The sequence below is a fragment of the Wolffia australiana genome, chromosome 7, assembly GCF_029677425.1.
Source record: "Wolffia australiana isolate 7733 chromosome 7, ASM2967742v1".
Lineage (NCBI taxonomy): Eukaryota > Viridiplantae > Streptophyta > Magnoliopsida > Alismatales > Araceae > Wolffia > Wolffia australiana.
In genome coordinates, this window is record NC_135841.1 from 18,473,655 (window position 1) to 18,537,500 (window position 63,846).

The 63,846-nt window shown below is 38.1% G+C and overlaps 4 protein-coding genes across 4 annotated transcripts; 1 reads left to right on the forward strand and 3 right to left on the reverse strand.

Annotated features, from left to right (window-relative positions):
• Positions 1–39,194: 39,194 nt before the first annotated feature.
• LOC144705343 (IQ calmodulin-binding motif family protein) lies at positions 39,195–43,824 on the reverse strand. Its single transcript, XM_078577958.1, has 9 exons — positions 43,488–43,824; positions 43,296–43,410; positions 43,139–43,204; positions 42,170–42,258; positions 41,826–41,913; positions 41,021–41,167; positions 40,848–40,940; positions 40,271–40,372; positions 39,195–39,783 (listed from the first exon to the last, which is right to left on the reverse strand). Exons 1-9 carry the CDS (start codon positions 43,619–43,621, stop codon positions 39,343–39,345), a joined length of 1,275 nt encoding a protein of 424 aa, XP_078434084.1. The 5' UTR covers positions 43,622–43,824; the 3' UTR covers positions 39,195–39,342.
• A 2,690-nt stretch (positions 43,825–46,514) lies between these two features.
• Positions 46,515–50,571, forward strand: LOC144705116 (WD repeat-containing protein ATCSA-1-like). Its single transcript, XM_078577653.1, has 10 exons — positions 46,515–46,799; positions 46,878–47,138; positions 47,240–47,399; positions 47,627–47,802; positions 47,925–48,150; positions 48,616–48,770; positions 48,852–48,941; positions 49,033–49,104; positions 49,575–49,667; positions 50,421–50,571. The coding sequence occupies exons 1-9, from the start codon at positions 46,650–46,652 to the stop codon at positions 49,635–49,637; spliced, it is 1,353 nt and encodes a 450-aa protein (XP_078433779.1). The 5' UTR covers positions 46,515–46,649; the 3' UTR covers positions 49,638–49,667; positions 50,421–50,571.
• LOC144705117 (histidine-containing phosphotransfer protein 2-like) lies at positions 49,733–52,113 on the reverse strand. Its single transcript, XM_078577654.1, has 6 exons — positions 51,854–52,113; positions 51,617–51,747; positions 51,429–51,497; positions 50,397–50,468; positions 50,091–50,163; positions 49,733–49,989 (listed from the first exon to the last, which is right to left on the reverse strand). The coding sequence occupies exons 1-6, from the start codon at positions 51,911–51,913 to the stop codon at positions 49,954–49,956; spliced, it is 441 nt and encodes a 146-aa protein (XP_078433780.1). The 5' UTR covers positions 51,914–52,113; the 3' UTR covers positions 49,733–49,953.
• A 1,832-nt stretch (positions 52,114–53,945) lies between these two features.
• Positions 53,946–55,425, reverse strand: LOC144705118 (copper transport protein ATX1-like). Its single transcript, XM_078577655.1, has 3 exons — positions 55,267–55,425; positions 54,310–54,385; positions 53,946–54,234 (listed from the first exon to the last, which is right to left on the reverse strand). The coding sequence occupies exons 1-3, from the start codon at positions 55,273–55,275 to the stop codon at positions 54,083–54,085; spliced, it is 237 nt and encodes a 78-aa protein (XP_078433781.1). The 5' UTR covers positions 55,276–55,425; the 3' UTR covers positions 53,946–54,082.
• Between the last annotated feature and the right edge of the window lie 8,421 nt (positions 55,426–63,846).

Here is a 63,846-nt window from a genome sequence, read left to right on the forward strand (position 1 = left end):
TATACCTTATTTTAAAATAAAATTAATATTTTTTGAATTAATTCCGGTATATCAAATGAAACTGATTTAATTTTGTTCTGTATCAAGGTTTCTAATGCAATTAAATTTCTCTAATTTTATCATTAGTTTTGAACTATGTCATTTTGATCAAGCAAACTCTAATTCTTGTAAAGTCTCACCTCTCCTTAGGAAGATATTCATATTTCAACTTAAATATCAGTTTATGTCAACTTTAATTAATATTTCAACCCCAAATAATGTTCTTTCTCTAAATAATGCTCCCCAAGGACTTAAAGCCAAGTAGATATATGAAATCCAAAAATATCTCCCACTTAATTTTTACTTGAATCCAGGGTTACCGTCCAAAGTTTCAAAAATATTATAACTTTACTATTTTTGTCTCTCTAAATATTACATGTTTAAAAGCTCTCACACTATTTGTTCTTTGCACAAATTTATCTCAGTCTAGATTTTTTTCAATGCATCAGAAATTTTACTAAATATTCTTGAAGTTATCTCTTTATAATATAATACCAACAACTTTATAATTTAAAACATAGTAATATTAAAATATATGAAATTCATAAATTTTTAAAATATAAATAAATATAATTACTATTCAAAGTATTAATTAAAATGCAAGAACAGAAAATGTACTCAAAATTGAATTCAATACCTCTATTTTTGATAACTCAATAAACTTCAACTATATTCCTCTTATCAATATTTTAGTCTCAAAATACTCCTAATTTCACCCTTTGGTTAAAAACTTGTGAAATAATTTCTTGAAGCCTCTCAAATTTCTCTCAATATCATCAAACCTATGAAAAATGGGAAATTTCTTAGCATACACCTTTTTTTCAACTTTTTGTGTATTATTTTTTCATGCTCCATTTCCTTTGACGACATTGATGTCTAAAATTCCAGTATCAATATCGTCCTCATTTAAAAAATTTTGATATCAAATTTAGACATTTACATAAACGAACCTATAGTTACACGATATTTAACTTGATTTTCCTCTAACTTGTGCTTTATTTCTCCCTCTCCTTTCTTCACTTCCATATAACTTAACATAAAATTAATGAAATAATATGATGATTTCTACTATCGGGAATATAATATTTTATAAAATTTGATTTCTGTCAATATAAAAGGGAGATATTTAATTTTATAAGGCATAGAAACCATTGGCTCTGTTTTCCATCTTTGTCAATTCTACCTGCATGAAATAAAACAAAAAAAACAGTTGAAGTTATTTTCAATTGGTGAGGAGTTCTTAGATACTATTATTGAAATTTTCTCATTCCTCTTTCAGGTTATTTTAGATGAAGGTTTTTCCGGTAGCACAGCTATGCGCCATAATAGTTTAATGTGTTTACCTCATTTTGCAAAGTGCAAGGTTGGACATGGCAGCCCTATGATTAAAATTAAAAATTTATATACATTTTTGGGCAATAAATTAATAGTTTTTGAGAAATCAGTGGGGAGGAGATAAAGAGAGGAAGAAGAGAGAGAAAGTAGAGAGGGAGTGAGAGAGTGGAGAGAGGGAGGAAAAACTACACACAAATTAGGGGCCAAAAAAGATCTCTTTTTAGATCAGAAAAAGACCCCTTATTTATAGCTTTACAATGAAGAATCAAAGGGAGGGAGGTGACCATACTAGGGAGGTGACCAGACCCCTTCTAAAGGCCATATTTTTTTTTTAAAAAATATGGCTGTTAGAAGGGCCTGTCCAACGGCTATAAATTTATAGCCGTTGGACAGGATGGATTTATTGGGTCATTTAATGACCCAATATCCACCTTTAGTGGGTTTAATATTGGGCCCATAGGGACCCAATATTAAACCCTAATCGGGCCCACTATTGGGCCCTTAGTGGGCCTTACGTGGACCCTTAATGGGATTTGGGCCTGCCCTTTTCCTGCATTTATCTTGGTCTTTTTTATATGATTACAATGGCCTTAGGCCCACTTAGTTAGTTGTTTCATCTTGCTTCTTGGGCTCATGATCTAACAGTTTTAAATTAAGATAAAATTGATTTTTTCTTGATATATATACGTGCGATATAGTTCGGACACACTTTCATGTTTTACTCTGACTTTATGCAATCATAAATGGATAGACAAAGGGTTGTTTACAGTATTTAGGATTATACACAAATTAAATGTTCCTCATAACATAGCTTATGCATTTTTAATTGAATGCATTTAACCTAAATATTCCTAAATATTTATATGTCTCTAGAATTATATAAATAATATATTCTTCAAAGACTTCAGGTGGTAAGGGACATTTCGAGAGAAAGCAACTGAGCTTTTGAAAATAGTTTTACTGATATTGTACGACTAAAAATATTTATTAACACTTGAAACTTGAGTGTTAGGTGTTCACCTTGGGATCTACTTGTCTCGATGAATTATCGATATTCTCCTCTCAATCTTTAATGTTTAAAATCAATGGATTTGATCTTCTTGTTACACTTTCATGATCTTGCTTCTCACTTGTTGTTCTCTTATTTAAGATATTATGTTAATTCTCATTCCTCTTGTAACCATCAAGGATTTATCATTTCTGTATTATATTCACTATTGGTATAACCTTCATGGATTGGAATGAGCTTCATCTTGATGGGACCATGCTTGTGCAAATCTGCTTAAATGAGTTCATGTTTCCCATGATGAAAAAAATTATGGACAGAGGAAAATAGGCATCAGTTCAACCAAAACGCCCTTTCAGATATTCAACTTTATCTCAAAGGATATCAAATGAGATATGCTCCAATAAACTAGATCATGTATCTTATGCTTAAAGGGTGAATATTTTTGAGTGGCAAAATATATTTGTCCATATTTATGTGGAGAAATGTTTATCTATAGATTATCACATTTTCTTTGCGGGATTTTTAAAATCAATTGATGTTATATTTTGTTTCTCATGTATTTTACATCTTCTTCAGCCCTATCAGAAAATGTCTTTTATTGGTATAATGAAATGTATTTATATAGCTCATAAAACACAACATTTTAATTGAACTATGATAAATGTACCTGTTTTAACATAGATTTAGCAATAATACTATTTTAACTAATAATATTGAGTCATAAGGGAATACAATTATACGTGAATCTCAAGTTCAATATAGGACCTCTTATTTTACTGAAGGGAATCACAAATATGAGAAAATTTATGTATTGAGAGTCATCAAAGTCATGTGTAATGGCTCTGAATTATTGAATTCATCCTACTCAGAAAGCACACAATTTTTTTTTCATGATTGCATCTTAAGGAGCATCTATAATTCATAGTACCACTCATTTGAACCTCTGGGATATTTTTAATGTTGTCCACTATGATGGATCATCACATATGGAGACTTTGATTGAAATCTTGGCTCAGAAGTTAATGTTACGAAACTAAAATCAAGACTATATCCTCATTTCGTAGAATGGAAGAGTAAGAAAGCAAACATGATATTTTGAAAAATTTTGATATATCATCTGGACTTGTACATATCTTCATAAATAGTCTATGTATAAAAATATAACACACAACACAATACAATGGCATAAAATATTTTTTAATGAAAGCTTCGCCATTATGAGATGCAGCTCAAAGAAACACTACTGATTGCTGATAATATCAATTTTAGGGATAAAATTTGTCGTCAGTGATTGAGATTATTCAATAAAAATATTTTTTAACCGTACTTAAAAATATGTAGTTGGTGGTGAGTACAGATCGTCTCCACAGGGAATGATGATTAAGGAATTATTTTCTTATACTAGTGATGATGGACAAGGAGATTGATGGAAACAAGATTCGAGGATATTAGCTAGTGATATCGATAAAGAGTACGTAATTTATAAGTTAAATTAACTTAAAGAGAAGAGTGAGTGATTGAGATGGATATGACGATGAACGATGGTATGAACGAGGATAGTGGTTGGATATGGAGTGGTATGATGGCGAAAATGAAAAGACGAGAAAACAGAGTAGAATGAGCATGCAAGTACGATTATAAACCCTAATTCTGTTAATTTAGTGACGAGAAAGAAACAACGTAAGGCGAAGACGCTTACCCTAGATCTTTACGGTCCGCCAGGATCACGGTGATTTATGAGTGCCGGTAAGCTCCCCTCTTCTTTAATGCTTCTTCCCACACACACAGGACACCAAGAACACCCTCGATGGATCTCAAAACTCACTATATTTCAATCAGCCCACACAAGTAGGAAGCAAGTTCAAGATGGATTTTACAATGATCCAGGGCTCTATTTATAGATCAGAGGGTATGGATAGAAAGAGGAGGGGAAGACGAAGCAACACTGAAAATTTCAGCTAAATCGGAGTTGTAGATCAAGAGTTATGGCATTTGAAGATGGAGCAATCCTAGCCTAGTAAGAAGTCAAAACGCCTCATCTTCCGTGCTGTTTGGTCTTTCGCGTGCATGTCTTTTTCTGTGCATGTGCTCCTAGGAGGAAGGAAAAGACAAAAAAAAAGAGAAGAAGAAAACAAAAGAAACACATTAAAAACATGTTTTTTCGGAGGGTGATGTGGTGGGGCGTCAGCGTGCCACGTCACCCTCTTCTTTCTTCTTTTTTCTTTGTTTTGAATGAGTGGCTGTGAGTGTGCCACGTTACCCTACGCAAAAAAGCCAAAAATACTTAAAAATTCATATTAAATAAAAGCCCAAAAAATACGTATAAATATATATTTTGACTCAGAAAAATCATATATTTCCAAATTTAATGTCAAAAAATTCTATAAAAATTATATTCTATTTCAAAAATTATATTCGTTTGGAATATATTGTTAGAAAAATCCCACAAAATGTAGAAAGTTTGGAAATTTGTTCTAAAAATATATTTAATCATTTTAAGCTTGATAACATTCAAATATGAGTAATTTAATGCAGAAAAACATGTAAATATAATAATATAAGGCACTAGAAATGCATATTATCAATTACCCTCTTGAAATCAGTGGGTTCATGTCTTTTGATAACGGTATATGTTTTATTTTTGCATGGCCTCATGAATCTGCTCACTCACCCTAACTTTGTGCTCCCAAATTGTATTTGTCCACTAACGTTTTAAGACAGTATATCTCATTTATTTGGATGGCTTCCATAGTTTTGTGCGAATTCATCCGTCTTTAGAAATTCAACCTGGGTGTGTTTGTTTATTCAATATATGAGGTTGAATTTGGGACTCCTCCAATAATTTCACTTTTTCCAACGGAGAGGAGGAAACATCTCAGTACCTATGGCCTCACACAAAGCTATTCCAGTGTTTGTGCCAAAGCATAATGTTTGAAACCTAAAAGAGGTTTGGTATCCTGGAGAAAATATGTGGGTGTATTGAGGATTAGAAAGTTGTCCATACAACAATGAGAGATGATCCTAAATGCTATAGAAGGTTGTAGCTCGGTGGTCCAATTACTAAGGTAACAATAAGTGCATCAAGACATGAGTTTCTCCTTATCCCTCATCATGCGAAGTCCAGACATAGCATGTGCTTTCCATGTCAATCAAAGCTGTATAATATAGGAAGTCATTGAAGCCTTCCAAGAGATGAGTCCTTGTGGCTTGCCCTTCTAGGTATTCTATGATGCCTCATATATGTTTATAATATCCTTCAACGAATAATTGACATTCAACAGCCTAGGATAGTCCAGAATATGTCTTAAAAGATTCCACCACAAAGTCACAAAAAATCTTGATATCACAGTAAGGCATAGGTGATTGAGAGCATGGATGATTGTCAAGGATATCATACCTTCATAGTTGTGTTGGGTTCCTCTTGGAGGGTAACTAAAGGGAATAAGCTCTAGTCCAAAATAACCAGATTTTAGAAGGGATTATCCATTCTGAACTTTTTCTGTAGGGATTGAGGGTTTTCAGGTTGAAGCATAGGTTTAATAATCCCAAATAACTCTTGTTTGTGATTACTGATTAGGGAGATGACATGTGATTGAGTGAAATGATTCACCAACCTTCCAAAATTCTTTATTGGAATTGGAACCATGATATGGCAATGATTTGATTGCCACATTTTCCATGAAACATCACAGATGTGGGCGGATGCTTTTGACTCGTAACCTGATTATGAGGCTATAAGGTACCACAATCATCTAAGAGAGAAATATCCCTATTTTAAGAGTTTTAGGGGCCATCCTTCCAATATCCCTAGTGTACAAATGCAGAGAATATTTTTGCACTTATAAGCATTGATAAGTCCAAATTTTGGGGCTTTAAGTTATCATTTAATTTAGTCATCCAACCAAATTATGAAGCTTTACGCCTAAGTGGAAAAATCAACCAACTAGTGGATAAATTATGAAAATCACAAACAAACTGACTGACTAACCCAGTTAATAAATCAATAATACATTAAAAACTGAAATTTGACTAGACAAGAGATTTTATTATATGATCACAATTAACAGACTGAGAAAGTTCAAATTGATGTAACATGAAATCTATTATGACCCTGGTCATATCAAGCTCCAGTATATGACAGAAATCAATTTTTGGGGGGGGGGGGAGAATGAATGAACTTATTGATGTTTTTAGACAGAAAATAGATATATAAGTTGATGTATTATAAAGTGAGAAATTGATGGAAAATGAAGGGAAACTTGGGGAAAAAGATAGAGATGGAGTAAATGCAGTTCTAAGTTCATAAATAATAATGATTGTTTTTTCAGTCTCCAAAGCCTCTTCATAAAATTTATTATTATATATTCTCATGATCATGCATTTTGTGTCTAAGAAAAATACAAAAAAACAATGAACACTTGAGAATATGGGTTTTTCTTAACCATGAGTAAACGAGCTCGAGGTGTTCTCAATCGGCAAAGCCTCTAAAGCCTGAGGTGATCTCAATCGGCGATACCTCTAGGTGTTCTCAATTGGCGAAGCCTTTAAGGTGTTCTCAATCGGTGAAGCCTCCATTGACTTTGCTAAGGCATTCTCAATAGGCGAAGCCTCCTTGGACTGAGCAGAGCAGTTCTCAATCGGCGAAGCCTCCAAGTACTGAGCTTAGGATTTCTCAATTGGGAAGCCTCACTGCCAATCCCTGCTCTCTCATTTATATTTTTAACTTTTATAATATAGTATATTTAAACTTATTACCTGGTACTATAACTCCTATATTCCATTTTAGAAAAATGGCTAATTTCTTACTAAAAATAGCTGATTTGTAGATCTCGTTTAAACTATTTCTAAAATCCTGGCTCTAAGGGCTGTTTTGTTCTTACATAGCTGTTCTTGCCTTACTATAATACGTGGGGGTACATGGGCTTATAACACACTTAATTTCTGTTCTCATAAAATTTGTCCTATAAATTAGGGTCTATAAAATGTATTTTTTAAACCCATAAACAAAAGTCATATCTTGATTGAGCTTTTTGACTATCGAAGTGAATTCCAATTGATCTAGAAGTTTGGGCTCTATTCATACATGAAATATGTAGTTGATCATCGAAATTGGGAGCAAAGATTTGCTATCTGATCCATTGACCTTACCTGCTAAGTGGTGGAAATATATGTGGATGACAAAACAATAACATATTCCATATCTCGTTCCATGTTCACTAGTGGACATATTTATTATAGTGCACGTGTGATGCTAATAATGAAATCCATAAATACATGATTGGACTAGGTGAATCACGATGGTATTGTAATATGAAGATCACTTGTCTTTATTCATGTGTCCTAAACATTCATATTTGAAGGATAATCAATAAGGACATCGAAGTAGCCAGATAGAAAAACATTATCTATTCTCACTCATATAATGATATTGTCATAGCTATTAGTGTGGATACACTAAGGATAGATAGTGAGTGTTGTTTAGTGGAAAAAGTTTACTGAATCAATCTATTTGAATCTCTGAATGGTATTATACCAAATTATCAATGAGGATGATTCACATCACGGTTGTGAACGTGTTCCTTAGAACAGAGATATCAAAGACGTATTGTGGACAGCCAATTGTACTTTGTCTATGACATACGACTCTCTAATCATGGGATTTTAAAGAGTTTTAGTTTGGGTGCATCAAGAAGTTCATGAAGATGATTGACTGGTCAACATGGGATCGTCCACCTCTGTATTATGAGGAGACAACTCAAGGAAGACGATGTGATGAAGTCCTTGGCCAAGGCAGTAAAATATTGGAAAAGAGTGCTCCGATGATTTATGAATGCATCGTTACTAACTCGGATGATCGATTAGGATTTGACAGTTGACCATGCCTTATGTCATCCTGGTGTTGGGTTTGGTGCATTGGTTCGGCCATGGAAAACACGCTCCATGGATGCAAAAGCATGTCGATCGATTCACAATCGATCTTTAAAATCAACATATTGAATGTACCTTGTGGGGAACTCTTTCCACCCTTGACTATGGCGCTCCGAGATCGTTCTGAAGTCATTCACACGTCGAGCCTCTAGAAGTATCCATGCAATCACTCGGCACTTGGATCTCGACATCTTCTTCTTCTTTATCTCTTCGTGAAAATCTAGAAGATCTCCTCACTATGAAGATCTCTTCCTTGGATGAGTGGAGAAGAGAGTGGAGAAAGGGAGGGACTCTCAAATCAGGCTTGCATGGGTGCTTAAATGAGACCCCTTTCCCTCTTTATATTTCACTTAAGGTTTTTCTCAAAAACCCACAAAGTAAAATATATCCACCAATGCCCTTATGACCTTGTGCTCGTGACCCTCTAGGACCATGTATCATTGTAGTTAATAACTTTAGTAGCTCTATAATATTTATTGACCAACCTTATTAATTAACTATATCAACATATAGACTAATTAAATAAGGATCGATTTAACCCAATCGATAAGTTAAGTTTCTAGCCTATGGGGTGCCAAGCTACACCTCGTGCTCTAGAAGATACATAATAGTCTCAAACTCTCTCATGGAACCTTGACCGTCATTGGTTACCGTATATGTATAATCCATCATCTGCGCGAGACTCTCGAACGACTTAGGGTATGGTTTATCTTCAAACCCTAATCCGTCATTTGATTAGTAGTGATGCGTAACGGGGATCATTGGAGAACGTCTTCTCCAATATCCTCACTACCCTGGCCAGGGATTTTGTGCATCGTCTTCCTCGAGTCAATCTCCTCTTATACAGAGGGCGGATGATCCCATCTTGACCACTCAATCATCTCTGTAAGCTCCTTACTACATTCAATCTATAACTTATTTGAATCCCATGATTAGAGGCTCCTAAGTCATAGTTAAAATATAGTCGTCCACTCATGAGATGTCCTTGGTGTCTCAGGTCAGTGGATCACTTATACAACTGTGGCTTGAATCAACCTAATTGACGTTTAGGTATAATACCATTCAAGGGCTCATATGGATCAATTCAGTGAACTCTTTATCCAAAGAGCATCCACTATCTGTCAGTGTCGCCACACTAATAGCCACATGATCAGCTATACTTATCGTATATGTAGGATCAGCTAGTGTTATTCTATACAGATAATTCGAAGTCCATTTCAACTATCGATCGAATATAAATATTTGGAATACATGTTTAAAGACTAGTGATCACTGTATTATGATCTCATCATAATGCATTACATCATTGCACGTATTCATAGACTTCATTATAAACTTCACATGGAAAAATAATGAACGCAAATATTTTATTCAATGAACTTAAAAAAACATGCTAGTGTGATTGGCTTGACGGCCACATAATTTCCATCACCTCGGAGGGTCAAGGGGATGAGAGACAATATGTACATGATAACCGATGATGAACATGTTCCATAAGTGAGTCAATGGACCGTCCTTTGTATCTTTTAGAACACAATGTGTAGCTTGGCACGCCAAAGGTTGGAGACTCAACCTATTGAGTTAAATAGATCCAAAATTAATTAATGTATATGATGATATTGTCAATTAATTTGGAAGTCCAAAAAGGCTATTTGGCCATTAGAGTCATTGACTAGATTGATACATGAGCCTAGAGGGCTACACACAAATGGTCTTTTGGACATCGGAATATGTACTTAAGTTTGGGGGATTTTTATGAAAAGTACCCCCTTAGTATAAACAGGGAAAGGCCCTAAACAAAGTTCTCTCATGCAAGAACTGTTCAGGGGCCTTCCCCTTCTTCTCCCACCTCCCCACACCTCGTCTCCACTTCCAATGTGATCGGGATGATGTAATGATGACAAAGGAGATTGATGTGTCGAAGACCAAGTGGATACTTTCAGAGGATGCAGACATGAGCATCTTGACTCGTTTTGCTCAAGTATACAAGAAATCAGGAATGCAATCCATTCACATGTGTTTCATTTCATGTTTTGGTGATGCTGTTATGATTCTGTTATAAGTCTTATGCTGCATGAAATCATCATGTTCATCTAGATCAAGGCCTATAGAACCTAACACTAATTTCATAATAATAGGGCATTCCATGAGCACAGTTGATGTGTGCATGCATGAAATGGTTTTCAATTTCCAACTTATCCAAAAGCTTTCTAGACATTATTTCAAAAAAGTATAATGGTCATTGGTTGACAAGATTCCAGGTGAATTCATCAAAACAAATATATTGATTTGAAGTCATTGGCCTTCAATCTTCAATCCCCTTTTTTGATGAATTTCAAATTTTCAAAACATGATGCCGTGTATCAGATTATTTATCCCCCTTGTTGAAACTTATCAAAATATGAATTTATAATTCCCCTAAATCTATGCTCCCTTAAATATGATATCTTTCTAGATAATAGCTTTCGCTTAAGGTAAACATCCTAGGATTGTAATGGTACTACTCTTCGAAGTTATTCAATCAGGGATATATCCAATTGATGAATGGGAATGTGCGTGATATCGAGTTGGGGTAATGCACACAAAATAAAAAACAAATCATTGTTAAGCATCAGTAGAAGTAAAAACAAGGTAACTATGATCCTAAAAGAAAAACAATAGTATTTTCTCTATATGTCCAAAGATTGTGAAAATGAAAAAATGTGCCAAGCACGAGTGGATTCCCCAATATCTCATATTTATAGGATCCCTATCATGGATTAGGAACATCATGTGTGATGTCTTATGCTCTAAAGGTCTGAGTAAAAACATTGGAATAACAACTGTGGTTGGGAAATCTTCACAAATTGCTAGGATGGTTCATTCCTTGCTCTGTCCGTAGACTACCAAATCTATTCTCATTTTGAGGTTTAGTGAAGATGTCTACAATGTCTTTAAGTCTTAATGAAGTGAAGATCAATATCACCTTTAGTGATATGATCTTTTATAAAGTTATCCTTCACTTCAATATAATTCATGTGAGGATGCATTATGGGGTTTTTGGCCGAGTTACCGGCACTTGTATTATCACATAATAGGTATTTACGTTAGTGTGACCCTGTAATATTTAAAATGTTCTTTTACCCAAAGGTATTGAGCACAAGACATTACACTTTCTAAAGACTCTACCTCTATTGTGGATGAAGAAAAAATTTTTGCTTCTTATATGTTCAAGAGATGAGACAACCCACCTAGAAATGCACAGGTGTCACATGTCCTTTTTCTATCAACTTTTTGTATTGCAAAGTCTGAACCATATTAGTTGACCAATATCTGCTCTTGATTCTTAGGATACCAGATTCCAAGTTTAGCTATTGCAGTATTATTTTCACTGATTTTAGATAGGACTCTTTAGGATCAGTTTGGAAACAAGCACAAAGAAAAACTAAATGTTAGGAAAAGGATTTTGATGATTTAATATAATAGATATTTAACGAAATTAATTAAGTAGTTGAATATTGTAGTAATATATAGACATTTATTAGATAAATATGTGATGAAGTATATTAGGGATAATAAGTTTATAATTAAGGTAGAAGCCCAATAAGACAAGGAAAATTGGGCCCAATAACAGTTGAAGGCTATAAATATCCAATGTAGCCTCTTTCTAAGGTATTCTTTTTGGTGCTCATTCTCTCTCTTCTCTTGAAAAATCGTGATCTCTCTCTCTCTCAACTGAAAGTTCATGAAAGTTCTGGCTGGTGAGGAAATTCAAGACTGGTGGACGTCATCATCTGTATGTTTGTGATTACTGATTCTTCAAGAAAATCCTGGTTAGATTGTTCCATATCTTGTTGAAGGTTCTTGATACCAATTTCTTGATTTCTGTTGAAATTAATTGACGTCATCATCTGCATGGTTGTGATTACTGATTCTTCAAGAAAATCCTGGTTAGATTGTTCCATATCTTGTTGAAGGCTCTGATACCAAATGTTGTACTAAGAGGGGGTGAATTAGTTCTACTTCTTTTATTTATATAGATTCCTTCTTTAACTCTCTCTTACTTCACTCAAGGGACAATAAATTTTTACCCTTACTTCACTATCCCCTCTTCCCACCCACCTTAGATGGCACTAACTATGCCATTTGGAAGGTTAGAATAGAATCCTATGCTATAGGAAAGAAGCTTACAGTATGGAGGATGATGAGTAAAGGGGTAGATAAACCCTTTGAAAAATTTAGTGATGATGAAATGGAATATAATGCATTGGCCAAAAACCTATTGTTTGGAACCATCAGCTCAAATTTATTTCATCAAGTGTCTAGTTGTGAAACTGCTAAGGAAATATGGGATACTCTTAGAGTAACTCATGAAGGTACATCACAAGTTAGGGATACCCAAATGGGTATATTAGTGAATGATTTTGAGATGTTTAGGCAAAAAGATGGAGAAAGCCTAAAGGACTTAGTTGGAAGATTCAACGCACTAGTAAATGCATTGAAAGAAATGAACAAACACTATTCAACATTGGAGTTGAATAGAAAGTTGTTGAACTCTCTTAGTAGCTGGTGGAAAGTGAAGATCACAGCAATTGAGGAGGCAAAGGATCTAAGTTGTGTACCTACATCAGAGATAATAGGGTCACTCTTGACCTATGAAATGAATGAGTCAAGAAGAAATGGTGAATCATATTCTACAGGGGGATCAATTGCACTTAGTGCAGATAGTAGCATCTCCAAGGATGACAAGTTTGAAAATTTATGTAAAAATTTGGAGAAATTCGTATCATTAAAAGAATCTCATAAAGGTTTCAAGGCCGAAGAGGTTTCTTCTGATGAAGAAGATATAGCATTGATATCAAGACGTATTGCACGTCTAATAAGGAGACAAAGGAATAGAACTAGGGGATCTAAGGTGTGTTATGAATGCAGGAAACCTGGTCATTTCAAGGATGAATGTCCAAATAGAAAGGATGGAGAGAAGAAGATCAACAAAGGAAAGAAGAAGAAGTTTGAGAAGAAGAAGAAATCTCTCAAAGCAACATGGAGTGAGTCAGATAACGAGGAAACAAGTGCTTCGTAGAGTGATGGAGGAAAGGAGAATATCTGCATGATGGCAAGATCTAGATCAGGTACATCTTCAGATGATGAATACAGATCTAAAGAAGAGAAAGAATTAATGTTTGACATGCTAGAAAAAATGAAGTGTTTGAAGAAGAAGAATAAAATGTACAAGGGTGAGATTATTAGATTAAATACTCAGGTTAGATTATTAAAGGACGAGTTGGAGAATGTCCAACAAGTAAAGGAGGAATCTGAGAAAGAGAATGAAGAGATGCAGGCATTAATGGATGAAAATGCATCTATCAGAGAAGAAATTGGTAGTTTAAGGTTGAAACTATCAATAGCATTAGATGAAAATAAGACTACAATTGATATTGGAGCAATTGAAAGGGAGAATGCAATGTTAAAAGAAAAATATGAGAAGCTTATTGGAAGTCAAAAAGCTTTCAATATGATTCTTAAATCACAGAGGGTTCCATCGAAAGCTGGAATAGGATATGAAGGAACACAGTTTCAAAAATTGTCTGAGAAGAAAAATGACAATGAAGAGAAGGAGATACATAGGTTAGAAAAATCAACCAAGGAGTATGAAATGGATGAAAAACTTAGAAGAGATGGGAGATATAGATATTCACATAGTTATCATGTGAAAGAGAAAGAAAAGTTTATAGATATCATTGTAGAAAACAAGCTGGATGAATACGTAGGAAAGAGAATAAATGCAAAATATGAACCAGATGGAGTAATGAAACAAAACAGAAGATATTGATATTCACATTCAGTAAATCCCAATGATGGATCAACATTTGTTGATCATATAAATCAAATTGGAGATTATCAGGATTATGGATTAAATGATAATATCAGAAAGTATCACCATCGTGATGAATTCAGATATGATCATATTACTCCATATTTTGGTGAATGGTTTGATACAAATCACTTCACTTTACCTAGAGTAACAGCTAGATATAGTAGAGTTAGAAACATTAGGAGTCATTGTTCTTGGTATCAAAGGAGTTAATTCCTGGTATATGCAGGTAGAAAGCAGACTAAAGATATATGGTATCTCGATAGCGGTTGCTCAAGACATATGACAGGAGAAAAGGAGAAGCTGACAAATTTAGTAGAAACTGATGGTGGAAAGGTTACATTTGGAGATGATAGTACAGGTACTATCAAAGCAGTTGGAGAATTATCAGTTGGCAATGATGTCCTCATACGAAACATATGGTTCGTGGAAGGCTTACATCATAACTTGATCAGCATTAGTCAGTTATGTGATAATGAAATGATAGTGAAATTTCATCGAGATGGTTGTGAAGTATTTGATGAAATCACTAATCAATTACTATTTTCAGGGTTTAGGAGAGGAAATATATATGAGGTAGATCTTAATGAAGTAAGAAAATCTAAAGTGTGTTTAGTAGCAAACTATAATGAAAAAGAAGCAGAATTATGGCATATAAGACTAGGTCACTTAAGTTTTAAGAACTTAAGTAAGCTTAGGATAAATAGTTTAGTAAGAAGACTACCTATAGATTTAGGGAAATCACATGATACTTGTGAGACTTGTATTAAGTCAAAACAAGTAAAAGTGAGTTTCAAATCTAAGAATGAAGCCTCGACAAATAGACCTTTAGAATTACTTCACATGGATCTATTTGGTCCAAACTCGGTTCCTACTTTAGGTGGAAAACTATATTGTTTTGTCATTGTGGATGACTATAGTAGATTTGCTTGGGTATATTTTTTAGCTCGTAAAAGTGAAGCGGCTGAAAAATTTAAGATCTTTGTTAAAAAGATCCAGAATGAACTAGAAAATAGTATAAAGTATATACGTTCAGATCACGGACGAGAGTTAGAGAACAAAGAGTTCAATGAACTCTGTGAAGAACTAGGAATAAACCATCAGTTTTCCACACCAAGAACACCGCAGAAAAATGGCGTAGCAGAAAGGAAGAATCGAACATTGATCAACATGACAAGAGCCATGATGAGTGATGCTGAAGTTCCAAATTACTTCTGGGCTGAAGCGGTAAACACCGTGTGTTATATAGGAAATCGTACACTTGTACGATCAACATTTAACAAAACACTTTATGAACTTCTCAAAATAAAAGTTCCTAACATAGGATATTTCAGAACATTTGGATGCAAATGTTATATACATATAAATGGTAAAGTCCAGTTAGGGAAATTTGATTCTAGAAGTGATGAAGGAATACTATTAGGTTACTTTGAAACATCTAGGGCATACAGGGTTTTCAATAAGAAAACTCTAATAGTGGAAGAAGCTATTCATGTTAGATTTTTGGAAAAGAAGTTGGTGAGACATGACACAATGGTTAATCATTTGGGAAAACCTATATTGGACTTCAGTGAAGAAGAAGAAAATAAGAGTGATGATGAAGAAGAACATCACTCAACTGAAAGTGTGACCACACCAAATGAGTCACTACCTAGACCTATGAAAATTATACGACATCATCCTACATAGAATATTTAAGGGAACTTGGATGATGGAGTTAGAACTAGGTCTCAAATTAGTGGAAATATGCATATTGCATTTACATCACAATTCGAACCAAAGAAGCTTGATGAAGCATTAAATGATACTGAATGGATTAATTCTATGCATGAAGAACTTAATCAATTCAGTAAAAGCAAAGTATGGACATTAGTTCCTAGACCAGATGGGCATAACATCATTGGTACAAAGTGGATATTCAAAAAAAAAATTCGATTGCATTGTCAACAACAGAGGCAGAATACGTGTCTAGTGGAGCATGTGTCGCTCAGATTCTTTGGATTAAGAATCAATTAGAAGATTATGGGATTAAAACATCTAAAATCCCTGTGCTATGTGATTACACAAGTGCCATAAACATAGCTAAAAATCCAATTGTTCATTCCACAACAAAACACATAGAAGTGAAACATCACTTCATTAGAGATCACATATCAAAAGGAGATATTGAACTGAAGTTTATAGAAACCTCAAGACAAATAGCTGATATATTTACAAAACCACTATTAGGAGAAAGGTTTAATACTTTACTAAGAGAGTTAGGAATGATCAAATATAGTGATATAAAGGAGCTGATCAAGGAATGATGAAGCTGAATGACATATGAGAAATGGACTAGTCAACAAAGGTGAAGGTGTTTTCTAAACATCTAATGAACTTTTGGAGAAAGGGGAAATGATTATAACATAACCATATTGGTCTATTTGATACAGATTTCCTTCGTGTTTTGGGATTTACTAAATTCTTTACGATTTTGAACTGAGCATAAACTGTGTTTGAAAAACTTATATATGTTATATAATATTCTTATGAATTTGTTTTGAAATTCGTATGGATATAAGTTTTTAAGTAAACCGCAAATATCAAACATTTTATTCGTGTTTTGATTTACAAAAATTGATCAATGAGAGAATATGATTGTATGTGATAGTATATGTCACATTACTACACTGAAATGGTTTTCTGATCCCCAAAGCGAAATGGATTTTGATATGACTATGTCCATCTTGTGTGGTATTCAAATTCATGAAGGTCTTGAATCAGACAATTTAAGTTCACCTATTTGATATTTCTTAAAATTAGGGGGAGAAAGATAGATCATATATTGAGGGGGAGTTGTGGTATTAAGGGGGTGTTGGAGTATCCAACTTATCAACTTAATTAATTTTTAGAATACATCAAAAAGGGGGAGATTGTTAGGAAAAGGATTTTGATGATTTAATATAATAGATATTTAATGAAATTAATTAAGTAGTTGAATATAGTAGTAATATATAGACATTTATTAGATAAATATGTGATGGAGTATATTAGGGATAATAATTTTATAATTAAGGTAGAAGCCCAATAAGACAAGGAAAATTGGGCCCAATAATAGTTGAAGGCTATAAATATCCAATGTAGCCTCTTTCTAAGGTATTCTTTTTGGTGCTCATTCTCTCTCTTCTCTTGAAAAATCGTGATCTCTCTCTCTCTCTCAACTGAAAGTTCATGAAAGTTCTGGCTGGTGGTGAGGAAATTCAAGACTGGTGGACGTCATCATCTGCATGTTTGTGATTACTGATTCTTCAAGAAAATCCTATTTAGATTGTTCCATATCTTGTTGAAGGTTCTTGATACCAATTTCTTGATTTCTGTTGAAATTAATTGACGTCATCATCTGCATGTTTGTGATTACTGATTCTTCAAGAAAATCCTGGTTAGATTGTTCCATATCATGTTGAAGGTTCTTGATACCAATTTCTTGATTTCTTGAAATCAAGATACCAATTTCTTGATTTCTTGAAATCAAGATACCAATTTCTTGATTTCTGTTGAAATTAATTTGAGGGTTCTTGAAATTCATTGACTTTCGTAAGTTAGAATCTAAAATCAAAATTTGAACATTCATAATTTGAAAAACTGATTTTGATCCTGGATTTCTGAAATCTAAATAACAAGTTGTTTTTGGTTTCTTGATTATGTGAAATCAAATATAAAATCTAATTGAAATCTTGATTGATAAAGATTAAAGATTAAATCTCTTTTTACTACATAGTTAATTGATATAAAATTCAATTCGATTTTGATGTTTGCAATTATTTGAAATCATATAACCAACTTTCTTGGACTTCTTGATTATTGAATATATTGACAGCTTTAAATCTATTTGAATTCTTTGATTAATTCAAATTAGTTTTGAATTCGATTCACTTGACATACTTTTCATTCGTTCTTTTGAGCCATCCATCAGCCTTTTCTCTTTCTACACATAGCAAGATAAGAGCCTCATCTCATGTGATTCCTTAATACAGAATTGATATTATTTGTCTGTATGAGAAGTGAATAATGATTATCTCTTACTCTCAGGAGGGAGCAAACTTAGTGGGGGACCATCATATGTGAGTGAGTGATAAGAGCACACGAGGGAAATCATTGCCTAGATTGTAGTATCATACCCGATGAGAAGTAGGCTTCACTCCTCATGACCACCAGCTCTTTCCAATATCATTTTAGGCGCCCTAATTCTAATTGATTTTAAGTAACGTTCTTGAAATTCAGTTTTCTTCAGATATAAGAAATTCAATTCGAAAATTATTCATTCATCTTGTAAACTTGAATTTGAATTTTAGATTGGATGAAATTTAAATAACTATCCAAATCGATTTCTTGAATGCATTAACTCGCAAATTCAAATACATTTGATATCTCCCATATATATATATTCGATCATAATTGATATACCTATTGGATTTGAATTGATATATCTTTGTTATAACTGATCAGATTTGATACAAGTGTTTGATTTAAATTGATATCATCTAACTACATTGGATCAGAATTGATATAAGTGTTTGATTTAAATTGATATCATCTAACTACATTGGATCAGAATTGATATAAGTGTTTGATTTAAATTGATATCATCTAACTACATTGGATCAGAATTGATATAACTATTTGATTTGAATTGATATTTTCTAAATCACATTCGATCAGGATTTACACAGTGAAATTGTTTGATTTATTTTGAGATTTCTAAATCACATTGGATCAGACTCACTATAATTACTTTATTTGAATTGATATTTGTTAAATCACATTTAACTTGAGTTAAGACAATTGATCTTTAATATTGATTGATCTGATTGTCTACTTTGAATATTTCTGATATTAGTAAACATCAATTGATCTCATTGGACTATATTATTACAATTGAGAAGAATTATTATCAGTTGATATAAGTTTAGATTTTGACTGCATTTGATCATATCCATTGGTAGTTGACATCAATTGACATTTGATACACGATTTGTGACTTGAAAGTTGAAAAACAGAATTTAGGAGAAAACTAGGGTTAGGAGAAAAGTTGACTTAAGGTCAACAAAGGTATTGTCATTATATTGCTTTTCAGGGAAGTGCACTAACAGGAGAAATATCACATCCACTTGAACACGGGATGGTGGCCTGAGACGTGAGGACTTCGTCAGCACAGAGTGGACTGAGGAGAGGCTCAGAACGTTGATGGAAGCTGAGAAGGCACTCGATTGAGGTCGAGGAAGACGTCGGCACCGAGCAAGTGTGTGATTACTTGAGATCAGTGCGAACGATTGTACATCGCGAACAGTTTTTCTCACTTTGCATTTGCCAAAGTGATTAGTGGAGTCAGGGCGACACCTCGAGCGAGGCGCGGCTGCAGTAAGGGCACATTAGTGCCCTGAAGCAGGGTAAAAATTTATTGTCCCTTGAGTGAAGTAAGAGAGAGTTAAAGAAGGAATCTATATAAATAAAAGAAGTAGAACTAATTCACCCCCTCTTAGTTCAACACTAAAGAGTATATCTGGAGTCCCTTGGCTTGACACTCCTCTACTTTGAACTTCTTCAGAAGTTATTTTGTGTACTTCTCCTACAAAACGAAGATGCCACTACACTTTAGTAGAACTTGGAGTCAAAGGAAATAGTTTTGTTCCCCCATAAGACTCATTTTAATTTTTTTTGGAATCAGATTCAAAAATTCTTCAGAAAACTTTGGAACTAGAGATACAAAGACAGTATCATCCACATAGATTTGGACTAAAATCAAGTCTTTTCCTATTTTCTTAATGAATAGGGCATCATTTACACTAATTTTTTCAGAATAGGGCATCATAATTCATATTTTTGAGTTTAATCAATAAAATCTAAATCTGTAATCACTTAAGTAAATTTAGCTAGTGATGAGCACTGATTGTCTCCACAGGGAACGATGATTAAGGATTTAATATTTTTAAAATAATGATTAGTGTGAGGAGATGACATGCATATAAAACACGTGATCAAATGACAATAAAATGCAAGTTCAAATAGCAACAATTAGTTTTATAATGATTATAATTGATAATGATAATTAGGATTTCAGAAGATTGGGTAAGAACAAGGAAGAAATGACAATAACAAAAGGATTGCATGGTAGCGACATAAAGTTTAAGTCGTAAAAGGTAAATGATGAGAAAGATTATGAGGAGACAAGGATATGACAGTAGTAAAATGTGATTTAGAGAGTATACGAACACGATGTGATGGGGGGTGGGATGTGACGGTGAAATCAATCTAAGCTAATGATGATGCACAGAAGAATCAATGTAATGCAATGATACTTACTCTTGATCCTTACATTCTTGCAGGATCATGGCAATTTTTGAATGCAGGTGAGATTCCCCTCTTCTCTATTACCTCTTTACACACACCTAGGGCACCAAGCACAAGGATGATGGATCCCAAAAACTCATTAGCTTTCAATCAGCCCACATGAGTAGGAACAAAATTTAAGGATAGATTTGACAATGATCTTTTTTATATCGGAGGGTATGGATGGACAGAGGCCATGAAGATGAAGTGTCCCCAAAAATTTTAGCTCAATCAGTCTTTTGGATTATCTGATATCAAGCTTCAAAGTTGGAGTGATCATAGTCATCCATTATTTCTCTCTCCTTCTTCGATTACCCTTGGCGGGTGAGTGTCTGATATTCAGTCATTTGATGATTAGTGTGATTGCCTCTTCCACAATATTCCACCCCAAGAACGCCTACTCTGTGTGTCCAAAAATAGAGGAAAAGACGAAAAATGCACATTAATTAATCAATAATTGTGTGATGTGGCGGTATGTGGCCGCGCATCGTGCCACTCCATCAGAGACATCTTTAGAGCCTTCAGCATCGTCATAGAAGGCCCCGTCAGTTCGCGTCCAGCCCAACTGTCATGCCAAGGCGAAGGTGAAAAAACCCAGGTAAAGCACGCCCGCGCAGTCGAACGTTTTGATTTTCGTTAGCATGTGCTTGTTATGTTCATCGTTCTACCATGTTCATGTGTTTGTGTTTGTGTCCGTCATGTTTCGTATTGTTTCGTGTTGCTTTGTCATACGTCATCTTGTCATTCCTTTTATTTTGTTTTAAACGAGGTCATTATGTATAAGGGCCCCCCATATTGGACTCCCCTTTAGGAGTCCATCTTGACCTCCTCTATAAAGGGAAGGATGGGCGCCCTAAAGAGATTAGCGGTGTTTTTTTTGTATTGAAGAAAATTTAGGTCAAAGAAGCGTTGTTCACCAAGAGGAAGAAAAGGATGGAGGAGACAGGGAAGGAAGAGGAGGGAAGGAATCACACCCTTACCATCCGTCCATGTCTTCCGTCCCCTGTGGCCGTCGAATCACCGTCAAGCTTCCATAGTAGCGCACTGTTGCAAGCCGGTCATCGCACCGCCAGTAGGTGCACTACCGAATGCAGCGCCTATCTCATCAATGCCGCTCGCTGCATTGTTGATGGCCAACTATCGAGCAAAACACGCCACCCCACCGGTGTCATCGCCGGCTTCCCGCCGCTCCTGTTAGGCCGCCTAGTCGTTCCACTTCTAGTCGCCGCTGCGAACAGGGGACAACCATGCTTGCACCACCGCTAGTCGTGGGCGTCAACTGCCAAACGTCCGATTGAGCCAACAAACGGGGTGCCGCGTTAACCTTGGCTCTCCGCGCCTACGTCCTGAACTTCCATGTTGCTCGTCGACCGCTATGTTGCACTGGCGCACGATTACTTGCGACAACTGCCCGCTCTTTGTGGGCACACCACCGTCCGGTTGACCTCGAAAATCGCAGGGCCGCACGCCACATGTTGGTTAGCCATGTACTTGTGTCGGTGCCTCCACCGGTTGCCCGCATTGTGCGACTATCAACTGCACCGCCAAACAGGTCGCCTAAGTTGCGCCCTAGGTTGCCCCGCCGCGCCTGGTGCTATTCACCGTCATCGCTGTCACTGCTCGCTATCAAGCTTTACGTGACGCCGGTGCTCTGCACCAACGGACGTCATCTAACGTTCTCTAACTGTGCCGATCCACCACTACCTACGCACCTACCGAGCCATTGCCGTTCACTCACATCGCTCGCCGCTGCACCATTCTCTCCTCTCATCCTCGCCCTTCAGCGTCACGCCTCCTACGCCATGCCCCACTGCCAGTCGGGTGACATTTTTCCGTCTCCAACCCGACTCCACCGCACCCGTCTGCACCGGCCCTTGCACCGATGAATACATCGACAACAATCGACACCATCGACGAGGTTCATCGTTCCCTCTTGCTCATCAGTTATATTATCTTCTTCAGTATATTCTTGGCTGCACACCACCACGCTTGGGTTCGATTAGGTGAGAGTTTACATTCTGAAAACTACGACTTGAGCGAGTTTTTAAGTACAGGTCGAGCCCATCCATTACATGTGATCCCAACTGAATTATTCCGCTTGACGTCGTAATTATCATCGTCGTTCTGCCGAGGATCAGAAGGTCACCGTCATTGTTAGTGGTCGCCCTCCTTGGAGCTCAGAGCTCGGCAAAACCCCACGAGTCGGGGCCTGCATGTACATTCACCTAGGAACACCACTCTTGGGTTCTAGAGGCCTAGATCTGGATGAACATATCAAAATGATTCGCAGCGGAAGACTTGAAGGAATCGAACGGCATCAACAAAAACATTAAACGAAGCAGCTTTCCACAGAGCGCATCCTTGATTTCTTGGATCCTAAAGTGAACCAAGTCGAGTTGCTCAGGTGTGCAGCCTCTAAACATATCCACGCCGTCCTCGGCACATCGGATCTCCTCCTTCTTATTGACGAGCCCCGTTCTTTCTCCGTCGACGTCGTTACGCCGTCCCGATCGCATTAGGCATGAAGAAGGGTGTGGGGAGAGTGGAGAAGAAGGTGAAAGCCCCTGAATAATACTTTCCTGGGTGAATTTCATTCAAGGCCTTCCCCTATTTATACTAAGTGGGTATTTTTCATAAAAACCTCAAAACTTAAGTATATCTTTCGAAGTCCAAAAGGCCATTTGCGTGTGACCCTCTAGGCCCATGTATCAGTCTAGTTAACAACTCCAACGGTCCAATAACCTTTACTGGCCATCCAAATGAACTAACTATATCATCATATAGATTAATTAATGTCGGATCGATTTAACCCAATCGATAGGTCGAGACTCAGGCACTTGGGGTGCCAAGCTACACCTCATGTCCTAGAAGATACAAAGGAGCGTGTATTGACTCACTCATGGAACCTGTTCGTCATCAGTTACCTGTATGTATAATCCCTCATCCACTTGACGCTCCTTGGATGACTTAGGGTATGGTCAACTATCAAACCCTAATCGATCATCCGAGTTAGTACTGATGCATTCTGAAATCATCGAAGAACTCTTCTCCTATATTTCATTGCCTCGGCCAAGGACTTCATTGAATCAACATCCTTGAGCTGTCACCTCTTATACCGAGGGTGGACGATCCCATATTGACCCACTCAATCATCTTTGTGAACTTCTTGATGTACTCGAACTAAGACTATTTAGAATGCCATGATTAGAGACTCGTTAGCCATTGCCAAAGTACAACCGTCTGTCCACAAGACGTCTTTGGTATCTCAGGTCTAAGGACCACTTACACAACCGTGACGTGGATCAACCTGATTGACAGTTTGGTATAATTCCATTTAGGGATTCATACAAAATAATTCAGTGAACTCTTTCCACTAAAGAGTACCCACTATCTATCCTTAGTGTGGAGACACTAAGGATAGACACTATGTCCGATCATGTATTCATGGACTTCATTATATGCATCATACGTGCACTATAATGAATATGTTCTATTAATGAACATCGAACGAGATGTGGAATATGTGATTGGCTTGCTGGCCACATATATTTCCATCAACTAAATCATGTAGTCTCATAATCGTAGGGAATTTCCTGTCGGACAAAGTCACCGACGACATCTGGCATCATTCTCTCTCTTCCTTTTTATTTTATTTTCATGATTTGAATGACATGCTAACATTTTTCATTCACATCAGAAAAGACAAAACAGTCAACAATGATTACTTGACATGGCGACACTTTTATGTGCGCATTGTCAGCAATGCATATGCTTTAAACCAACAACAATGTTACATGTGTGTGCCACGTATAATGCCACACATATTGACTTTTAAATGCATATTTTTTATTGTTTTCTCCAACAAATATTGCATCTCATTTATTCTGAATTGAATATTGTCCTTTTTCTATCGATCCACATCACCCCTATGACTAAAATAAATAGAAAATGTTAGTCAATGGATGGGACATTATGGGATCACAATTTCTACATTTTTGCAATGATAAGGGAAGCTAGTTATTACCGCAGCTTCTAATTGGTTGTGATGGGGCCCAAGTTTTAGGAAGAAATATAATTATATATCATTATAAAATTAATAATGGACAATACAAATATACATTTTGACTTAGAAAATTAATATCTCTCTGAATATAGTGTCAAAAATTCATAAAAATATATTCTGAATCAGAAAATTAACTTCTTTAAGACTATGAAGTCAGAAAAATCTTTTAAAATACCATGAAATCCACACAAATCAGAATATCATTTTAAAAATATATTTCATCATTTAAAGACTGATAACACAGATTTATAATTATATCGATGTGTAAAAATATATAAATATAACAGAAATAACTTAATAATTTGTGTGTTATCATATATTCAAGGTGGTTGAACTCCTTGAGAGTATTAATGAGTAAACCCATTGTGCAAGGCAATGACTGGAGAGCATTAAATGTAAACATATCTGAATGAAATCTCTAAAAGCCTATCTATATTGGGATTAAATGAAGCTGTTAAACTTGTGAAAATTTTGACATAACAGGTTTAACACGCAAAGTGTAAGAAAGCATAGCCATTAATTTTCCACATATTACAACTTGAATCTTTCCAAAAGTCATCTTGCTCAAAGTGAATATGTTTGCTTTGTTAGTTTGCACTGCATTGACTACTTTGAACTTAAATTTCCGTAAATCCCTCTATATGTTTTTATCTCATCAATAAGAAGGCATTTGGAGGCACATCATCTCGCTTGGGAGAAAGTAAATTGGGCTACCCGATGGGACACCTCCTCCATGGAATATCAGACGGTTTTCATACCATCTAGTTATATATAGCCTCAAACCAATATCATGTCAACATAAGTGAACTGCATCCATCTCACTCACTAAGCCCAAGACATTTTGGTCCCTTTTAAATACTAATTTGAGTACTTAATTAGAGTTGGGATTCAGTTTTGGGGTATCACCGGCCAGACAACATGGGGTGAGAGCCATGCTGATCATCTAATACATACTTAATGGGGTGATATTACTTAACATATTGATTAGGCCTGAGGATAAGTTTGACCATGGTGAAAATGTTGAGTAGGGTGGGGTTTATCGTTCGCACCATATTGACATGGGTAGGGTTGACCATGATAAATATATTGACCTGGTTATGAGTCACCATGATCAAGAGGTCAGCTAGATCTGTATTGATCATTCTTGATGGATCAACTAAGTCTATGTTGACCCTAGATGATGGGGCAACCTGGCCGGTGTTTACTGTGATCAATCATCCCAGTGAGTCGGCATTGACCATGGCTAAAAAGTCACTTATTTTGGTGTTGATCATGGCGGATAGGCTTATTGGGTTGGCATTGACAATGGTTGATGGGTTGACTAAGTCAACATTGATGGTATCATCATTTACTATAATCCATGAATGAATCTAGTCGGAATCAGCCTTGGTAAATGGGTTAGCAAGGTTTGATCTGTTAGGTTATAGAGTCCACAATTTAGATGAATAACTCAAAACAATCCACGGCGGAAGACTTTGACAGAATCCTAACAAAGTACTTGTGCATAGAGTGCATCCGTGATTCCATCGATCCTCGAATGAGTCACGTGGAGCTGCTCATGTGTGCAGACTCTAGAAGTATCAACGTGGTCCTCGACACATCCAATCTCCTTCTTCATGTTGTCAACTCTATACAATCCCAATTGTCATCATTATGTCGTCCCGATCCCATCGGGAGTGGAGAGGAGCCATGTGATACGGGAGAAGAAGGGGAAGAGCCTTAAAAAATTCTCCCTCAGTGAATTTCATTCACGACCTTCCCCCATTTATACTAAGGGGGTACTTTTCATAAACCCCCCCCCCCAAACTTATGTAAATCTTCCAACTTCCAAAAGATCATCAGCCTGTGGCCCTCTCAGCTCATGTATCTGTCTAGTTAATGTCTCTAGTGGCCAAATAATATTTTTGACATTCTAAATTAATTGACTATATATATTAATTAATTTTGGATCGATTTAACTCAATAGGTTGAGTCTCCAACCTGCAGGGTGATAAGCTATACCTTGTATTCTAGAAGATACAAAGTAGAGTGCATCGACTACTCATGGAACCTATTCATAATTGGTTACCATCTACGTATAGTCCCTCATCCACTTGATGCTCCTAGGATGACTTAGGACATGGTCAACTATCAAACCCTAATTGGTCATCCAAGTTAGTACTGATGCGTTCAAAAATCATCAGACAATTCTTCTCTGATATTTCCCTATCTTGGCCAAGGACTTCATCATATCATTTTTCTTGAGCTATCACCTTTTATACTATGGATGATCCCATCTTGATCACTCAATCGTCTTTGTGAACTTCTTCATGCACCTGAACTAAGACTATGAAGAATCCCATGATTAGATACTCTTACATCATAGTCAAAATACGACCCTCCATCCACAAGACATCTTTGGTGTCCTAGGTCTAAAGGACCACTTACACGACTGCGACGTGAATACCGCTGAATGAAAATTTCATATAATACCATTCAGGGACTCATACGGATCAATTCAGTGAACTCTTTCCACTAAAGATCACCCACTATCTATCCTTAGTGTCTCCATACTAATGATTATAGGAACAGCCATACTCATCATATGAGTGATGCTAGACAATGTTATTCTATCAGAATACTTTGACGTCTTCCTCAAGTATCCTTCAAATATGAGTATTTATAACACATACTTAAAGACTAGTGATATCCATATTATTATCTCATCATAATCCACCAAGTCCGATCATATATTCATGGACTTTATTATAAGCATCACATATGCACTATAATGGATATGTTCTATTAATGAACATGGAACAAGATGTGGAATGTGTGATTGGCTTGTCGGTCACATATATTTCCAATAAGATCCTTGCCTTAGCCAATAGGCGAACTACGTAAAAATTGATTGCAATGAATTGGTTTAAAATTGACCTTGTTCAATTCACCCAAGTCGAGGTCAATCATAGTTAACTGGATTACCCTGTTGTGGTTGAAAATAATTGATAGGTTAGTAGTTGCTTATGCAATGACTTAGATGATACCCGAGGAGAGTACATTTCTGGCATGGTTTCTATGTTGTTTGATAGATCTAGGTTGATGTAGAGGGGGAAGGTAATGCATCAGAAGCTACTATTGATCTGTAGCTCCTTGTGAATGATCCACATCATTAACCATGCACACATCAATGGTATGTGCTTTGTAATTCACTATATCGTTGATGAGGTGTACAATTGAGAAAATTGTGGCATGATCGTCCATCAAATCAGCCAGATGTTTCACTCTCCGTGGGAACTGGGGATTGAAAATTAAAAAATGGTGACCAAGGCAACATGTTGTAGGCTGCACTTTTCGTTTGACCAATGCATTTGTGTACTTGCATATTTGATTTTCATCTAGTCATTTAGTGACTTTATTTGAATGGTGGATACTGATTTTAAGGCTCCTTTTATTTCAATCCTAATTGTTAGATTGTGTGCATTGAATGCCAAATCAGAGACAGAAAATTACATTTTAATTTTCTTAGTTCCTCTACATTCTAACCATTCGTTACTTCACACATTGGTATGACAAAATGTTTGTCACATAGCACTCAAGTTTTCCAAGGGTCATTTTTCACAATTCCCTGATGTTGTTTTATGCAGTATTCATGTGGTGGCCTGGATACATCATGGATGCATCATTCATGTGGTGAATGCACTACTTGGTCAATTTATTTGGATGTTATCTCAGGAGGCCAATCTTCTAGGTTGTGTTTCTTAGCTTTTTCCATTGAATTGTAAGCCAAATCACGAGCTTACAAGAAATATGGTTTTAAAAGTCAATATGGATAAAAATACTGGAAATCATGCCTAGAAAATATGTGCATTTGGTTTTTCCCAAAAAAAACATGAACTCAATGAGATCATTAATCACTGTTTACAATGCCAGGAATATGGAGAAAATAAATTTCAAACTCAAAAGATAAAATCAGCTTTCATCGGATAAAATGGCTCAAACAGAGGATGTAATCCACATTTTTGTTTCTAGAGATTGATAGATACATATATTAAGCGCAATCTGAGGCCAAATGAGAGATAAAGGCATCAGAATATTGGGAATGAAAATTTGAGAGACGTGGACTATCCTCGTTAGGATTATTAGTCTCCTCACACCAAAAAATCTGATGAACTTGGCCATCACTGAATATTTATGGTCCCTAGTTTCTAATATCCCCTTAATACAATATTTCGGGAGGAGGCTGCTCGAAGGACGTGATTAATGATTAAAAGGTATCCTCCAATATCTACTTTAAATTAGAAAAAACCTTATGTGTGGAGGCTTTTTTTCAAAATATGCTCCTTATTTAAAGTTTTTGTCTCACCAGCACAAGCTCGAATTGAAATGCTCAATTATATCTTTATTTTGTTCCAACTAGGGGAAAAAGGTTATAAGATACATGATTCAGTATTTTGGAATGCCGATTTAAACAAAGATGTGGTTTTTGAAAAAAATATGTTGTGCTGACATTATATCTAAAATTTTTGTATTCAACAACCAAGTCCTCATAATAGTCATGTCGTTATTTGATTCATATGGAGTCATCCTTTCCTACATATTTTAAGAGACATCATGATATAGAATATATGGGTGAGAATATCATTTTTTTGTATCGTGAGATTCACCTTTCAAGGAGATCCATCCTGTATCCCATTTCACACAAGCCAAATATAATGATTATAAATCATTCATTAGAAAATAGGTTTCTAAATTGAAGGAACCAAGTTGATACACTGAAGCTATTCACTAAGATGAAATCTAGTGTTGCGGGAATAAATTGAGATACTTCAAAATAAGTAAACATGTATCTTACTGAATCTTTTGCAGAATAAACACTTCCTGACTGAAAATAAATATTTGAGTACAAGGAAATCATTTGACAAATTCAATATTTATAAAGGTATGTCCTGATGTGGTGGGATCTGGAATAATCCCAAGAATTGAGTACATTGAGGTATTTTCTCCTACACTCAATCACTTCTCTATCCCTCCTACTCTACTTTGTTGCCCAACAAATACTTAGTGCTTGACTAGATGGATATGAAAACCACCTTTCTTCACAAAGAAGCTGAAGGATACATTTTAATAAAGTAACATAAAGATAACGGATAAATACAAAATGGTTATTGTCTTATAATTCAAGAAATGTGCATCTTTCCACATTTAAAAAATATCCCAACAGTGATGTAAGTAAGATATTTTTATGTCCACTATTGATAAAAATTGAATCCATTTTGGAGCACACACAAGTTGATAAGAGGGTTCTACCTTAAAAGCAACATAGCAAAGAAAAAATATAAGCGGGGCTACTCCAGGAGCAAAGTGGAATTAGGCGTGAGTGGATGCCGTAAATACTTTACAGTGGAAGTAGTCATATGCCTATTAGTTTATGTTGATGAAAAATATTTCTCAAGAACACCGCATTGGATGGTATCAATGAAATAAATTTCCATTTGGCAGGTAATTTGACATTAAAAAAATATGGCATCCAAATCAATAGATACAAAGGTATCTATTGATTTGATTTGAATACAATTATTATCCCCTCTTTCTGTTCCTTTTAACATTGTTTCCCCCTAGTGTCCTCTAAAGGAATGTGAAACCAAATTAACTGGATGGATCTATGGTCTAAGAAAGGTCAAAGAATGGGGTTTAATAGACTCTTTATGACTTTATTACTGACAAATATTTAACTCTATGGATTTAAATGTTCCTGAATATATTTCTATCTTGGAAGGAGGTATAAGAGAATGATATGGCATTGATATCTCTATATGTATTGGATACTATTCTTCTTTAGAGACTCATTTACCATAAAAAGTTATAGACTATGTCCATGAAGTTCCATAACTACTAATTTGTATTTGTAGTCACACTCCCTCACTCTCAACAGGATCCACGGCTGTGAGATATAATACAATTTTTCATGGTTGTTGAACTCACCTTGAGTTGTTTTCTACTGTAAATATAATTCAAATTTTCATGGTTGTTGAACTCACCTTCAGTTGTTCGTTATTCAAAATACATGTCTTCTTCTCATTTGAAACTCAGGGATTGAGAATGAAATATCTATGTGTGCCTAAAGAATTTCTCATCAAAGACCAGCCTTTGAACTATAAACTATTCACTGTGTTTGAAGAGTAAAAATTTCCTTCAATTAGTTCTTGATCTTTATTGTATTTTTTAGATTACTTAGTTCTGTTAAATTTTGATATCAGGTCATTATTAATAGATATTTCATTTTTATGACCTGTACATTTAACACAAGTATTATTGAAAAACTGTTAAGTTGGGCAAATGATAAGTTTTAAATTAGATTTAAATATAAAAAAATGAAACAAAGATCACTTCAGCTTTATGAATAATAAATTTACTATAGAGAAATATTTTTTTATTATATTGTAAAATTTGAACACTAGACCACAGTTTCGTTTCTCAGTTTCCAAGTTTGTATAACAAATTAATTTTCCAATTTTATGGCTTTCAACTGATAAATAACACCATTTATGTTTTGTTATTATACCATTTTATACTGTTTCTGATTAAAAATATCTCATTTAAATATTTTCTAAAATCACTAGCTAAACATAAAATTATATATTTTTTATTTTTATATCCTGAATTAAATCATAAATTATACTACCTTTCTTGTGGTAGGGAGAGTTTATAAGATATACTAAAAATTTTTGTTCATGGTTCAAAGTCATATAAAAATAGTATTTTAACTTTTTTACATCATGATAATTAAATTTTTGATTTCTTGATTTAAAAATAATTGATAAAAAATTTCAATTAACAACTTTTGCTTGGATATTTAACTGATAAACATATCACTGAAATCTGAAGTTTAGATTGATAACATTGATGCAAAAAAGTTAAAATAATATTTTTACATATTTTTACTTTTTTTATTTTTACAGATATAGAATTCCAAATTCCATAGTTGTCTATATATTTAAACTGATGAATGAAGACCATGCATTATAGTTTTTTTACTCTAAGCATTAGCTATTAAAATAAATATTTAAATTTGATATTATGGTTATGGTTCAGATTGATAAGTTAAATTTGACATTTTAATTTAGTTTTTTTATATTTTTACTGATGAAGGGTCATCATAATCAATTTCAAAATTCTTATAAAACATATCATGATATTATTATTATTATTATTATTATTATTATTATTATTATTATTATTATTTTCCCTTCAACCCATGATAACAGGGTAAAATTTCTAATGTTATATTAAGACTCATTTGCATTTAATTTCTTAGCCTTTCTTCTATACTTTACCTGGAATTCATTTTAGCTCTCTCTAAAAAAAAATTTAAAACACAAAAATATAGTTATTAATGAATCAAACCACATATATAATCTTAAAATAGGCCTCATTGTAAAACCTCAATGTTGGTGGTCGCCAGACTTTGAAGGGTTTAGTAAGTACTTCCTGGAAAGGAATTATATGTTGAATGGATTTTCCAGATAACTATAAATAATTCTGTTGTTCTTGGGAGTTATCCTCTGAATATGTTTGTGCTTCTTATAGAGCACAGGACATGGAAAGCAAAAGCCAATTTTCTTCAAGTGTCTAATTTTAAGAAAGAGCATTCTCAAAACCAAGATGCTCCAATGTTCAATGTGCAGAAAAAGATCTGAAAATGTTGAGACCTTCGCAACAGTATTCTTTATGCATGAGATGTTATAAATTTTAAACACAAAATCTATAAATTATATTAATATGGATAACATAAACATCTATTCTCAAATGCAATAAATAAATAAATTCATAAAATATGAAATTATTTGTCATGCAAATATTAAATAAAAGATAACTGAATCATATTATAGTTATATTATTAATGATTCAAACAATTAATTGTAAAGAAAATCTTTTACAGCAGACCAGTTCTTATATTCCAAAGCACTACAACAATATTATTTCACACCGAGAGATTATTTCCAGAAAATGTAGCTAGACTCAAATTCTAACTCCTCTATTACTAACTCAAACCCTTAATTTTAAAGAAAATCGTTTACATCTGAACATTTCTTATTTTCCTAAGCACTATTTAAATCCGATTTCACATTGAGTGATTATTTCTATGAAAGACAGATAAAGTCATATTCTCACTCTTGTATTACTTACTTCAACCATTAATTCTAAAGCAAATAATTTATAGCTATCCATTTCATATATTCCAAAACATTATCTAAATACAATTTTACACTTGGCGATTATTTCCCGGAAAGACAGCTAAAGTCAAATTCTAATTCTTGTATTACTGACTCAAACCTTTAATTCTAAAGAAATTTTTTTGCAGCTGACCATTTCTTATATTCCTAAACACTATATAAATACTAATTCACACCTAGTCATCATTTCCAGGAAAGACAGCTAAAGTCAAATTCTAACTCTTGTACTACTACTCAAACCATTAGTTCTAAAAGAAATCTTTTGCAGCTGACCATTTCTTTCGATCCAAAAAAATATCTAAATACTATTTCACAACTAGTAATTACTAATAGGAAAGATATCTAAGGTCAAATTATTATTTTATTACATATTCCAACAATTAATTTCGAAGCAAATCTTATAAAACTGACATTTTTGTATATTTCTCACACTATCTATATACTATTTCACACCTATTGATTATTTCCCTATAAAGATAGCTATAGTCAAATTCTAATTCTTGTATTGCTGATTTAAACCAATCATTTTAACGCAAAATTTTTACAGCTGCCCATAGTTATATTCCTAAGCACTACCTAAATATTATTTCAGACCTAGTGATTATTTCCCTGGAAAGCTAGCTCCAGTCAAATTCTAATTCTTGTGTTGCTGATTTAACCCAATAATTTTAACGCAAACTTTTTACAGCTGCCCATAGTTATATTCCTAAGCACTATCTAAATACTATTTCACACCTAGTGATTATATTCCTGGAAAGATAGCTATAGTCAAATTCTAATATATGTGTTGCTGATTCAAACCAATAATTTTAACACAAAATTTTTACAGCTGCCCATAGTTATAGTCCTAAGCACTATCTAACAACTATTTCACACCTAGTGATTATTTCACTGAAAAGATAGCTATAGTCAAATTCTAATTCTTGTATTGCTGATTTATACCAATAATTTTAACGCAAAATTTTTACAGCTGCCCATTGTTATATTCCTAAGCACTATATAAAAACTATTTCACACCTAGTGATTTTTTCCCTGGAAAGATAGCTATAGTCAAATTCTAATTTTTCTGTTGCTGATTCAAACCAATAATTTGAATGCAAAATTTTTACAGCTTCCCATAGTTATATTCCTAAGCACTATCTAAATACTATTTCACACCTAGTGATTATTTCCCTGAAAAAATAGCTATAGTCAAATTATAATTCTTGTACTGCTGATTTAACCCAATAATTTTAACACAAACTTTTTACAGCTGCCCATAGTTATATTCCTAAGCACTATCTAAATACTATTTCACACCTAGTGATTATATTCCTGGAAAGATAGCTATAGTCAAATTCTAATTTTTGTGTGGCTGATTTAAACCAATAATTTGAACGGAAAATTTTTACAGCTGCCCATAGTTATAGTCCTAAGCGCTATCTAAGTATTATTTCACACCTAGTGATTATTTCCCTGGAAAGATAGCTATAGTCAAATTCTAATTTTTGTGTTGCTGATTCAAACTAATAATTTGAATGCAAAATTTTTACAGCTGCCCATAGTTATAGTCCTAAGCGCTATCTAAGTATTATTTCACACCTAGTGATTATTTCCCTGGAAAGATAGCTATAGTCAAATTCTAATTTTTGTGTTGCTGATTCAAACTAATAATTTGAATGCAAAATTTTTACAGCTGCCCATAGTTATAGTCCTAAGCACTATATAAAAACTATTTCACACCTAGTGATTATTTCCTGGATAGATAGCTATAGTCAAATTCTAATTTTTCTGTTGCTGATTTAAACCAATAATTTTAACGGAAAATTTTTACAGCTTCCCATAGTTATATTCCTGAGCACTATCTAAATACTTTTTTACACCTAGTGATTATTTCCTAGAAAGGAAGCTAAAGTCACAGTCTAGCTCAATATTAATATTATTTCAATTTTATTCAATTATTAACATAAACAAATTAATTTCAGGGTGACACTTTTATTTATGAACAGTATCTACATCATATCTGAATAGCTAAGTGAGATTTCAGTTTTAACCACAGATAATAGAGATTTATCAGAATGTGTGACATTCACAAACAGTTTGCCAATGAACATGAATGAACCAAACACAAACACAGATTTTGGTATGTTCATTCTTTGATGAAAAGTGTTTGTTTGGTGAACTTCACTCATGCCAAGAGGAAACTATCATGCATTGTGATTGTCAAAGTGCTATACATTTGACAAAAGAGCCTATGCACCATGGAAGGACTAAGCATATGGATGTTCGGTATCACGTTGTTAGAGATATTGTGGCACAAGGTGAGATTATGGTAAATAATATCAGTATCTAGGATAAACCTGTTGACATGTTAACCAAGATTATTCCAACAGCAAAGTTCAATAAACACTTGGTTATTATTTGAGCAAAGGGATTTAGCCCTTTTGAATCTGTGATGACAAAGCCAAAGGTCGAGATTTGTGAACAAGTTGTCTCTTCTAGAATATTCTAGATGCTTCTAGAATTTTCAAGATTCTTCTACAGGCTTCTAGATGCTTCTTGAATCCTATAGAGTCCTCCAGACTATTCTATAAGCTAAAGGATCCTTCTAGAAGCTTGTGGATCTTTCTACATGTTCAAGACGTTTGTGTAAATATTCTAGAGAGGGACATCTCTAGAAGCTTCCAAGGAACTCTATAAAGATGGCGTCTGCCTCATCCTGATAGGGGAATTCTGATGGAGTTCAGGAAGGAATTCTTAAGAGCATATAATGAGTAACCTTGGAGGGTTCAAGCTTAGTTAATTGAAGATTTGTAAAAGAGTTGGGGATAACATAGCATTGTGGAAAGAGGTTTATGTGAGGAGGTGACACAAAGTGTTTATCTTCTTGCTGGTTAGTCCCTTTGGTAAACTTTGTTCTCTTTTCTCCTTTTGTAATTGCTGTTTTGGACCTTGATAGGCCCAATGTCGTTGTGTGCTTGAACCCACAAATTTGTTATTTGTATCTAGAAACCTGTTGTTCTTGTGAGGGGTATTGTTTGTATAGGTTTCTAGGTCGATCCTCAGGGATTTCAGGGTGTGGTAATATCAACTAATGTGGGGAGATAGATGAATTAGAAGAGAGAAGAGGCAAACGAGAGAGAAAGTGGTGTAAGTTGAGAATAGGGATTGAGAGACAAGTTTACAAACGATGAGAGATGAACATTGTACTTCAATTAATCACTATCCATTCAAAGTCAATCCTTCAAAGAAAATACTCAATAGTCAAAAGAAAGAAGTTCCATGACATTACAGATTTGATAAGCGACGGGAGTCCACAGTTAAACAACGAGGGATGGGGGTATCGTTCACCAACCTGCTGAGGACGAATAGAAGCCACTAGATTCCACAACCATAGGGAGAAGAAGAGATTGGAATATAGTAGATAAAAGAGATTTCAGAAGAAGCAGAGTAATAATAATAAGAACTATAAGTGAGAGAAGCAATACTACAGAAAATAAGAGTAATTAGAAGAGGCGAGAAGAGAGCTTTCAGAGAAGAGACGAGAAATTATAATAATAGTGTTTCAGATGTGAAGGCGAAGAATAACAGAAGATCGATGGAGTCGAAAGAGCACAAAAACAATAAGAGAGGAGATACGACCAGATCAGAGATCAAATTGCAGAGAAGAAAGTGCAGGGGCGAGAGAGAAAAACAGATTAAGAAGGGGGAGAAAAATAGATCGGGAGATAAAAAGAGAATGAGAGAACTGGAAGAAAAGGGGAAGAGCTGGACGAAATTTGTAGAGAGGAAGAGAGAAAGAGAGAACTGGGCGAGACTGTAGAGAAAGAGAGAGATGGAGAGAGGAATGAGGAAAAATCAGAAAACAAAGAGAGAGGGAAAAGGAGAACGGAGAGAGAGGAAGCAAAATGAAGCCAGGCGAGGAGGCGAGTGAAGCCGAGAAGAGAGAAAATCTCAGGAAAGAGAGAATAGCAGAGAGAGAAAAAGAATGACAGATCGGATGAGAAAGAGCAGAGGAAAAGGGGAGATGGAGAGCAAAGAAGAAGACAGATCGGGAGAGAAAAAAGCAGAGGAAAAGAGGAGATGGAGAGCAAAGAAGAAGACAGATTGGGAAAGAAAAAAGCAGAGGAAAAGAGGAGATGGAGAGCAAAGAATGACCGCCCAACCCTAAAAGAACAGCCGTCAGAGAGAGAGTGTGAGCCAGCCTGGGGGCAGAAAAACAGCGGGAAAAATATCCTTCTTTTAAAGAGAGCGATGTAGGGGAATTTAGAATTAGAGGCATGCTAAAAGAGAAATAAACTAGATAATAGATATAGAGAAATATTGAGATATATTTAGAATTGGAGAGAGATGGAGCTAGCAATATAGAGAGATTTATAGTTTGAGGAGTATCTCTTCTCTTTCCTCTTTTTAGGGATTTTCTTCTTCATCTCCAAGCACGTTTAACTTCATTCAATTGATTTCCTTTGACTGCTTCTCTTCTGTACTCCAAAGAGGTTTTCCTTGTTGATTTGAGGCTTTCTCTAAAACAATAATTCAAGAATCATGTAGAGAAGTTCATCTTTTCATGGAAGTATACCATAAAAAACCAAAGTGCAAAAATGATGAGCTTAGAGGAATATTTATGAGATTATTGTAACAGATAATAGCATTTTTGAAATACTTATAGATATTTATTATGCTATTATCAGACCTCTATTGTGAACATTTATCATTCCATTCAAGAAGGTTGTTTTTCTCCAATCAGTGTGTGGGCTTTGTTTACTCTCATCTCTATAGTCTTGATGGATTCTCAAGATTTCTTGGGTACATATTAGGCTCCATTAAGTTAAGATGCTCAACAGATGTGAACAAAAGTGAATTTTGACCACATGATCAATGGACCAAACCATTGGCTTCTGATGAAAATTTTGTGACACAAAAATAATATTTCATTATTTAACTAAATTTTCATGCTTTTGAATTCTTTTATAGAGTGAAATTATTCGTTCAAGACAAGTGATTATATATTTTTTGAGAAATAATGAAGAATACTAGTGAAGATTTTTCCCATACTTTATGGGATTTTCTTTAAAGTTGCGTTCATGAGGAGATGTAAGAAGCCCTCTTTCAACTCTGAAGTTTTGTGAATTTTTTTATGGATGCACGAGCATACCTGTAGGTGCCATGACAACGGAATAAGGTCACTTAGCTCCGTGGATCTTCTCTGATGGCAAGGGAATGGCTCTAGTAAGCTTGGGGCTCCCTCTATGGATCTAGGACATGGAAGGCAAGGTAAGCTGCTTGAAAGTACAATGCTTATAGTCCTAATGTGTTCTTATTTCATAGGGACAGAACCATAATTGTACCTTAACACATTAACCTAATGTGCAATCCATTATGCATAGTGCGGAAATATATTTTAAAAAGAAAGACTAAATGACATTCTCTCTTCTATCTTTAAAAACAAACGCAATGATGAAGTGTTAGGTACAAACAATCTCCAGGTGAAAAAACTTGTGAATGGCTTAGATTCTGGCACATTGTTTTCTTTTACGGAACAGATGTGGATAAAATATGAGTTTTGGACATGACAACATGAAGAACAAAGTGAGGGAAAACATTCTTCCTTTAACAAAGCTTATGAGTCATGTTTCTTATGTTCTTCTTTGTTCTCTGGAAGTTGTGCAAGGCATTTGGTTGATCTCCATGAGCAAAGTGTTAGAACATACCTACTAGGCTATTTTTCTTGTCACTTTTCATATGTACCATACTGCAGCACTGAGTTTTGCAGCACAGAAGAGACCAAAGAGAATTTGAAAAAACATGGAGATAAGAGTCTATAGGTGAAATTAGAGGTGTATTTTTTAAAATTATAAATTTACGTTTCTTTATCTGTAAAAATATTTCATTTATCTTCCAAAATATTTGATATCTACGTTATATTGTTCCCAGAGAAACATGTTTAGGAAATATTTAGAGGAAAGATTTGACATAATTACTGGACTATATTATCTATGAAAATCTATAATTTAAGGAGCACTTGATTTTATACTTGGTTAAACACTTCAAACTAGCCGACATAAATGATTTAAAGAGTGCTTAATTTTATATTCGGTTGAGTACTCGGTTTCAAGAAGATAACAATTTTCCATTGGATTCAACACCATATCCTATCACACATCTCCAACTTCAATCATCAAGAGACGGCTCAAAAGTCATCTATAATCAAAGCTTACAAACTTATCATCCAGCCTCCATAACCGAAGGAAAAGGTCAAGAGAGCCAGCCATCATCCATTTTGGAGAGATGACTTGCTTTCAGCAAGTCAAGTCCAGGTAACTTTCAGTAATATTCGGTTGAGTACTCGGTTTAAGGAAGATAACAATTTTCCATAGGATTCAACACCACCTCCAACATCAATCATCAAAGGACGGCTCAGAAGTCAATCAATAATCAAAGCTTACAAACTTATCAGCCAACCTCCATAACCGAAGGAAAAGGTTTAGAGAGCCGACCGTCATCCATTTTAGAGAGATAACTTGCTTGTGCAAGTCAAGTTTCAAGGAGACTTTCAAGCGGCGGCAAAGACAGTTTGGGGGGAGAGATGGGCGATCTCGAGTGCCTGCTCCCTCACCTCGGAAGGGTAGTCGGCGATGCAGCCAATCCGGGGGCCAGCGCCGGTGCTCCACTTGAAGCAGAGCTGGTGGCCGAGCTGGAACGCCGTCTCCAGGCCCGTCTTCCTTGAGTTCATTCTCTTCAGCACCGCGCTCTTCGGCACAGTCGCCGTTCTCGGCGTCCGCACGCCGCCCGCCAGCACCCCCCCTGAGAACGTCCGCCGATAATCCACCCGCAGCGCCGCCGCGCCGCCGCTGCCCTCCGGCAGATTCAACCGCGGCCGGGCCGCCGGCGCCGCCACCACTGCTGGAGTCTCCGCCACCTTCACTGTTTGAGTCTCCTCCACCTCTGTCACCGCTATCTCCCCTTCGTAATCCTCGACGTCGTTCGAATAAATCTGCATGATAAACCGACGATAATCACTCATTATCTCCCCCCCCCCCCGTCCTTTACGGGATGACGATTGTGAGACTGAGTCGTCATCGATTCTCGTCCTCTCTATCTGCTAATTTCCCTCAGATGACATGTGACTTTGACGTTGATGGCCAAAGTGTGTAAAATTATCGTCTTGCAGCCTCAACGTCAACCAATGGTGATCATCAACGTCACTTTCAACCGTTCATCGAACTTTTTAGGGTTTAGGATGACGATGACAAGATTGGTATATAACCCTAGGGATGATGAATGATGATGATGAAATTGGCATTTAAACGTTGGGATGATGGATGATGATGAGGTTGACGAAATTTTGGATGATGATGATGAAATTGGCATTTAAACCTAGGGATGATGGATGATGATGAGGTTGACGAGAATTTGCATGGCGATGATGAAATTGGCATTTAAACCTAGGGATGATGATGATGAAATAGTTGCTTGCTTGCCTGTTCTTCTCTGATGTGGATTTGGTTCTCGTCGAGGAAGGCCATGAAAGTGCCGAGGTTTTCCCGCGTAGGCCTGTAGTGCCCACTATATGGCCAGATTGCCTGTTCTCCACATTAAAATTAAAGCAACTTGTCATTGAATTGTCGACAAGGCCTCAAAGTAGGCCGAGCAAAATAAAACTAGATTAACTAAAATGATAAATATCCAACTAAAAAATAATAAACATATTTTTACAAGTAAAGAATAAAATATTAGATATAAAATAAAATTATAAATAAGAATACAGTTAATTAATATAACTTTGAAAATAAATAACAGATAAAATAATAAAGAATAAAAAATAGAAAATAAACATTTGGAAATAAACATAACAATAAAATAAAATTTGAAACTAAGAATAACAAAATAAAAATAAAACCAATAACAAAATAAAAAACAAACAAAGAAATGACAAGTCAAAATTTTGAAAAAAACATTTGAAATGGAAAAATAAAAAATAATAATAATGAATATAAGAAAATATATAAAAATGAATATTCAAAATAAAAAATAAGAAAAAACCGAGGGCTGACTGACCTTGACGATTCCCTTATCAGCTACTAGTCTGCCGGCCGCCAACGTGGCGCCACCAGCTAGGAAGCTGGAATGTTGGAAGTGCCCCTTCTTCTTCTGCATGAGAAAACCATTGAAACTAAAAACGATCAAGATACAATCCATGATCATCTCCTTTGATATCTACCCCTGCATACCTGGCCAGCATAAAGCTGTCTGGATGTGCTCATTACAAAGATCCATTTCCCTGACTTTTGCTCGGGGTTGGTGTGCAACGGTGCGCCAGTGAGCTTGTGAACGAGCTTCCCATCCTTGGGGACATACTCAAACTGCACCCGCTCTTTCTGAGTATTTCAGGTCAAAGAGTATGATCGATTAGGGTTTGACAAGTCCAGATGGCGATGACAACGATGATGATGATAATGTTGAGAGTGGTTAAACAGCAACATAGAGGTTCACAAACAACCTCATTGTTTCGAACATTGTACATGACAGCTTGCGTCAACTGCCAACTGCTATCCCCTCATCCCATCTAGGGCCTCGAACACAGGATGAGATGGAAATTACACCAGATGAAGGACGGGACGGTTTTTTTTCATTTTGGGACAAAAAAACTGTCCCGTCTGCAAGCATTGGACGGAATGCATGACTATTGTACTAAATTTTCATTTTTTGACTTTTATGAAATTAAAAGCTTTTATGAATTGGAACACCTATTGTTTTCCATTTGACATGTCGAATGGAATTGGGCAGGGGTGTGTTTGTTTCCCAGCTGGAAGGTTTTTGGACAGTACTGTTTCTGGATGGGACAGTTTTGGATGAGACAGTTTGGGATGATCCTCAAAAGAATGGGACGTGGGAGGGGACGAAAAGCCATCCCTCACTATCATGCACTACTATAGTAGTTACTGTCATCGCCACGGTCATCGTCAACAAGAATCGATGACGATGACGTGATGGTTGACGTGAGCAGAACCATAGATATCGGCAAGAATGACTCACTGGGCCGAGATAGGCAATGCACTGTTCACGAAGTTTTGTTCGAGGGCACTCTGGTAGATCCACGTCTCTGCCTTCCCCTGCGTCCAGCCTGGGAGAAAGAAGAAGAGACGACGGTGAGGAGAGTGAAAACTTGCCGGTTCAAACTTTTGGGTTCCGCCATCATCGATTTTATTATTTGAATTTGCAAAACGGAAGAAGGAACAAATAATACTGGAAGAAACTCCCAAGAGAAAATTACAATGGTAATATCACCTTGCACTGAAAAACAGCTCAATCGATGAACAGAAACAATGCAAGTCTAATTACACATTAGGTGATATGAATAATTTTGAGGAATGTCCAACCAGAAGAAGAAGGGCTCCCCGTCGGTGCTGTCGCACCATCGCTCGTAGTACTTTTGTAGGTTGTGGCCGTACCGATGCCTCGCGTCGATCTGCATAAAATCGATCAGCTCTCGATCACACAAAGAACATGCAGAAGAAGAAAAAGAAGAAGAGCGTAGAATAATCTTGAGGAGGAAGAAGAAGAAACTAGAAGGGGAGGATACAAGATTACAAAATAAGAGGAATTTAGGTTGATATTGAGGAAGAAAATTCTGGAATAAGGTAGGAGAATTAGAACAGGAGGAGAAAGAAGAAAAATAAGAATCTTTCGGAAGAAGAGTAGGAAGTTAAATAGGATAAAAGAAGGTAGGAGAAGCGATGATTAGTAGAAGAAAACATGAGAATAATGTAGAAGAATCTTAAGGAACAAGAATAGGAAGAAGTAGATGCTAGAAGAAAATATGAAAAGCAAGAAGTAGTAGAAGAAGAAGACGCTAGAAGTGGGTAAAAAAATCTCGAGGAAGAAGAAGATGCTAAAAGAAGGTAGGAGAGCTCTCAGTTGATAGGAGATTATAGAAAAACAACAACAAGAAGAATAAGAACAGGAAGAAGTCGATAGGAGAAACTAGTAGAAAAAGAAGAAGAAGATATAAGTACAGTAATCAAGAAAAAGAAGAAGAAGATATGGGCAAGAGAATCAAGAAAAATACGAAGAAAATGAGGGTATAAGTATCTAGATGAAGAAGAGTACAAGGGTACAAAAATCTAGAGAAGAAGAACAAGGAAGAAGCATCTTCAGGAAGAAGAAGAATGTAGGAGAATTTGGAAGAAGATGAAGGAGCCAAAAGAAGAGGAAGAAGGTAGGAGAATTCAGAAGAAGAAGCTAAAAGATGAGAAAGAAGAAGAGGGTATAGGAAAATTAGAAGAAGAAGAAGAAGCTAGAAGAAAAAGGCGGAAGTGAACTAAGAAGAAGAAGAGGAGGATATTTACAGCCTCAAGCCAATGCTGGAATGCGAGGTTAACTGCCTTGTCGACCCCAAAAGTCCCCTTTCCAATCTGCGAGAGGGGCGAGCCAGAATCTAAACATCCACTCGCCCACAAAAAGAAGAAAAAAACCAAGCTGGGGAAATGGGAATCAAAGATATACCTTGGCAGCGTTAGAGGAGACCCGATTCCACCGCGACTGCACCGTCTCCTGCTGCGGATAATTGAAAAAAGAGATGGTATTCCTGCTCTGCCGCGCGAACTCGATCGCTTGCCACCTATCAAAATTCTAAGTAAAAATCCACATCGAGAGAGAGATCGAGAAAGATAGAGAGATGGGTCGAGAGAGAAAGACCAGAGTTCTTCAGCGAGGACGGCGGTGTCCGCTAGTCTACGGCGGATGCGATATCCCCTGTATGTTTTCTGGAGCTTGACGGCGTACGCGTTCTCCGGGGCAGCACCGCCGTTATCCTCCCCAATCACGACCATCCCACCGCCGCGAGGACGCCGCTACTTATCAAAGATGTCAACTTGGACTAGAGAAAGATAGAGAATCGCAGTAGCGAAGAGGTCGCGAGGGTCCGTCTTTAGTCAGAGAGATGGATAGAATTCTACAGCGAAAGAGATTGCGATGTCGTTTCGCTCGCTTGCAGGAGGATTTATGGAATTCAGGGCGAAGATTGGAGTTGTTGAATTTTCCCGGCGGCGCTGAACGCCATTGATTAGACCAGCGGAGCAACGTGCGCTGCAGTTTTCATCGAGAACTGACGGACGGGATGAACCCAGCTCAGGCTGCAGCGGACAGTCGACTTTATTCGTGTACGTTCAAAATGAATAATATTCTTCCTTTTCTTCTTCCGCTGACCAGTTTTCTCTCTCTAGAGAGAAAAAAATAGGTACGTCTTGGCACTGATCTTCATCTCCCCATCTCTAACCCTTACCCTGTATCTGTCTATTCCATTTTTATTTCTCTCCCTATATCTCTCTCTTTCGATCTTCTCTCTACGTCCCTATCTACTGGATTACAGAACTCTCCCACCATCCCTTCTTTCCTTTTCATTGATTCATATCTCCATTTCCACTACACGCTTGTCCCACTATCGATCTATTTTTTTCCTCCCCCTATCTCTTTCTTTATTTCTATTCCTACTTGTATTCCCTTGCAATCCTCATGTCACAAATCTCGGTATTTTCCTGTCTCTCTACATCTCTTTCCCTAAATAACTCTCTTTATCTATCTCTCTACATCCATATTTGCTCAAACTCTCCCCCATTTCTTTTTCTATCTTACGACGTTCATTATGATTTTTTCTTTCTTTATATCTCCCTCTCCCTCATCTATATATTTGTCCATCAATCTATCTATCTCTCTCTCCAATTATCTTCGCACCAACAATCCTCTCAAGCTTCATTCCCTCTCTAGAGCCGTGTCTACTCGACTCAAGCATTGCCCGTCAATCTTTCTTCTCTCTCTAACTTCATATGTCACTCTTTATCTACAAGAAAATCCCAACTCTATCCATCTCCCCCTATTTCTGAATCTCACACCATATATATCCATTTAATTATATCTCTAGATCATTATTTTTCTATTTCTCCATATAAATCTCTCTGTTTCTCTTCATCCCTATCTATCCGTCTCCCCCTCTATATGTATTCTCCTTAAAGTGGGGCTTTCTATCTATTTTCTACATCCATTGCTATTTGGATTCTCAAATTCTCCCTTGACTAGAATTTTTAAAACTTTATTTCACGCCACTGAAAATTAAAGAGGGTTTAATAATTGACTTGAATTTTCTATTGCTGTCTATTGCGTCATTCGGATGACTTGACAAAAAAACTAAATCCAAACTCATGTCTTAAATTTTTGGAAGGTTGATATGTCATCAGCCATCAGTCTTGAGCTTGACGCCTGTGATTAACTCTAGGTTTACAGCTGTTCTCCACCCGCTCCATCTAGGCCCTCAGTAATGGAGCAAGACTGCAGACTCTGTGACAGATGACTGACCAAATTGCGAGTCCGTTCCATTCTCTCATTCAGTCATCCTTATGGGGACGGATGCCGGTTTCAGAGAAGAAAGTGTAAAAACTGTCTTCCCCGTCCAATATCCAAATATCAGATGCCAGTTTAGGCTACCCTCATTTCCAATATCTGACATGATTTTTAAAATATTTTATTAATATTATAATAAGATGAATAGAGACAGAAATTATGGGCCCCTAAAATGCATACAAACACTGAATAAGAGGACAGAGAAGAATATATAGATAGAATTCACTTAATATGCCATTCAGTAGGTGACAAATAGAATCTGTTGCACTTTTTGAGATGACTGGATATCGAAGTTTGATCTTATCATCCAGGATCTTCTAACGTCTGTGTAATGATGGTGATATCCGTCCTGATATCCAATAACAGCTATAGTTTTGATGTCCGCCCCAATATCCAATCACAGCTAGAGTTTTGATATCCGTCCCAATATCTGATAACAGGTATAGTTTTGATATCCGACCCAATATCTGATAACAGGTATAGTTTTGATGTTCATCCCAATACCCGATAATTGCTATAGTACCGATAGACATCCCAATATCCGATAACTGATATAGTGCTGATATCTGCCCCGATATATGATAATTGTTAATAATGTCAAATGCGTCCCAATATCCGATATCGTTATCCAACTCTGGTCTTGTTTTTTTTTCAGGGTTATAGTTCCAGATCATCCCAAACGTGTACGAAGGACAGGACAGGACAACTTTTGTCCCATCCTATGTCCGATGTTAACTCAGGGACGAAGGATGGGACGGTTTTTTGTCCACCGACAAAAAAACCATCCCATCCAATAATCTTGGGACGGTTTTTTGTACCGTCCAGTCCTCCAGGGATGAGTTTTTGTCCCAAAATTCATCGAAAAAATACATTTTATATTTTTAATATATTAATATAGCTTAAAATACAGGGACTTTGATGCAAATTGTGATCGTGAGACCACGTGGCAACATCCCAACCGTCGGATGTGAATCCAGTGGTTTTCCATCCAGATTCGTCCGCCCATCGTCTGGAGAACTCCGGACGGACGATTATTCGTCCAATGGGATGAAAACCGTCCCGTCCGGTGGTCCCCGGGACAAATTTTCGTCCTGAAATTCATCTGGTATCCTCGGACGGGACGATTTTCCCGTCCCGGGACAAAAAAATCATCCCGTCTACGTTCCTGCACTATATCCAGGGTATCATATCCTGAAAACACTAATTTGGGGGAACCCAGTTTTTTTCCAGGATACCATATCCTGGAAACAATAATTTGGGGGAGAGTAGTGATGGGCTTTTTTATTTGGGCCAGACTTAAATAGGTCTAATCTTCTAAAGTAGAGTTCTTAGATCGCCAATCTCCAATATTCAATCTTCAATCTTCAATCTTCAATCTTCAAGATTAGGAGAAGCTCGACCGTCGCCGCGCTTCAATCTTCACCGGAGGAATTCCAAATTTCCAACTAAGATGCGTCGTCGATAATGTTGGGAGATGTCAAGGGTCGAGAACAGGGATGGATTTGCCCCATCGCCTTCCGAAGAAGAGTATGCCGTCGTCAAATCGCCGCTTTGGACATCTCCAACCAGAAGGAGATCGTCAGCGCCCACCGCGGCGGCATCAACTCTCTCAATGTATTAGAAATTCCCTAATTCTTCGGTTTTTCGCCTCGAGATTCAATCTTTTGTGGTGTTTCTTGTTTGATTTCTTAGGTGGACTTGACGGAAGGTAGGTATTTGCTTGCCGGTGCGTCGGATGGATCAGCTGCCGTGTATGATATTCAGTGTTCCACGGAGAGTGAGGGAGGTGGACGGATTGGAAAGCACAAAAGCCTCTTCGTCGTTGATAAGCAACACGCTCATGGGCATAAATTCTCCGTTTCATCTGTTTCATGGTATCCTGTAGACACGGGGTTGTTCATTACTGGATCTTTTGATCACCGGATCAAAGTTTGGGATACGAATGCTGTCAAAGTATGTTTTGAATTTCAAAATTTTGGCTTGTTTTGTCCATTTTCCTTTTTTTTTTAGAATCTACTGCGATCAATGTCGTCGTTTAATCTTTTTTTCTGCAGGCGGTCATGGATTTTAATATGCCTGGGAAAGTTTATAGAGCTGCAATGTCGTCTGTAGCCACAACCCACATGTTGATTGCCGCGGGAACGGAGGACGTTCAAGTTCGTTTATGTGATATTGCATCTGGCGCGTTTACTCATACGCTTTCAGGTCATCGAGGTGAGATTAGTCGAAAACTGAATAGTTCATTCGTAACCTATCCATGGAGGTTTTTAATTCCCATTTCTTCTTATATTTCCGTCATTTCTCCTCTTATAGGAGATCATCCAAGAATTGAGTTGTGAAGTATCGTTGGTTTCTCAATTTCTTGGACTAAATTTCATATTTGACCATCTTTTTAGCTAGTTTGTAAATTTTTTTTTTATGAGTAGTAAATCTGATCGCAGATGGGATAATGGCTGTGGAATGGTCCTCTTCTAGCGACTGGATTTTGATGACAGGCGGTTGCGATGGCGCTGTGCGTTTCTGGGATATTAGACGTGCTGGCTGTTTTCTTGTGTTGGATCAATCTTGCTCCCAACTTGGCAGCCGACCACCACTATCTGGCGCTCCATCAAATGAAGTATAATATCTCTCTCTCTATCTATCTCTATCTATATATCTATCTATCCATCTGTCTCTGCCAACTATTTAAAAAAAACTATTTTTCTGTGACTGTGACACTTGGAAGAATAATTTTCTCAGAGAGAGACTTTTCCAAGGGCATCAGATTCAACAGATGGAAAGATTAATCATCATCTGGGCACAAAAAAATTGCCAAATTATCAGAAAGGAAGGACTTTCAAGGGAATGGGTACAACCCAAAGGCTTCATCCTGGGTTGACTTCCAGCCGGAATAAATCCACAGCTCACTATGGCGCAGTTACTGCCTTGAGGGCCACAAAGGACGGGATGCATCTTCTGAGCACCGGTGAGATTCAACTCTCTTAATAGGCCGGTGAGTTAATTTTTTTTCTCTCTTCTTGCTTCAATTACTAAGTCTGCTCTGATAATTTTATTCAAACCTCACCTGGCAACCATAATATTTCCACTGATAAAAGGGTTTGGCTTGTCCGGATACTGATGTGTGATGTTGTCAAAGTCAAGTCTTCAATGTCAAAGGGCGTCATTGTTAATATCATTGTCAACTGAACCAGTTGATGTTGACGCTTTCATTGACGAGGTTGAAGTTTTTATTACTTAACTTTACTAAGTTGATGGCTAACATTGACGGATGGCGTGAACCGTCCTTTATACAACCACGTCAACAATTGTTGGTAACCTTGTCAACATATCTGTCATCCACACAAAAATTTGTCAATATCATCATCAATGTCAAAGAGGGTTTATGGTGTTGACCTCAATGGGTGCCGAACAATAACTCCTATTCCTGCAGGTTCTGACTCAAGGCTGAAGCTTTGGGACATAGAGTCTGGGTGCAACACATTGGTGAATTTCGAAGCAAGCCGTCTTCAAACCAGTAGACCTCTCGAAATGGCGGTGGCAGAGGATTCTTCCCTCGTGTTCGTCCCTTGCGCGACGACGGTCAAGGTTTCATATGAATCAGCTCAACTTGGACCTTAATGTTTTGGAAAGACCAAATTGTGTACACCGTTGACCTTTTTTTTTCAGGCGTTTGATATGTGGTCGGGCACTACCTCTCGGACGTTTCGTGGCCACTTAGAATCGGTCAATTGTTGCTTCTTCAACGCTCAGCATCAGGTCTTCATGTTAATTCAGACCATCTTTCTCACCCTCTCTCTTTAATTTTATTTAAGATAGTGAAAATTAGATTAGTAGTTTCATCTTTCAGGAGCTGTACAGTGGGAGCAATGACCGCCAAATTGTTGTCTGGGCGCCGACTAACAGGACTGATTCAGCCGAGGTATTTGGCATCTCTCATATATTTTCATTGAGAAACACTGCTCATTTATTCGCTTCTAAATTCATTAGTTTTAACTTTCTCTCTATCTCTCTCACACACAACACACTCGCTCTATCTCTCTATCTCGCCCCTCTCTATCCCTGACACACCCAAAAATTATTCCTGCAATTTCTAGCTTCAAACCGAGTACTCCAAAGCTTCTCTCACCCTTACACACAAAACTTCTAAGTTTGTTTTTTATAGAAACTCAATACTTTTTAAAGAGAATTTTAACACACCTAAAGACTAATTTTCATGCTCTCTCTCTCTCTCTCTCTCTCTCTCTCTCTCTCTCTCTCTCTCTCTCTCTCTCTCTCTCACGGACACAAACATCACAACTTTCATGCTCTCTATCACTTCTCTATCCCTCTCTTTCTCACTGAGAAATATTCATGCAAGATAACCATTCATCTTGTGATTGAGACCTCTAGGATCAGGAGGCAGCCCGGGGTCTCGAAGAGCATGACGCAGACCAAGATCACTGGAGTGACTAGCCCATTTTCAAGAACACTTCTCTCTTTCAGGTCAATATACTCTCCCTCAAGCTCTCACCAAACCCTGTTGATATACGCATGTTTTGGAAAGATAGTTGCACAGAAAGAAGAGCCACATATCCTATAGAAAAACCTTAATACCATCGGTGATTGGTCTGAGAATTATCTCATTGCCAAAAGAGAAAAAAGGCGGTTACCTGGAACTAAGTGGACACTTCTTCTGATGGAAATCAGATATACGTATATTACAGGTCAAGGTCAGGAAACCCTTGAAATCTGGTGCAATCAGTGCTTCAATTCATCGATGTTTTCTGACTCACTGCCCTTCGTAAGCTTGAATCCTCCTCTCAAGCTGTGGACAGCAAAAAAAATGGCATGGAAGAAAGATGAGAAACAGAATTGTGAGAGAAAAACCGATCTTTTCATCAAAATATGGAGTATTTTCAAACGAACCTGAACCATCATCTCCAACTTGACCTTCAGACGATAATACTCGTGTCTGATCAGGTTGAGGGCATGGGCGCACCTGAAAAAAATGCTAGATCAATCTCTTATATTTGAATAAAATATCATTGAGAGAGTATACATTGAAGAAAAAACACTAATTCCATTTATGAAATAAATTGACTTCTTAAGAAACCTGAATTGACTTTGTAACATTCAGATGAATAGTAAGAAGTTTGTGCATTACACAGTTTAATTCCATTTAGGTCAGTCGCATAATCAAGAGGTTTATGGAATCAGCAAAAAAGCCCTCACCCTTCTTTGTTCTTGGCCTCACAGAATTGGCGAAGTTTGACGCAGGCAAGCTTGATGTACTGTGCGCCCACGCTGCAATACAGAGTAATTGATTAATAAGGTAAACATACTTTATACCTGTATAAATATTAACTTTGCTTTTCTTTCAAAAAAAATATATATTAACTTTGCTCTAGGTAGTTGGAAAACTATACAAAAATCTTGAAACACTGTTGCTTAAAAGAAACATGAATACTTTCATGGCACCGTTATCACTTGAAAGAGATTTATCACAAGATAAACGCCCGCATCCTAGTAACTAAAAAGATTAAATATATTTAATGTAATTGAAAAAAATTAAAACTATTTTAAAAAACTAAGTTTAAAAACTATGAAACAAACTGTATACACCAACGTGGAACGAGAAAAAGAAAGAGGTAGACTTCAATCGAAGTGAAAAAAATAGAAGCTATGAAATGAAATCTACTGAATAACATGCGCCGCTAATGTTGAAAACATGAAAAGAAAAAAAATAGATAACAATCAATGTGATTTTTTTTTCTAATTAACGAAACAAGCTGTAAGATGTATCGTGTGACATTCATATGGGTCCATGAAAAGGAAAGAAGTAGATTGTAGAATTATTGTGTAACGAAAATTTTAAATTTCTGAAACAAACTCTACTGTGCAACTTGGGGGGTTCGCGGGAAACATTAAAAAGAAACAGACAGAATTATTTCCGCTATTTTTATACAAATTCCTCTTCAATGTGAATGAAAACTGATAAATTGATCTGAGGAACAAAGTGAATGAAAATTAAAAAAAATTGAAACAAACCCCAATCTGTAACTCACAGAAGTAAAAGTTGAAAGGACTACATAGAGCTGCAAAGAACTACATAGAACAACGGCCCAGCTAAAGGTTTGAAAAAAAACAATTTGGGGCCAAAACCTCAAAAATAGAATTCTTTCCGCTATCTTTTTACAATAATTTCTTAAAGCTGTGGACCGCCATGTGTTTCCATGATTTAATAGTCGGATTCCGGAAAAATACCTCGCACTACTGCCCTTGAGTTGATGAACATAAGCGTCAACCTTGAAATAATCTACCACAAGTTGATCCCTGCAGCAGAGTAAAATTCAATAGAACAGTCTCATACGCTGGGCGTTTCTGATCAATCACGGCCATTCCAAACGCTAAACGCAAGACTTGAAACAGGATTGAAAGGGTTTCGGCTATACAAAAGCGTGCTCAGCTCTTTGATTAGCCTCTCTGCATCCTCACAGAAGAGCGTGATAACCTCCGCCACAAACCCAGGATTAGTTTCATCCTGAAGCATCTGCAGCTGGTTGAACTGATCATCCAACAAACCCTTCAATCAAATAAGAAGGAAAGTTCATTCAAACGATCAAGGACACAGATTCCAAACCCGCGTCGAATTGGAGAAAGAAAAACCGCGAAAAGGATCAGAAATTCACCTCGGCGAACATGGAGTTGACGAGCCCGTTGAGCTGATCTCTGATGGCAGCGGCAGCCATGATTGGAACGGAAGAACGAAGGAAACTAGCGGCGATCTTCGAGAAGAAAAACGAAGGGAATTTATAGAGAGAGAGGGAGGGAGACAACGCCCTGAAGAAGTAAAGGGTGTGGCAGGCGCGCAGAGAAGGCGTGAAAGAGACTGGTGGGAGAGAAGGCTCGAAGAAGAAGCACCCATTTATCGCAATTTCCTCTTTCACCTCCTCCAATAACCAGTCCGATTGCCCAGACACGCGGCTCTCGGCATATATCTAGAGAGAGAAACCCGCAATAAATTCCAGCGATTTGCAATAAATTCCATGCTCTGCAGAAAATCCATGGCAGACGTCCTTTCACCAAATTGCTGTCTAGGCGATTTTCACCGGACCCTTTTCAGATTGTTACTTTTTGTGCGATCTCGATCGTTATATTGAGATTAATTTGGTGGAATTTATCGGATATTTAAGCGATTGATCACTTGTATATTGTTTGTTGCAGACGATCTATCAGTTGGGTCCATGGATCGTGATTGCAAGCTATATTTCTTTGAAAAATCGTCTGATCCCATCGAAAGAGGAATCTTTCTCTCTCCATTTAACTCTCATCTCTCTCTCTCGGCTTTGTCCACAAGTTCTCTTTCTATATATCTGTCTCTCGCTCCCCTCTCTCTCCTATTTGTCCACATATTTGTCTTCCTCTCTCTGTCTCTGTCACTCCCTCTCTATGCACTTGTCTTTTCATCTCTCTCCGTTTCCCTCTCTATCTCTCTGGCTCTCTCCGTTTCTCTCTCTCCCTACCCTTTTCTCTTTATCCAGTCTCTCTATCTCTCTCCGTTTCCCTCTCTATCATCTTCTCTTTCCCTACTTCTCTCTCCTCACCTTTTCTCTCTATCCACTTGTCTCTCTATCTCTCTCCGTTTCCCTCTCTATCTCTCTATCATGAGAATCATCTTCTCTTTTTCTGTTACTCTCTCCTCTCTCTCTCCCTACCCTGTTCTTTCTATCCACTTGTCTCTCTATCTCTCTCCGTTTCCCTCTCTATCTCTCTATCATCTTCTCTTTCTCTGTTTCTCTCACCTCCCTCTCTCTCCCTCCCTTTTTCTCTCTTTCCACTTGTCTCTCTGTCTCTCTCCGTTTCCCTCTCTATCTCCCTATCATCTCCTATGTCACTGTTTCTCTCTCCTCCCTCTCTCTCTCCCCTTCTATCTCTATCATCTTCTATGTCTCTGTTTCTCTCTCCTCCCTCTCTCTCCCTTCCCTTCTATCTCTATCATCTTCTATGTCTCTGTTTCTCTCTCCCTTCCCTTCTATCTCAATCATCTTCTATGTCTCTGTTTCTCTCTCCTCCCTCTCTCTCCCCCTTCTATCTCTATCATCTTCTAAGTCTCTGTTTCTCTCTCCTCCCTCCCTCCCCCTCCCTTCTATCTCTATCATCTTCTAAGTCTCTGTTTCTCTCTCCTCCCTCTCTCTCCCCTTCTATCTCTATCATCTTCTAAGTCTCTGTTTCTCTCTCCTCCCTCTCTCTCCCCCTCCCTTCTATCTCTATCATCTTCTAAGTCTCTGTTTCTCTCTCCTCCCTCTCTCTCCCCCTCCCTTCTATCTTTATCATCTTCTATGTCTCTGTTTCTCTCTCCTCCCCCTCTCACGCTCTCTCTTTCTTAGAGTCTTCCTCTCTTTGTCTCTGTCCAAATTTCTCTCTCTCATTCTTTCTCTCTCTATCTCCCTCTCTCTCTTTCTTAGAACCTTCCTCGCTTTGTCCCTCTTTCCATAAATCTCTCTCTATCTCCCTCACTCTTTCATAGAATCTTCCTCTCTGTCTCTTTTTCCATAAATCTCTGTCTCATTCTTTCTCTCTCTATCTCCCATTCTCTCTCCACGTTATCTCTTAGGATCTTCCTTTCTTCTTCTCTCTCTCTCACACTCTCTCTCTATCTATCTCTCCATCCCCCAATAATTAATGTATAAATTTCATTCGTAGAAGATTAACTATTAACATCTACTAAATAAAAATTCTCGGACGATGATTTGTATCACTATAATATAAAATATCAAGAAATAAAAAACGACAAATGCAACATATAATTAGGCTTTCTGAAATCCACTCAAAGACAAGAAAATGTATATAAAAAAGAAACGAGATGGGAAATTATTGAAACATCCGACTTAAAACTGTTCATCCAAATTTCAAGTTCTTCAGGCAGCCGTCTTCTCTTTCGCGCCTTCTTCAGTCCATAGTTCTGTGTTCTTCCCCGACTTGGACACCGTTTTAAGAACTTCCTCTGATTTTACACTTCCCTTGACGATCACCTTCTGTTCATCTAAATTGATGTCGAAAGATTCCACGCCTACGGAAGAACAGATTCTTGATATATTAAGAAAAATTTTGAAGGAATAATTTATTTTTCTTATTTTAGACCGACCTTCCATCTTTTCCAGGACCCTCTTCACTGCCCCGACGCAGCCTTGGCAGGACATCTTCACCCTGAGCACCACAGTCTGCCCACAGAAAAAATGGAAATTTAGAACAGATCTTGGATTGTGCAGAGATTCTGGTCTCGATTCTCTTTTCTGAATCATAGCAGTTGTCGGGTTAAGATCGATGTGCTGTAAATAATCATGTAACTCGGTAGAAATATCATGTTTCAAAACCTAAATTGAGATTTCTGGAGCTGGAGATCGAAGGAATTTCCTGATCTCAATGGGATTACCCAGGGGTGAATTCAAAGAAAATGGGGTCATCTTGAAACTGAGCACCACTGACTGCCCACAGAAAAAATGGAAATTGAGAATAGATTCTTGGACTGCTCAGAGATTCTGTTCTCGATTCTTTTTTCTGAATCATATAAGTTGTCGGTTTAAGATCGATCGGTAGAAAATGCTGATTTTAATTGGTTGCAATATCGAATTTTAAACCCTAATCCGAGATCTCTGATTTCAATTAAATTGCTGTACTATCTTGGGTTGAATTCCAAGAAAAAGGGGCGGATCGCAGTTGTCAGAGATCGCCTTGATACGGGATCCACAAAAATTTCCATTGGTTTTCTCCAATGGTGAAAAGGCAGACGAACAAGAATGTCTCTTTCACCCAATATCCAACGCCAGGATCCCAGAAAATTTCCGAAAGCAAGAAAATAATACAAATTGCGAATCTTCAGACGACCCGCAGTATCTTGATGAAATAAGGTTCGGATTCGAATCAATTAAGATCCATTAATGGAAGAGGAGTTAAAGACGAACAACCCAAGGATCAATAACTAACGATTCGCAATTTTTTCAAGAATCGAGCAATCGGAGCAAAACTTGGAACAAATCATCACCTCGTTATCGAGAAATTCGTCAATCGATGAAACGAGAAACTGCTCGGATAATGAGATTACCTCGGCCATCGTCGTCGAGAAATAGGGAAAGATTGATCTGGTACTGATCGCTGGCGGTCGTCCGACTTCTCACGGTAGCCTCGATCTATGAAGTCTCGGCCGGTCGGTCGGAAAATTAATATAATATGTTTATTGACTTTATAGTATCTTCGATTAGAGGGCCTACTTGCCTACTTAAATAAATAAATCTGTAAACATGAGATAAAAGGGATATTTCTTTTCATTTAAGGTGGAATTTATATTTGATCACACAATTGTCGTGGTTAGGAATTGTCGGGTCCCTGTTGGGTCCTGGTTTTTAGCACATACCTAAACCTTATCTAAATTTTGATCTGGTTTTGATCCTCCCCCAATCCAACCCGGTCCAATCATGCTGACTAGTCAATGTCAAAGTCAAAGAAAAAAAGTAAAACAAAGAGGAGAAATTAATACAAAAAGAAGAAAAAAGAAGAGAAGAAGAAGAAAATAGTAAAAAAAAATAAAAACTGAACAAAAAAAAGGAAGATGATAAGAAGGACAAAAGAAGAAGAAAATAAAACCATAGTGAATAAGAAAAGCAGAGAAGAATACGAAAATAGGAAGAAAGGAAGATGGAAAGATTAATTAAAAATGCAACCAAGAATAGAAGAAAGGAAGATGAAAAGATTAATTAAAAAGACCAAAAATAAAAGAAGAAGAAAGGAAGATGAAAACGTTAATAAGAGAAGAAGAATAGAAGAAGAAAGGACGATGAAAAGGTTAATAAGAAAAGAAGAAAGGAAGATGAAAAGATTAATAAGAGAAGAATAAGAAAGGAAGATGAAAATATTAACAAAAGAAGAAGAAGAAGAAGAAGAAGAAGAAGAAGAAGAAAGGAAGATGAAAAGGTTAATAAGAGAAGAATAAGAAAGGAAGATGAAAATATTAATGAGAGAAGAATAAGAAAGGAAGATGAAAATATTAATGAAAGAAGAAGAGAAGAATAAAGGAAGATGAAAAAATTAATAAAAGAATAAGTGGAGAAGAAGAAATGAAGATGAAAATAACAATCACAGAAGTAGAAGAAAATAAACGAAAAATAAAATAAGAAGAGGAGAAAACAAATGAAGAAGAAAAGGAGTAGGAAAGAAAAAGAGAAGAAGAAGAGAAGGGAAGGGGGTGGAGAATAGTGAAAGAGAAGGAAGGGGGGAGAGGGGGTGTGGGAAATGGTGAAAGAGAAGGAGAGGGAGAGAGGGGGGTGTGTGGGAATGGTGAAAGAGAAGGAAAGGGGGAGGGGGATCTTCAATGGGGAAGGGGGGAGACCATAAGCACAAAAGGCAAATGTGAGGAGCAAAAACTGGGAAGGGGGAGGCCATAATCTCCCTTATCTATCTCCGTTGTTTCCTTTATGTTTTGTGGAAATTCTTCATTGATCGATATCACAAGAGAGGGGGTTCCTCCCTATATGTAGAGAGAGAGAAACCCTAGAGGAGGAGAGAGAGACTATCCGAGTAACTACAAGAATGCCACTTGGATAGAGATATTCACTCACATGTTTATCTAATTTATCATCTCTCTCCTCTCTCTCTGTAAATCTCTCACAATTTTTTTCACATCCCTTCCCAACTCTTTTTCTCTCTCATTTCGCAGAGTTCTCGCGATACGAATATCCCTCACTGAGGGCCGCATACTCCTGATCCATAGCCGCCTTCCAGTGGGGAATGCTCAGGGCCTCCACATGGGACCGTGGTATCGACTCGGAGGTGAGGGATAGGTAGAAGGCATGATAGGCGGGGTGGAGGCGGTCATAGGTGACGTAGTGGGAAATAGGGTGAAGGGTACAAGAGCGAGTACCTTTCCGAAGAGCCACTGGGAGATGGAGGTTAGTCGATGCCGATGCAAGGGGTGCCGAACTTGCGTACGAAGGCGAGGACCCGCCTGGTGGCTAGACGGAGTCCGGAGCCGGGGCAAGTACAGATGGAGCGGAAGATCCCAACCGAAGAGGAGTAGCGGAGGAGGAAGCGGTCTCAAGGGGAGAGTCCACGAGGAGCGGAAGGGTGGGCACTAATGGAGGAGGATCGGGTGGAGGGAATGTAGAAGGTGGCGTTAGTGGAGACAGAGTAGGTGGAGAAGTGGGCAGAGATGGAGTCGAGGAGAAGTAGCGAGTGGACTCAAAGAAGGTGAGGTCGGCTGATACAAGATATTTTTGCTGATCAGGAAGGTATACACGATAACCTTTCTGGGTGCGAGAGTAGCCAACGAAAACTCCTTTGAGAGAGAGAGGAGCCAATTTGGATAAATTGGGGGTGTGGTCGTGGATAAATGCCACACACCCAAATATCCGAGGAGGTAGCGCGAAAAGATCGCGATCAGGGTGAAGGCGACGAAGGGGAACTTCACCACCCAGAGGAGAGGAGGGTAAACGGTTAAGGAGATAGGTAGAGGTGAGTAGGGCGTCCGACCAAAGGTAGTGTGGAATGCCCATCTCAACGAGTGCAGTGCGGGTCATGTCCAGTAGATGACGGTATTTCCGCTCGGCGACACCATTCTACTGGGAAGCATTGGGGCACACGGTCTGGTGGATGATGCCAAGGGAGGAGCAAAGATCTTGGAGTGTCGTTTGAACGAACTCCAAGGCATTGTCCGTGCGGAGAATTTTGGGGGTGGAAGTGTATTGGGTGGAGATCTCTTGGAGGAACTGACGAACCGAGGAGAGAACATCGGTGCGGTCATGAAGAAGGTAAACCCAAGAGAGACGAGAGAAGTCATCGACAAAGACGATGTAATAGCAAAAATTTGAGATAGAGGAGACACGAGAAGGTCCCCATACATCACAGTGTACAAGATCAAAAGGTTTCGTGCTCGGAATAGAGTCAAGACGAGAGTATGTAGAGCGAAAGTGCTTGCCCAACTGGCAAGACTCGCAATCAAAAGGGGATAAGGTTATCCAAGGGAGGGCCTGTCAAAGTTTGGTAATGCCGGGGTGGCCCAAACGACGATGCCATTGAAGAGAAGGCTCCGACCGGGAGAGAAGACAACGAAAGCCAGTGGGAGGAAGATCGGGAATGAGCTCGTAGATACCCCGGCCGGTCTCACGTCCCAAACCAATCCTCTTGCCCGTCCGCAAGTCCTGAAAAATACAGTGATAAGGGAAAACGGACACCGAGCAGAAGAGGGTTTTGGTGATGGCGCTAATAGATAGTAGGTTAACGGGAAAGTTGGGTACGTAGAGAACATCAGATAATGGAAGGGAGGGAGTCGGGAGGAACGTCCTTTGCCCCGAACGGGACAAACACGGCCATCCGCAATAGTGACTGACTCTGGGCGAGGAAGGTTAGAAAGTCGAGAAAGTAGGGTGGGGGAACCTGACATGTGTGTAGAGGCACCCGAGTCGATAATCCAGGGACCCGGAGGAGAGGCAAGAAGAGCAGTACCTGATGGCGAAGCCGACGCAATGTGTGAGGCATGAGAGCCGCTAGCACTCGAGCTGTCAGTCGGAGGCCGAGCAGAGAGCATGAGATCATATTCCTCCCGAGAGATAGTAAGCACATCCGATGCCAAGGAGGAGTCCGTCGTGCTAGAATTGGCAACCTGGTCAGGCTTGCCAAACTTCTGCCAGCATTTGTCGGAGCGATGGCCATATCATTGACAGTGAATGCATGGAGGATATAGGTTGCTATCGCGACCACGGCCCCGTCCCCGACCGCGACCACCACCATCCAAGCCGCGTCCGCGAGGTCGAGTCTCCGAGGAGAGTGCGGTCGAGGCAGTTGACAAGGGAGCCGGAGCAGAGATAGCTGACCCCGGGGAGCTAACTCGTAATGCGGTGGAGAAGGCCTCGCCCAATGTCAGCAGAGTGACGTCACTCAGAATGTGACCGCGAATCTGTGAGCCGATGGTGGGGTTGATGCCAAACAGAAATAAACCAGCAGCAATCTCCTCGCGGTAGTGGCGCTGCGTGGCGAGGTCGGTCGTGTACGGCTGATAAACTGCGAGCTGGTTGAGGAGGGAGCGCAGAGTGGCATAAAATTCTTGAAGTGGACGATCGCCCTGACGAGCGCGAAACATTCCTTCAACAATCTCCACCGTCCGACCAATGTTGGACTGATACCCGTACATGCGGGCCCATTCGTCCCAAATGGCCTTAGACAGGGAGATAAGCTGCATCGGTTCTGCAATGACGGGAATAGCCATCTTCAGTAGCCAAGAGGTGACGGCCTGATCTTGAACGACCCATGTAGCGAATTTTGGGTCTTCAAGAGGGGGTGGGTCGTCTGTGAGGAAAGAGACCCGGCCATGGATCTCAAGAAAGCGCCGGAACCCCGCGGACCACGTAACGTAATTGGTACCGTCAAGGAGGGTTGTCGGGCATTGAAGACAGGTGATGAAGCTTGGGGAGGACATGTAGAGGTCCGGGGGCATGCCCAGAGATGTAGGAGTAGTCGTAGGCGGAGGCGACGCGGAGGCCGACGCAGTGTCCTCACCTGCCATATGAACCGGTGTAGAGGCGGCCGAGAAGGGGACCCAAATTGGCCTCAATTAGCTCCAAGTGGGCCTCAATTAGCTCCAAGTGGCCGAAATTGGCCTCAATGAGCTCCAATTGGGCCTCAAGTAGCTCAAAAATTGGCCCAAATTGGCCAATTGGGCCGAAATTAGCCCCAAATTGGGCCGAAATCCCAAAAAAAAAGAAATTGGGTCCTAAGGGGCTCAGATTTGGGAATAGGCCCAAATTAGCCCCAAATTCGGACCCCGATTTGGGAGAGGAGCCCAAATTAGGGGTAATTTGGGGGGCGGCGGCGGTGGCGGCGGTGGCGGCCGCCGCGCTTACAGTAGTGGTGGTGTCGCAGGGCAGCGACAGCGGAGCGCGGCGGCGGCACACGGAGCAGGCGGCGCGAAACAGGAGGGCGGCAGATCGCGGCGGCTCCGCGCGGAGCAGGGGCGGCGGCGCGCGGCGCAGGCGATGGATCGCGGCGCGCGCGAGCGAGCGGGCGGCGGCGCGTGAGGCGACGGATCGCGGCGGCGATGCACAGAGCAGGGGCGGCGGCATCTGCGCGCAGAGCAAGGGCGGCGACGCCGGAAAGGACAGGGCGGCCGCGCGCGGAGCAGGGGGCGGCTGCGCCGGAAAGAAGAGGTCGCCGGAGGATGGCGGAGCAGGACGGCGACGCGTGGAGTAGGGCGACGGAGAGCTTAGATGCCTCTCGGATGAAGGCGGCGCCCAGTAGAGGACGCCATTGTAGGAGCGGAGGAGGAGTCGGTGGTGGAGCGCCGCCAAGGTCAAGGATGACCTAGCTCTGATACCATGTGGAAATTCTTCATTGATCGACATCACAAGAGAGGGGGTTCCTCCCTATATGTAGAGAGAGAGAAACCCTAGAGGAGGAGAGAGAGACTATCCGAGTAACTACAAGAATGCCACTCGGATAGAGATATTCACTCACATGTTTATCTAGTTTATCATCTCTCTCCTCTCTCTCTATATATCTCTCACAATTTTTTTCACATCCCTTCCCAACTCTTTTTCTCTCTCATTTCGTAGAGTTCTCATGTCTCTCAATTTGCATTTCTCTATTATATGTCTCTCTTGATGGATATTATGTGGCCATCAAGACAACCATTTTTCCAGGTTTTATTTAAGTTCATTGAAATAAATACAAATTTTTATTTCGAGATTATAGGGACATGAGTAGATGATATGATAGTGAAAAAGATGATAGTAAACCCTAATTAAGCTAACAACGATGTCAAGAAAGAACAACGTAAGGTGAAAACGCTTACCTTGGGTCCTTACATTTTGCCAGGATCATAGTGCTATGAAAGTGGGAGATTGATGGAAATATATGTGGTCGGTAAGCCAATCGATATTCCATATATCGTTCCATGTTCATTAATAGAACATATTCATTATAGTGCATGTGTGATGATTATAATGAAGTCCATGAATACATGATCGGACTTAGTGAACTATGATAACAACTCGTCTAGTGCTTCACTGAAGAATGTTGTAGACGTCCATTCCAATCAAAAGCAGGCCGAGGAATCTGAACGAATGGTGTTGCTGTCGTCGGTGATATCGGGGGACTCTTGTAAGTGTTTCACATACATTATTGTTTCATCCCGTTGGTCACGGTCCAGTAAACGTAACTTCATGGAGGGATCAACGAGGGTAGCAACGGTGAAGGCTGCGTTGCGAGTGAGGACTGATGCATATCTACTCATCTTACCTTTCATCACCTCGCAAGCCTTGTACACGGATGTCCATTGCTTGGTGGACATAACACTATTCACTCATAAAATATTTCCCTCTCTAATTCCTAACATTACACCATTGATAATAAAAATTGCTTTGATAATAATAATGGCTTCATTCGTTGTGGGTGCTTTTGAACGGCATGTGATAAGCCAAAAATAGGGGTGAAAATTACGCGAGTTTTTTAGCCCTTGTCGTTGTGAATTTTTGGCTTATGCAATAAAATTTATAAAACTCTACTTAATATGTATAGTGATAAGTATGAGTGTCGTCCAAGGGAGGCAAGTAGGAATTTCAATTTGATTTTATTTTTTTGTGTTTTAGATCCTAATTAGAGTGAATTTGATCTTCAATGAGGATCAAGTCACCCTAATTAAGTGAGAATTTAGAGAGGGGGATAGAAGAGATGAGAAGACTAGAAGAATTAAGGGCTCTAAATTTCCTTCTTTGATCCTAATTAAAGGATCCAAGAAGTCATTTAGAGAGGTTGAAAGAGGGTTCTTAAAATGAGTTGGGTTGATTTTTGCAGATTGATAATTCAGAACTAAAATGGGGAAATTGAGAATTCTAAGAATTAAAACTAAATTTTTTTATAAATTTTTTTGTCATGCAATTGAATGCCCAGGTAAAATTTCTCAATTTCTCCTCTCAATCCTAATCAGGGCTTGTACATGCCGCTCAAGCCAAGCGATTTAGAAGTTCAGACTAGAATGGAGATGAAGAAACAAACAACTTAACCTATTTCATTCAAAATGCACAAAAGTTCGAATACAATGAAAGAAAAAAATACCAAAACTGTTGATCCAGGCTGGGACTCCTCTCTGTCTTGCAGCTGTGATGAAGCACCCTCCAGAATGAGCCCCTCCTCTCGAAATTCAACTTTTATACCTAGGTCACATAGTGAAAATAACCATTTTACCCCCGTTTAGTAATTAATTTTTATCTATCAATGTAGGCTAGATCTGAATAATCCAACCGTACAGATAGAAAGAGGGGATCAAGACGAGCAAATCCATAAAAAATCATCTCAATCGGACATCAGGATCAAAAGTTATTAATAAATCAATTTTAAACCAATTTAGTCCGTTGGATTTAAAATTGATTTATTTATTAATACACACAATGACGTGTCGACTTCCTATTGGCTGCGGCGTTTCAACTCCTTTGGCGGGCACTCTCTCATCGCGCCACGTACTGATAAGCTCAGATTTTATGTGTTTTTTAATGGTTATTTAGCAGTTCAGACGTGTGAGGTTCAGAGCTTATGCAACAAATTTATAAACCTCACGGCGTAAGGCGAGTGAGGGTCGATCCACAGGGAGCAGGAGAAAACAGTAGAAATTTCCTTCTTTATTCAATAGATATGTCACTTATCAATTTAAAATAAATATTAAACTCTGTTAAATGATCCTCAGGAAATCACAGAATTCCTCTTTAATTCCCAGTTTAGTCGAAAGATTTAACTGCTATTGCTCTGATTAAGTTAAAGATTTAACTTAATAGAGGCTGTCTATAGAGGAGTTCTCTGTAGACAGTACCCTTGCCCTTGGGGGCAAAGGATCAAACACCTTGCGTGCAGGGTACCTGCGCGCAAGGTGTTTGCGTGCAGCAGCGCTGTCGCGCGGGCGTGGCTGGCGCGACGCCGCCGCGCAGCGTTGCGCGCAGCAGCGCTGTTGCGTCTTGGCGTGGCTGCGCTGCGACGCTGCTGCGCTGCCGGCGCTGCTGCGTGCAGCGGCGCTATCGCGCGGCGTGGCTGCGCTGGCGCTGCTGGCGGCAGCGGCGCTGTCGCGTGGCGTGGCCAAGGCGACGCTGCTGTGCGCGTGGCGCTGCTGTATGGCGGCGTTGCTGCAAGTGGGTGCTGCTGCACGCGGTGCTGCTGCGTCAAAGGGATTTTTTTGGGGAAGTTTGGGGAGGATGATCAGAACAAGAAAGAAACAAAATTCAACTGAAATCAAATCTAAAATGAAACAATCCTCAGTTGGAAAACATTGGAAGATCTTGTGATTCTTCCAACCCAACCAAAATTGTCTGAGAAGAGAGGGATTACAGAGCTGAAGCTTGAGATTTCCCCACGTCGGGTGTCACGTCCTTGCGGCAAGGCGTGGTTCTTCAATCCAAGCTATCTTCAGTCTGTTCTTCCTCTCCAACTCCAAAAGCTCATCAGCTCCTGGAGGGTGCAGAAATCCTCTTCTCCAAGCCCTAGTTTCCTTAGAGAAAATTCTGAACACCTAAACTCCTCTCTCAAGAGAGTATTTATAGGTTTTCTCTTAAGTCATGCCCAGGGGCCTTTTCGTAATTTTTGCCACTTCGAATTTTTGCCCACTTCTGTTGATCCTCCTCTCTTCCTTGATCTTCTTAACCTGTTTCTGAATGTT

What these genes read in the sequence shown, in the direction of transcription:
- LOC144705343 (XM_078577958.1), bottom strand. Translation starts at nt 43,621, where the DNA reads ATGGTCGTGATTGGGGAGGATAACGGCGGTGCTGCCCCGGAGAACGCG. An exon ending in TCTCCTCTAACGCTGCCAAG is followed by an intron (nt 43,205 to 43,295) that starts GTATATCTTTGA and finishes CCCCTCTCGCAG; the next exon opens with ATTGGAAAGGGGACTTTTGG. An exon ending in GGGGAGCCCTTCTTCTTCTG is followed by an intron (nt 41,914 to 42,169) that starts GTTGGACATTCC and finishes TCTTTCTCCCAG; the next exon opens with GCTGGACGCAGGGGAAGGCA.
- LOC144705118 (XM_078577655.1), bottom strand. An exon ending in GGTCCTGGAAAAGATGGAAG is followed by an intron (nt 54,235 to 54,309) that starts GTCGGTCTAAAA and finishes GTTCTTCCGTAG; the next exon opens with GCGTGGAATCTTTCGACATC.
- LOC144705117 (XM_078577654.1), bottom strand. Translation starts at nt 51,913, where the DNA reads ATGGCTGCCGCTGCCATCAGAGATCAGCTCAACGGGCTCGTCAACTCC. An exon ending in TCAACTCCATGTTCGCCGAG is followed by an intron (nt 51,748 to 51,853) that starts GTGAATTTCTGA and finishes ATTTGATTGAAG; the next exon opens with GGTTTGTTGGATGATCAGTT. An exon ending in AAAGAGCTGAGCACGCTTTT is followed by an intron (nt 51,498 to 51,616) that starts GTATAGCCGAAA and finishes ACTCTGCTGCAG; the next exon opens with GGATCAACTTGTGGTAGATT.
- LOC144705116 (XM_078577653.1), top strand. Translation starts at nt 46,650, where the DNA reads ATGTTGGGAGATGTCAAGGGTCGAGAACAGGGATGGATTTGCCCCATC. An exon ending in TACGCTTTCAGGTCATCGAG is followed by an intron (nt 47,400 to 47,626) that starts GTGAGATTAGTC and finishes ATCTGATCGCAG; the next exon opens with ATGGGATAATGGCTGTGGAA. An exon ending in ACAGGACTGATTCAGCCGAG is followed by an intron (nt 49,105 to 49,574) that starts GTATTTGGCATC and finishes TGAGACCTCTAG; the next exon opens with GATCAGGAGGCAGCCCGGGG.